Genomic DNA, 72,089 nt, shown 5'->3' on the forward strand with positions numbered 1-72,089 from the left:
TTTGGAAAATTCCATCTTTGTCTGTTTTTTGTTTGTTTGTTTGTTCGTTCTTTGGTATTTAAAGGCTGTGAATCAGTCCAGAAGCCTTAGCCCAGTACAAATAAGCACTGATCTCTGGAGTTATTTCCCTAGTGTGCTCTGCGATTATGGAGTCACTTGTCATATTTTCATAATTAAAGCTGCATTGAGGGTTTCACTTTATTGATTAAGGATACAGCATATTCTCTCCAAAAGTATAGCACTCTTTGGATACAGAATTCATTATCTGCAATTTTACTGCTAAATTTGTTTTATTAGGTTATTGATTACAATTAATTAATAGTCAGCCCTCTAAGAAATTCAGCATTTCTCTCAAGTTTTCTTTGGCCCTAATGATCGTAATAATGAAGTAATAGAGACTCACCAAACTTTATATCTAGGCAAAACTAATTGAAAACTCATGTAAAGTATATTTTAAGAAACTGAGTTGTGAATAAGCTAAGTTATTAATGACAGATGTAACAAATTGTTACGGTTACATTCAGAAATAGGACTATGCCAGTAGCTCAGGTCATTAATACGAGGTTCCATTGCGACATCAAAGGTAACTCAATCAGTCATTACCCTTCCTCACCAACTAATTTTCATACTCCGTCCTATTGTTTATGCATTTCCATACCTCAACAAATTTGAATGTCTTTTCAATTTAAGTTTAACCTTATCACTGCATTTACTAGGTTTGTTTTGGGGATAAGTACTCTATTCTTATCATATTTGTTATCCTTAAGTTACTGATGTGTATTTTCAACCATACCATCAAGCCTAACATTGTTTTTTTTTTGTTTTTTTTCGGGGGGTGAGGGGGAGGAATTATAGACATTTTAAAACTATTGGAGAAGCATTTTGAAGCCAGATCTTTCACCTTCAGATCCAGATTCAGCTCACCTACACATGTAGACTTCTACATGTTGATATGATGCTGCTTTGCTTCTTGGCTGCTGCAGCTATGTTGCTATTCACAAGCAACACTAATTGAGCCTCTGTTTTAGGAGAGGTTTCAGAGTAACAGCCGTGTTAGTCTGTATTCACAAAAAGAAAAGGAGTACTTGTGGCACCTTAGAGACTAACCAATTTGAGCATAAGCTTTCGTGAGCTACAGCTCACTTCATCGGATGCATACTGTGGAAAATACAGAAGATGTTTTTATACACACAGACCATGAAAAAATGGGTGTTTATCACTACAAAAGGTTTTCTCTCCCCCCACCCCACTCTCCTGCTGGTAATCGCTTTTCTAAAGTGATCACTCTCCTTACCATGTGTATGATAATCAAGGTGGGCCATTTCCAGCACAAATCCAGGTTTTCTCCCCCCCCCCCCACTCTCCTGTTGGTAATAGCTTATCTAAAGTGATCACTCTCCTTACCATGTGTATGATAATCAAAGTGCGCCATTTCCAGCACAAATCCAGGTTTTCTCCTCTCCCCCCCCACAGTATGCCAACATTTTTATGGCTGACTTAGAACAATGCTTCCTCAGCTCTCGTCCCCTAATGCCCCTACTCTACTTGCGCTATATTGATGACATCTTCATCATCTGGACCCATGGAAAAGAAGCCCTTGAGGAATTCCACCATGATTTCAACAATTTCCATCCCACCATCAACCTCAGCCTGGTCCAGTCCACACAAGAGATCCACTTCCTGGACACTACAGTGCTAATAAACGATGGTCACATCAACACCACCCTATACCGGAAACCTACTGACCGCTATTCCTACCTACATGCCTCCAGCTTTCACCCTGACCACACCACACGATCCATTGTCTACAGCCAAGCTCTGCGATACAACCACATTTGCTCCAACCCCTCAGACAGAGACAAACACCTATAAGATCTCTATCAAGCATTCTTACAACTACAATACCCACCTGCGGAAGTGAAGAAACAGATTGAGAGAGCCAGAAGAGTTCCCAGAACTCACCTACTACAGGACAGGCCTAACAAAGAAAATAACAGAACGCCACTAGCAGTCACCTTCAGCCCCCAACTAAAACCCCTCCAACGCATTATTAAGGATCTACAACCTATCCTGAAGGACAACCCAACACTCTCACAAATCTTGGGAGACAGGCCAGTCCTTGCCTACAGACAGCCCCCCAACCTGAAGCGAATACTCACCAGCAACCACATACCACACAACAGAACCACTAACCGAGGAACCTATCCTTGCAACAAAGCCCGTTGCCAACTGTGCCCCATATCTATTCAGGGGACACCATCACAGGGCCTAATAACATCAGCCACACTATCAGAGGCTCGTTCACCTGCACATCTACCAATGTGATATATGCCATCATGTGCCAGCAATGCCCCTCTGCCATGTACATTGGGCAAACTGGACAGTCTCTACGTAAAAGAATAAATGGACACAAATCAGATGTCAAGAATTATAACATTCATAAACCAGTCAGAGAACACTTCAATCTCTCTGGTCACTCGATTTCTGATCTCAAAGTGACTATCCTTCAACAAAAAAACTTCGAAAACAGACTCCAACGAGAGACTGCTGAATTGGAATTAATTTGCAAATTGGATACAATTAACTTAGGCTTGAATAGAGACTGGGAATGGTTGATTCATTATAAAAAGTAACCTATTTCCCCTTGTTTATTTCTTTCCCAGCCCCCACTGTTCCTCAGATGTTCTTGTTAAACCCTGGATTTGTGCTGGAAATGGCCCACCTTGATTATCATACACATTGTAAGGAGAGTGATCACTTTAGATAAGCTATTACCAGCAGGAGAGTGGGGTGGGGGGAGAGAAAACCTTTTGTAGTGATAAACACCCATTTTTTTCATGGTCTGTGTGTATAAAAACATCTTCTGTATTTTCCACAGTATGCATCTGATGAAGTGAGCTGTAGCTCACGAAAGCTTATGCTCAAATAAATTGGTTAGTCTCTAAGGTGCCACAAGTACTCCTTTTCTTTTTGTTTTAGGAGACTAACTCTGGCTCAAATTGAAGAAGTGACCTTTATTTCCAGCATATGGGTAGCTCAACAGCTGGTGCTATGGGAAGCAAATGCATGGATCAAACCCATGCTTTTACTGCTGTGTTCTATTTTCTATGCAACACTGGTCCTTGATTATATTATATTCATATTGTGATTAACATCTGATTGTTGTCTCTGTCTTCATTTTGTTTACACTGGGGTCTTTAGAATTATCAGTGCTTTATACAACAATTGTCAGATAGCCATTCTCTGCTATAGAAAGGGCCACTGGGATCTGTATCTCAGTTATGCACTGAGAGCCTGAGCCAGGTACTGATACCATTGACTTCAGTGGGAACTGGATCAGATCCTTAAACCCCAATTCAGCAGAACCCTTAAACACATGTTTAAGCCAAGCTCTATTCAACAAAGCACTTAAGCATGTGCTTATAAACCACTGACTTCCTGTATGTTTAATTAAAGGTGTGGGAGGGGTCAACACAAGGAAACTTGAGTTCAAAGAGAGATGAAAAAGACGCCTTGGGGAATGGGTTACTGATAGGAATCTCTGGGTGCATATGTGGGAAACAATTATAAAATAGCTGGGGAGGTATCTAAGTCATGTCCTTTGGGCTTGTTTCCAGGACCATTTCTGGTCAGATATACTTGACCAAAATATTAAATCCACTGCCAGACTCTCCCTAAAGATCCCTCCACTAAAAACTACTCCAAATTCTAGGTGCAGATTAACAGCAGCAGTTCAATTCTGGATGCCAATCCTGAATAGTTACACCTATCACAAATTTATTTGGAGAATGCAGATTTTGTAGACCTCCGCCATTTCAAAATGTAATGCTGACTCTTGATACATTAGGCACCTATTCATCCAGAAAAGAAATGATGTCTGTATTACCCTGGAACTCCCCTAACTCTCTTCTATAATCTTTAATTTTTTATAATTTACCATGCTCCCATCATGTGTGTTGTTTGTTTAGTTTTTTTATTTTAATAAAGTAGATTGTGCAGAGGGTCTGCTTTCGGTGCAGTGCTCCTTAATATTGAAGTGGTTGTTTCAATAACAGTTTATATGTTGACAGGCTTTAGAGTGGTAGCTGTGTTAGTCTGTATCAGCAAAAATAACAGGGAGTCCTTGTGCACCTTAGAGACTAACAAATTTATTTGGGCATAAGCTTTCGTGGGTTAGAACCCACTTGATGAAAGCTTATGCCCAAATAAGTTTGTTAGTCTCTAAGGTGCCACAAGGACTCCTCATTATTTTTGTTTATATGTTGAAAGAAATGTGTTCCACTCAGTTTTCAAGGAAGATAAAATCCCACAAACTGAGTCCAGTTTTGTGTACAATGTGGTGGTTACTATTAAAGAGAACCTTTCCCACAACTACCACATGTTATCTCATGTACCTTGGTTACTTCCCTATACCTACATAGTTCTGGTTGCATGCTGACTTTGCAATGGCTCCAATGTATGTCCTGCATGTCATGAAGAACACCTTAAGCTGGCTTTTGTGTGACCCTGAGAATTTCCCACAGTAGCATGTGCATGTTATACTTGTTCTCTGTGTTATCTGGAGTGATAATTATGAAGACCCTAGAGGCAAGTCAGAAGAATAACCACTGCTTTATCTGTGTTTAATTCAACTATATAATCAAGCAAAGAGTACTGCTGGGTTCATGGAAAACTCCAGCCACACAACTCTCTGCGGCACATTGCACTCAGTCAATAAAATTAAGTTTAGTTACCCACTTCGTATTAAAATAAACAGAATTTGATGGTATATCAATTATTTTCTTTTGCAAGTATTGAGAGGGCCACAATTGGACTGGATCAAAGATAAAATTAACTGGCTCCATGTTGAAAAAGGTGGTACACGATTACCGCCATAAAATAAAACACAGTTTAGGAATGTTATTTCAGATCAACAAACTCCAATTTGTTGATGCCGCACTCAGGACTCCATTAACTAGCACTTTCTGAGCTTTGATCAACCCTTGTATGGTAGTAACGTACAACATCTGCTTCACTTTCAACTCTACTTAGTTTATCAGTATTTTCAGAGCGGTTTGGTAGCTATCAGGGAAGTTGCAGCCTGGGATTGTCAAAGGCACCTCGGAAGTTAGGCCTCAACTCCTAATGACGTTCACCTCCCTTAGGCTATTCTGAAAATCACTCCATGTACATGAGTTGTACTGTGACTTGTCCTTCCATGCTTCTGCTTAGCTCCACTTTCCTTCCTCACAATTTTTTTTTCTTAGTGGGACTGGCCCCTTGGTGACTTGAGGAAAGATTTTTAAAGGTCTTTTGGCATTTAAAGACACAGATAGGCATCTAGGTGCACTTGAAAATCCCACTAGGCACCTAGCTCCAACTGCCACTTTTGAAAATGGGACTTTTGTGCTCTTGAAAATTTGTACCTGCAATGCCTCACTGATCTCCTCAGCTCACAAGGGCAGCATAACTGCTGCAACACCTCATAAAGGGGTGTAAATTGTGTTTGCCCCTATGGCCAACTAGCTGTTGGCCATTACAGGCAAATATGTTCAGCCTTCTCTCTTCTCACTCCCCTGTCCCTTTTTTGGCATGTAGTGTGTCTCAAGTGGTGTGGCCCCATTTATGCCTGGCGCTCCAGGGAGCACAGGAGCTGAAATTGTGGCTGGCCCTTGTATGAGTGACACAAGTGCCCCAGGGGTCGGTCCTCTGGCCAGTTTTGTTCAAGTTCTTTATTAATGATCTGGATGATGGGATGGATTGCACCCTCAGCAAGTTCGCAGATGACACTAAGATGGGGGGAGAGGTAGATACCCTGGAGGGTAGAGAGAGAGTCCAGAGTGACCTAGACAAATTGGAGGATTGGGCCAAAAGAAATCTGATCAGGTTCAACAAGGACAAGTGCAGAGTCCTGCACTTAGGATGGAAGAATCCCATGCACCGCTACAGGCTGGGGACTGACTGGCTAAGCAGCAGTTCTGCAGACCTGGGGATTACAGTGGATGAGAAGATTGGTATGAGTCAGCAGTGTGCCCTTGTTGCCAAGAAGGCTAACAGCATATTGGGCTGCATTAGTAGGAGCACTGCCAGCAGATCGAGGGAAGTGATTATTCTCCTCTATTCGGGACTGGTTATGTCACACCTGGAGTATTGCGTCCAGTTTTGGGTCCCCCACTACAGAAGGATGTGGACAAATTGGAGAGATTCCAGTGGAGGGCAACAGAAATGATCAGGGGGTTGGAGCACATGATTTACGAGGAGAGGCTGAGGGAACTTGGCTTGTTTAGTCTGCAGAAGAGAAAAGTGAGGGGGGATTTGTTAGCAGCCTTCAACTACCTGAAGGAGGGTTCCAAAGAGAATGGATCTAGACTGTTCTCAGTGGTAGCTGATGACGGAACAAGGAGTAATGGTCTCAAGTTGCAGTGGGGGAGGTCTAGGTTGGATATTAGGAAACACTATTTCACTAGGAGGGTGGTGAAACACTTGGAATGGTTTACCTAGGGAGGTGGTGGAATCTCCATCCTTAGAGGTTTTTAAGGCCCAGCTTGACAAAGCCCTGGCTGTGATGATTTAGTTGGTGCTGGTCTTGCTTTGAGCGGGGGGGTTGGACTAGATGACCTCCTGAGGTCTCTTCCAAACGCAGTCTTCTATGATTCTAAGATAAGAATGTCCTTTCACCCTCCCTCCTCTGCTTTGCATTCTCCCACGAGTCACCCACAATCTGTTGTTAGTATTTACAGTGGAAGTTGCTGGATTCAGCTTTAGAAGCACTTTCACTGCTAACAGTTAAAGCCATACCTCTCAATGTTTCAGGTGGCTGAAGTGGGACCCAGCGCCACTCAGGTTTGCCCTGTCTGCCCCTCTGTAGAGAGAGATGGAGGAGTGGATGGGCTGAATTGATTGGCATTCTGAGCCCCTGAGCTAGGTCACAACACCCATCAAAGGTGGCCCTGGGGCAGATGGACACAACCTGAGTGGCTCTGCAACCTTATGTGCCTGGTCACAATGCCACTTCAGATGGGGGGCCTGGGGCAAACTGTCCTTCAACTGAGACAAGGAGATTTGGGGGGCAAAGTGGGACAGTGCTGCAAAACTTGTGACTGGTGGGTGGTATGGTTAAATTCACATCATCTGGGTGCTCAGATCTTAGGATGAAAAATGATTTCTCGATATGGTGAAGGGAGGTGACTGTTATAATATATAGAAACAAAACAACTTCAAGGATCAAGTGGCCCAGAGAGGGAGCCTGGGTAGCTGGCTAGACTGATGTGTGACTTAGTGAACTGACTCCTTCATTTTTGTCAATTATGTGCAGAACAAAAGGATGTGGACTCCTTGTTTGTAAGAGGTGGATGCTTGGGTGGTGATGGAAAACTAATAAAGACCCAAGCTATTTTTAAAGAGGGAGAGACAAAGAAATCATTGACTTGTCCTTAGACAAACCCTTTGTGACCCACACTGCCTATCCACAGCTTGGCTGCTGTCAGCTGTTTCTGTCCCACCCTTTCGCAGCAGGAATTACTCTCGGGTACAGTATCAAAGAAGGAATGTCAATACTCATTTCCCACTGCATTCCTTGCTGCTAGCCAGAAACAAGTTCAGACAAGACCTTTTCCTTGAGGGTCACCTTAGAGTAGGAAAAGGGGTAACCGCATGTATACTTAAACCTCATCTTGCCTATCCTCAGATAAACACATAACCTCCGTGCCACAAGTCAAGTGTCTGTAAATCTGTACACAGGTCTTCTGAGTAACAGAGATATGACAAACAAGACACCATTTGTTTAAAACAATTAATGGAAAGCAATATTTAGCTTTGAGCCTGTTTTGGTTGAAAGGCTGGTGTACTATATATGTTTGCATTTCTAAGAGTTGAATAGGAACAAGACAGCAGAAAAAAAACAAATGAGCTTTAAAAAAATAAATGGAAGAGTCAAAGCGGTCTTAATGCAGCAGTAGCTTCCTGGTAAGGATAGATGGCTGTTCTTTTCCTCTCAATATTGATAGCACATGCTGTACATTGTTGTTAAAAGTACCTAGAATACCACCACAAACAGCTGTCTGCTCTTCTCTATGCAAATTCAAAACACAATGCAGCACACACCATTGGGTAAAGTGTTATAATTCCATTGAAGCCGATGAAAGGGAGGTTGCTGAATATTACCCACAGTCTGGCTTGTTAAACCATTTGAGAATAGAGTTTGGTAAATAGTGAGAAATTCTTCAGACATTTCAGTGATTTCTAAATCCTTTATCCCAACTATGTTCACAACCATTTTATTAGCTTTTTGTGAACATTCATGTAAATAAAGTTGTGGTTAGACGGATCTTCCTGGAAAGTGAATTTTAGGATCATAGATGAGATTTGTTTGATCACAACACTGTTTGTTTGTTAGACTAAATGAACTCATTTTGAGTAGGAGAGAACTAGTTTATGAAGGCTAGGTCATCGCTGAGAGAACAGAGACAATTCCGTGTGACTTAGGTGGCCAGTCATACAGCTCAAGTACCAAAGTGTGAATACTCCATAGAATATGCACAGAAAACTATTCTGATGAAATTTGTGCAAATTTTTCATTACAAACTGTTAATGTAAGTGTGTTTGGGAATACTAGGCCCTATTCATACGTTACTGGGCTCAAAGCAGGGGTAACTGAGTGAAATTTAATGACGTGAAATACAGGAGGTCAAACTAGATGATCGAGTAGTGCCTTCTGGCCTTAAACTCCTATGAATCCTGCACATGCCTAATTGTGCATGATTTGAGTAGTCCCACTGAAGTCATCTTTAACCTCCTCTTCGATAAGCTACCTACATTTGAGTTCCTTAAGTATCTCACTGTAATGAATATCTCACTACATGTTTTTCCAGCCTTTGAATCATTCCTGTGGTTCTTTTTCTTTTTTTTAATCTCTAATTTTCCAATCTGTTTTTAAAGTGTGGAAATCAGAACTGGACACAGCATTGCAGTACCGATCTCACGAGTGCCATAAACAGTATTGATACTAGAGCTGGAAGGGTTTGTTTGTTCCTCCCACTAAAATTTTTATATTTTGAAAAAAATTCCTGTCCTGAATTAGGATGAAAAGTCAAAACCTTGACAATTTTTTATGAACTGAAAATCCTTTAAAATAAATAAAATTGGTTGGAGTCCACTGAAATATTGTGTTTTAATAATTTCAAATCCTCTCATTTTGGTTCTGACCATCAAATTTTTAAAAAGTTATAATTTATCTTAAATTTTGAAAGTCATTTCAAACTGACATTTGAAAATGTTGAAACAAAATGTTTTCAAGTCAAAAATTAATTGAAACTGATCCTTTGCTACGAAAAGTTTTGGTTTCAATGAATCAGCATTTTCCAACAGGAAAAGCTTAGTCAATAAATTCCTGACTTTTTCTAATTAATACCACCTCTTTATTCCTATTTAATATTCCCCTGTTTATACAGTCAAGGATCATGTCGGCCTGGGCACTGGGAGGTCAAGGTCAGTGGGTTTTCCATCATAATGCCTACACTAAGTCTTTTTCACCATTAAAGGTGATGTCTCCCCCCAGGTCAGGTTAGAGGAGATACCTAAACCCACCGAGCAGGTTCCCTGCTGCAGCCTCCATCCACATTCCTGGGCAGAGGTGTCACCTCCCCCTCCCCCTCCTGGCTCAGGTGACAGGCTCTCAGGTTTCCCGTCCCCAGGGCACATTCCCAGGTCAACACTCCCCCCGAGTGAATTTGGAGTAGCTTGCACTCCTGCTGTAGTATTAGGTCTGTCAGTAAACAGAGCACTTATATTTCCTGGACTGTTAGCTGGTCACCTTTCATGATCTCGCATTATTTTAAGAAAGAAATGCAGTTTTAAAATGCGATCAGGTGTTTACCTGGCTAAACATAGCCTGCAAAAGTCAAACAAATCATTCATTAGTCTTAATTGTTGGTTAGTTTTGATATTTAATCTGTAGACTCAGGACAAGAAATCCTTATGAATGATACATAAGCATGACAGGCAGGGAGATGGAAGAAAGTAAATTGTTGTGTTTTGGGATATGCTTTATGCAAACGTGTACCATGGGTGAAAGGGTTTGATGACAAAGCTGCTGGCAATTTAGACTTTGACTCAGGCACAGAATAAAGAAAAGGCTCCTTAGGGGAAAATGGGAAGATGCCCCCGTAGATTCAATTTATCATCTTTGGTTTTCGACCTGATCTAGTTTGGTCTTCAATTGATCCATGGATTCATATCTGCACATATGTGTGCAAAATACCTTTTAGAGCATGCCAAGTTTTAATTACAACTTGGATTCTTTTGGCTGCATGTTTTACAAATTGAATATTTTTTACTCTGTATCCCTAAGCCATTGAAGTAGATGAGAATCATTCCATTAATTTCAATGGGCATCGGATCAGGCCTATGTGAAATGCATATATTAAGTCCTGTTGCCACTGAAATATTTGGGCCTGGTTCTCAATTATGCTAAGGCCCCTTTATGCTACTCTGGCATTGTAAAGTGACCTAAAAGTGAGTGTAAATGTAATTTACTTTATAAGGCCCTTTACATTGCCAGATCCAGGCACCTTGAATTCACTGGGGGCAAGACAGGGCCTATTGTTTAAAGAAAATTAAAGAACCCTCAGAAACATTGCAGTAGGGAACACAAGAAAATGATGGCCGTAGACATTACGTCCTTGCTTTTCTCCTCTCTCCTTTCTACTAACCTCCCTTTCCCCACCTCCCCCCAATTTGTTTCAAAACATTTCCTTTTCAATTCATGCGAACAGTTTTGGGTAAGCTCAAAAATGTTGATTTTGATAATTGTATCAAATTCCATCTGCTCATCTAAGGTTTATCCAACCTGATCTGTCTGAAAGTTAGGCTGGAAAACTCACAAAAATCAGGCTTTCTGAGAGATTTCCAGTACTTTCTGGTTCAGGTATGACTGGATATACCACAAGCACAGCTCATTATGTGGTATTTTGGTATCTCCAGTTCTTAATGAACTCCCAAAGCATGGAGGCATGTGAAAAATTAAACAAATGAAGTGTGTGTGGAACTTTCTGGAACCTTTAGAAATGTTTGTGTTTCCTCTGAACAGGTTTGACAATTCATAGTTCTCATAGTTTGAGGTGTACCGAAATGTTTTCTATCCTAAAAACATTGTTAGTGGTGTTGGGGACTTGCAGACCAAGTTAACAGCTTTATCATCTAGGCATGAAACATTCTTTTTAAAAAATGAATTTACATTTACATTCCTTACAAAATATTTTGATGCCAAGTAGTTATGGCTGATTAGCCAGCTATGTTTTTCAGTGGAAAAACTCAGCAAATCTACTAAAAATACATGGAATAGGCTTAGGCTACACCTTGTAAAATTTTATTTTAAGAAATTAAGACCCTGATCCAAATCTCACTGATGTTAATAGGAGTCTTTATTGATTCAGTGTGGTTTTGATAAGGCCCTAAGACATCTTCAGTAACAGGACTGTGAAAAAAGCATAAAATATTAGAAGATCATTATTTATGGTCTCTAAGAAAAATGGTCAACTATTGTAAAATAAGATTGTAAAAAAATCTGGTGGTCTGTCCACTATAGCGATCTACTAGACATTGCTATAATAGAATTTTCCATGTCCTGGCCTGCCTCCTCCCCACCAAACACATGGGTCTGCAGTCAAACACTGGGCTTATGCAGACAGCCAACAGTTTGGCTATGTCATTTACATATGACCTACAACGACACAGCAATAAAAGATGTGCCTGACTAATACCTGTATATGACTTGAATTTTATTTGAACATGAATGGTTTCAAATACATTCTGAAAGGCTGAATCACACAATTAGTGATCGTCCTGAAAAGTACAAATTTGCAGAGGGTATCATAGCAAAATTAAAGTGATCATTAGGTAACATCTATAAAAATGTTTGTTGAATAATATCAAGCAGGAACCATATGTTCTTTACTTCTTTTTGTTTATTAAATCCAAAAACATGCTACAAGTCAGTATTTATTACAGTTCTTACTGATGTAGTTACTGTATTGATACAGTAAGCTACATTATGGTCTCACTTTATCCCAGTTTTGCACTGGTGTAACTGAATTGACATCAGTGATATCAGTATGGATTTACACTGCTGTAACATAGCAGAATTATGCGCATAATCTCTATGGGCCTGGTTGTGAATTCCTTGTCTACATTATCCGCTGGATCGGCAGGCAGCGATTGATCCAGTGGGGGCTGATTTATTGCATCTAGTCCAGACGTGATAAATTGACCACTGAGCGCTCTCCCGTCGACTCCGGTACTCCACCAGGCGAGAGGCGTAGGCGGCGTCGACAGGAGAGTGTCAGCCGTCGACTTACCGCCATGAAAACACCATGGTAAATAGATCTAAGTCCATCGACTTCAGCTACGTTATTCATGTAGCTGAGGTTGCGTAACTTAGATCAATCCCCCCCCCAGTGTAAACCAGGCCTTACTCACACTGGTGATCAGTTATTCATATGAGTAGTCGCACTGAAGTAATTGCTCAGCAGTATGACTAAAGGATTCACAGATGTGGCCATAAATGTCAATTTTGTAAAGAAAATGAAACAGTTAACATAAGTATATTAAGTAACACTGTGGGGAAACCTGTAGATATGATTTGTCATTAATAAATAAGTACATATTTCATAAAAAATGAGACTTTTTATATTTGGTATTTGACATTTTGTACTGAATATTTGGTATCCAACAATTCAAATCAGTGGATTTATTACAGTAGTACCCAGAGGCCCCAACCAGAATCAGTGCCCCATTGTGCTAGTTATTGTATAAACACATAGTAAGACAGCTCCAAACACTAATATTATCCCTGATGGTAATGCCTAATTTTCTGAAGTAGACAATACATTAATATTCCCTTCTCAAAATATAAATGCAAAAGAAGGTACCCAAACTGAGAGGGTCATTTGCAGGGTTTAAATTTTCCTATTATTTAATATACATATATATTAATATATATGAGTAATATTGGGTATGAGCCATCTAAATACTCGGAAACCACAGTGATGCATGCAGTGTAAAGTCCTGTATAGATAGATGTTTATTTTTCAAAGGATACATTCTAGTAGAGTTGATTGAATTTATTTTAATATGAAAAATTTTGAAAATTCATTTGGTAAGGTTCCAAATGGGCATATTTTAAAATTTGCTTTGTAGTATTTGAAACCAGAAATTTTCAAGAAAACCGGTATCAGACTGGTTAACTTTTTGTTTACCAAAAGTCAGGTTTTTGGTAAGTAAAAATTGTTAACTTTGATAAAATGTAGATTAAAAATGTGAAAAGTTTTTTGCATAAAATGTAAAGCATTGAAAGATTTTTTTTATGAAGCTTCTTTTTTTAAATGGGAAAAAATACGTAAAAGTTTTCAGCCAGCTCTTATGCTGGGCCAGCTCTTCAGGTGGTGTAAATCAGCATATTTTCATTAGAGTAAATGGAGCGATGCCAGTTTACACCTGCTTTGAATCAAGCTGTGGTGCGTGTGCATGTGTGTGTTTTGAAAGGAAGCTGTTGATTTTGAGGAGGTTTGTCTATGTTGGCAATGACTTTTTATTCTCTTGGAGCCTCTTGGAAATGTCTGCAGAACATTCCAGGTTTGGTTTTGCTGCTTAAATAAAAAACACTGACTAATATTTAAACACTGAAAGGCCAAATTCTTCCCTCAGATATGCATGCAAAATTCTTATATAAGTCAGAAGAGTTGAGTACATATCTAAGTACAAAATGTGGCCCTTTTTCTTGTGTTCTAACTTTAAAAAATCCTAAGCACAAACTCTCCTTTTAAAACCAGAAAAGAACAATTTTGCAGGTTCAGATTGTTTCAGGGGCAGATTATGCAACCCTTTCCCCACAATGATGTGGAATCTATTGACTTAATGGAGACTACCTGTGGAGTATGGGATACATCAGTATGAGTAAAAATGGCAGAATCTGGCCCTATGATTTAGGAAACAAAACAAAGAGAGAGGAAGAAACTATACATTAGAATAGAATGGGAAATTTATTCACAAACATAAACTGGTATAATATTTTATCCACGATTTAGGGAGCAAAACTCAAATATATATCTTTTACCTCCTGGATAAAATGCTAGTGGACTTAACAGAAATAGGTCTTAAAAGCTGAGCTGGCATTTTGATTTGTAAAACAAATTAAACCAAACTTGACAATAAGGCATGTGCTTTAGATTTCCCTGGTTTGAGGCACTGTTTACTCTGGCAGATCTATCCTTAAGTGAGGCTTTTTCCCCTCCTCAAAGCTGTTACATGGTAGACTGATGTTGGCTGACCCTGAAGCAAAAATCTGAAAACAGCACATTTGTTTTTCTTCTAATGCTGAACACACATGCAATGAAGCATTTTTTTTGGTCTTGCTGGAAAATCTTTAATATCTGGACTATTTGTCCCTCATACCCTGCCTTAAATGTTCTTATGAATATAAAAATAACACAGTGAACTTGATCTTGGGGTGAGCTTAATCTTGGAGCTATATGTTTTGCAGCAAAAAGCAGTGTGCAGTTTGCCAAACTGGAAGAGAGAAATAGTGATTCTAATCCAGTATAATATCTGTGACAGGATTATATTGCATGCTTCAGATGTGGGTAAAGACTCAAAGTTCACTTGGCCAATTGTGCAAAATGTACCAGAGGTACAAATTTACCTGTTGAGCACTAGCTGATTAAATACTGATATAATGAAATCTGTTAACCCTTGTGATTTTTATCTTAGTGCTTATGGCAGGAGTGCCCAGAAGGCATTGTTGCATATACTCTTACAAATTCTTTTTCTTAGCGTGTGAGCAAAAGTTTAGTCTTTGAAGAAATACTTTGTTGGGGTTTTTTGTTCTTCAGTATTCTTGGACAGAAATTTGTCAGAGTTTACTCTCTGCATTATTCATTATATATAAAGTCAAGTCTGGGGCAGGGTAGCTTCCTGGGATCTTAGATATCTGGAAGAAGGGATTGCTTGTACACTGTTTGTGACTGCGGGTGATCCAGAACCATTTTGTGTATGTCAATAAAGCAAGCTACATTTAAAATATTGCCCAGACTCCATGACCTTGATTGTTCCTCCACCGGGAAGCCAACCTGCAATGCCCCAGAATTCTGCTACCTCTTGGCAGAGAGACAATACTCATGTCAGAAGAAGGGGCAACATTAGCTAGTTTACTGCAGTTGCTATTCTTACTCTTTGATAGGCCGGAGGTTTAAGCATAATCACTGCAGGGCTGGTCTACATACAGCTTTTCAATGAATTTAACTAAATTGGACTTATCTATACAGATTATTTTTGGGTCCATTTTAAGGGACTAAATAGGTTTAGTTAAATCAGTGCTAAAATGGTATATAGACCAATCCTCTGGATGAAGAGGGAAAAAGGAATTTTAAAAAATCCTGTGAGAGATCACGCCCTCTGGTGAAACTTCATAAATCTTTGCTGCTGCTTCTAATTGAAACAACAAAAAAATTCCTTTGGGCTACTCTGAATTATGCCAACAAACAACAGCTCCCAAGGAGCTGTTCTGGCATTCTGGGCTGGTAGAGCACATTGAGCTCTGGCCCTTCCCACTCCCAGCAGCTCTAGAGTGCCACCTACACAGAATGAACCCGGAGCAGTTGGCATAGGCTGACTGTGGCAGCTGAGGACTCATCTGTACTGGCAAAAAAGCTCAGGTACTGCTTCTAAAGGAGCTTTTGGACCCCTTTACACTACTGAAGCAGAACAAAAGAGACTGAGGCTGGAGGGGAGAAGCCAAGAATCTGGCCCAGAGAGGAGAATCTTGCCCTGCTGCAGCTGCCTGTGTTATATCTGGTTTCAGAGTAGCAGCCGTGTTAGTCTGTATTCGCAAAAAGAAAAGGAGTACTTGTGGCACCTTAGAGACTAACCAATTTATTTGAGTGTGGGTAAACAGACGTCAGTTTCCAAGACTGTCATATTGGCACCTATCTCATTAAAATTCACTTTAAACATTTGATTATCCATATACCATAACAATGCTCATCCCCCCAAAATTGACATAAGCTGGCATGGGCATACATACTAATTTTTTACTGTGACATTCCCCAGGGTACAATCTGGACTGTTGAACAGTGATGTCCCCTTAACTCTAGCCTGAACAGAGCCACAGCCCCTTACACTGCTTTGCTGTCAGAACACCCACTGCTGGCTGGCTTACACAGCCTTCAGCAGGTAAATTCACTCCCAGCTAAACACATGAGCAATCTGACCTGTCATGCATGAATTTCCTACAGGGCAATGCCAACAAATTCTTAGTCCCAGACTTTTCCCCCAGAAATGTGCATCTTGTACTGTGAAGCACACTCCTGAACAATACAAGCTCATAGAAAGTCTGTCTTTTCATCAAAGGAAAATGATATATGCACCAACCTTGTTATCCCAAATGAAGTTTTCCCATGTGATCTAATCCAAACACAGTGGTTAAGATAAAATAATAAGTTTATTAACTACAGAAAGATAGATTTTAAATGATTACAAGTGATGAGGCATAAAAGTCAGGATTGGTCACAATAGAAAATAAGAGTAATACGCAAGCTAATACCTAACTTAACAAGCTAAGTGAACTTAAAAGCAAAAGTTTTGTCTCACCATATGTTGTGATAAATTTCACAGGCTGGGTCTCCACCTTAGTTCAGTTCTTTGAGAATCATTGATGTCCTGAGGAGAAAAAGTGAAATGGAGGCCACTGTCTCTTATCCCACTCTCCCCGATTTGAGGATTACCCCCAGTTGGGGTGCAGGCAACAAATAGTCTCTTGTGGACATGAGCATTGGACTGTCTGTGATGAAATATAAAATTTCTTGTTTACACCTTCCTGTGACTGAAGAATGGCTGCTCAAGCCTGTGATAGCTCTTTAACACCTGGCTGGAGCCAGTGTGTCTTGGTCTCTGAAAAACTGGCTTGTGGGTGTTACCCAGAATTACAACATATTTCAGTAACAATCATAGAATATAATTTTAACCTCAGATATAGTGTTTCTACACATGTTTTACCAGGACAATAATGTTCACCAAATTACGGCATTTAAAATTATACATCACAAGGCATACTTGGTACAAAAGTTATCGTAGACTTGTAAAAGTGGTGACCATAATAGTATATACTGTCACAATTACAGACAAATGGTAATATGGATCTGTTTCTCTCTGTTTTACTAGTACAGGGACAAGTGACCGCTATGGCTATGATGGTTGGTGATGATGGATAATATTAAAGATGGGCAGTTGTATAAATCCAATATATAAATCTCATACACTGGATCAGGTCATCCCATCTCACAAAATAAATTCAGCTGTCTTCACCATGATATTACTTTTTCCCTATCTAGTGATGAGCACGAAATGGTATTTTACACGAGGACAATAACCATTCACAAAGTATAATTTCCCCCTTTATATTCAGTTTTAAGATTTTTTCCAATGTTCATTATTATTAAATAAGAAAGACGGGGGTAAAGGAGGTAGCTTGATGGATACCGCAGCCATGTGAAACTACTAAAGAATGTTCAAGAGTGGGTTGGTGTGAAGAGTAGCAGTAGGTTGCTCCCAACAGTGCTCCAGCCTCTAGGTACAGTAAAATTAGTCATACAATATCCTCAGAATCCGCTGCCTTCAACATTAATTCCTTAGGCCTACTGAAAAGTAATAAATTCACTGTAACGAGTACAGGATGCTGTGGCTGGCAGAGGCAAGGAAGTGGAGGAATTAACAAATACACTGCAACCAGGCAGAGCACAACTACATGCATGCCAGAGACTACCTGTCCAAAGTGACAATCTCCAAAAGTATAGAGTACAACTAAACCACTTCCGTTAAACCACTGATTTTGTCAGTCGTTTGAGTGGTTGCCTAAGACACGTGTCACTGTATTTACATTATAATATACCTCTGACAGGGTGGGGGGACCCTGTCCAGTGCAGGGGTGAGTTCACCCCGTCTTTTGAGTTGCCCTCTGTCTCTGGGCAGTAAGAGCTAAGGGTTAAAATCAATAGAGTTGACCTGATCTGCAGGGCAGTAGGGCCTTGTGGCTCAATTCAGTGACGTAGCCCTTCTCCATAGGGCAGCGAGGCCAACAGCTGGAGTCCATAGAATCACCCTGGTTCACAGGGCAGCGAGGCCAAGTGGCCAGTGTCACTAGAGCTACTCCAGCCTCAAAGGGCAGTGAGGCCTTGCAGCCAGAGTCAGTAGAGATATCCTGGCTTTGTTAGGGCAGTGAGACCTAGTGGCCAGAGTCGATAGAGTATCCCCCTGTGGGAGGGCTATATGGCCTACTGGCCAGTTGGGGTGTGAGGGCCACCACCCAAGGGTGGGGGTGGCAGCGGCTAGGGTAGGAGGACTCAGGCCCATCCTGCTCCACCAGGTCCCAGCCCAGGCCCCTGTCAGTGATTAATGTGTCCACCATGGTTCAGCGGGGATCAGTCCGCAACATGCTGGCCATCATCGGGACAATAGCTAGTCCCCCGCCGAGTTACTTCCTACTGTGATACTTGTGGTGGTGGTCTGTGCATCTTCGGGGTCTCCCGGTTCCTTGGCCGGTGCAACTCCCTGTTGCTCAGATCTCCCTGGGGCCTCCACAGCTCCCCACCCCTCCAGCTCCCATTGGTCATGGTTCCAAACCAATGGGAGCTGTGGAGCCAGCCCTCGGGTGGGAGCAGTGCGTGGAGCCTCCCTGGCTGCCCACGTGTCAAGCGGCTGCACAGACCTAGGGCAAGCAGGGAGCCAGCCTTAGCCCCCGCTGTGCCACCAACTGGACTTTTCATAGAGCTAGTCCAGCCAGGGAGCCTAGCTCATAGAAGTGCATGGAGGCATGGGGCATCCAAACTACAACTCTTATGAGACACTACAGCAGGTTAAAAAAACACAGATTAATGTCAAACTGATCTTAAAAAAACATTTTGATTCAGTTCAACAAACTGAAATGTTTCAGTCTGTGTTGATCCAACCTAAAATGAAATATTTTGTTTTGATTTTTGATAGAAAATCTAAAAATTGCTGTAAAAACTGAATGTTTCAGTAGAAAATTTCAATTTTCTGTTGAAAAACCATTTTGACAGAAAATCTCTCACCCTTTCCAGAATATCTAGGGTCACAAAATTAATGCAGGATAAAGTTTTTACAAAACACAACAGAAGCATCAGGGATCCACTGGTAAATAGCTGCACAAGGGAGACTGACTGGATCAGATTCTCTGTTCCTTCAGTTGTGTGCTGCACATGGGATTGGAAGAGAATGTGGACAAAGATGGCCTTAGGCCATTTTTGTGTCTCCCTAATTCTGCCCCTGGCCCATGCCACAATTTAGAGGAGCCTGTAGGCTGCCCTAAATTGCACCAGTTTATGATGATTTTTATGCCCATAGGAAATAGCCGGATTACAGTGCATTGAGGTGATGCCCCCTCCTCAATCTGGCCTGCCCCAGGATGTGACAGGGTCCAGTTTAGAGCCATTATGCTGGCTCTCTATAGGGTGGGGAATCTCATCCAAGACAAGATTTTGTGGGGGCCATTTATACCCCCTGAATGGTATAAAGGAGCCACAATGTGGGGCAGAATGTGGCCCAGAGTTCAAATAACTCTACTTATATTCCTCAGGCTAGAGGGGGCTGAATTTACCCACCAGTCTGAGAATACATCCATAGATCCCTTATAAAAGAAAATAGTACCATACACTGGAACTGATACATTATATATAAGAATAATTTTTAAATGCAGTCCTTTGATCAAAATGTCAAACGTACCTCTGTTCTTGGATTATTAAAAGAAGTACTGTTCCAATATAGATAAAAGAAAAAGGAGATTTCTGTAAAACTCTTTAGCTTTCCATTTTCTGGATATGACCCTGAGCCACAGAGTTTTGATCCACATCTAAACTTTCCCATAGTGTGAGTCAACAGGTTTGATTTAGTCTATTATAGAAATAGAAAATAGCAGCAAAGTTCAAATCCTAATCTCCCTAAATTTCAGGATAAGGAGGGGTTCAAATCTGGGATGTGAGCTCTGGGTCCATCTCTAATATTTTTCTTTAGACAGTTACATGAGTGGGGCTTGATTTACCACTGCCTTGAATCTTGTGCAATGTGAGTGCAAAAGGAATGTACAATGTTACCAAATCAAGTCAATAGTCTGCACACTCACTTCCTGTAGACATATATGACTATTGAAGGTGCGAGGAAGTGGGGAATCAGGCCCTAAATGTTAGGCCTTGTCTACACACCAATTTGTACCAATTTAGTTAAACCGATGCAAGTCTCTGGCCTGGTCTACATTTAAAACGTAGGTCAACTTGGGGGCATGAAAAATTCACACCACTGAGAGATGCAGTTAACAAATACATAAACCAACATAAGCTCCTGTACAGATACTGGTAAGTCGACAGAGTAAAAACCCCTTCTGTCGCTGTCACAAGTATCTGTACTACTGCACTAAAGGGATGTCTTTGCGGCACTTGTAGGGTGGGTATAGCCTTAAAGAGCTGCAGTGGTGCGGCTGCAGCACTTAAGTGACAACGCTACTGCTCTGATGGGAGAGCTTCTCCTGTCGGGGAAGTTAATCCCTCTCTGTGAGAGGCAGTAGCTCTGCTGACAGGAGGAGCTGTCCTGTTGACATAGCCCTGTCTACGCAGAGGGTGAGGTTGGATTTTTCACACCCCTGAGTGCCGCCGTTCTCCCGATGTAAGTTTATAGTGTAGACCTGGCCATGGTGTAGTCATACCCTCGGTGCAGAAATGCTTATGGCAGTTTGAGAGTGGCTTATTTGGGTTTAATATTAACCTATTCATAATCAATTTAAGCTAAACTGAACTAAGGCCTGGGCTACACTTGCAAATTAGATCGGTGCAACTATGTCACTCATGGTTGTGAAAAATCCACACCACTGAACAACATAGTTATACCGACCTAACCCCTGGGGAGGGCTTCTCCCATTGACATAGCTACTGCCTCTCACAGAGGTGAATTAACCACACTGACAGGAGCAGCTCTCCTATCAGTGTAGGAGCATCTTCACTTGAGTGCTACAGTGGCACAACTGCACCAATGCAGCATTTTAAGTGTAGACCTGCCCTATGTCCCTGTGTAAACAGCACTAGGTCAGTGGGAGGTCGAATACCCACACCACGTAGGTAGTGTGTACGCTGACGCGCTACAGTGGTGCAGCTGTACTGCTGTAGCATTTTAAGTGTAGACAAGCCACAAGTCTGGTTTAAACCAAAATAAGAGTGTCCACACAGACTTTTGCACCTATTTAGCTAAATCAGTTTAAAATCATACTTTAAAGGCAACTCTGCCATAAACAAACTCTTAAGGAGGAATGCAGTAGAGCTCCAGTGTCCCCTCAAATGTGAAATTTGGATAATCTTTGTGGGTTGCATCCAAAAGACCCAGACAGACAGAAAATTAATTGAATCCTGATTGGTGAAATAACATAAGAATGTTTCTCTTCTGTTAGCTACAGCTTGTGTTTGGTTCCCTTGGAATGATCAGTTTGACAGTGCTCAAGCAAGGGCTTTTCTTGTGGCAGATTTTCTTAGTTCCATCAGCTGCATCAGCTAGGAGTGAAGTTAGAAGTGAAGCACATCATACTGGCAGTGAGTCCAGCAGTCAGAAATTTGGCTGAGTTTTCCGCTACACTTGAACCTCTGCTAAGCATGTGATGAAAGAGTGTTTTCAACTGTGCCAGCTGTGGAGAGGTTAATAAAATAAAACAAAAGAAACCTAGAGTATTAAAGCTTCTGGCTTTGCTGATTTTATGCATAAAAGCAACATGTCAGAAAGGCAGAACTTCTGATGTTTCATTTTTCATTTAACTTGATGATTGTTCCATTCAGTTAATTGTTGAAGAGCATGCAAGTGCTGTTACAAACGTCCTCAGTCTATACATCTGCTTTTCAACATTTTTTTTACCTTGCTTGGCATCAGAACTTCATATCATGGTACCAGGCTCATGGTACCATTGCTCCCATCCTGCAATATGCTTATGCGTATAACTAACTTGACTGAGTTCAGTGGGGTTACTTGCATGTGTACAGTTACTTACGTGCATAAGCCTTTCCAAAAATCAGGGCCTGTAAGTTATATTTCAAAAGCACCTAAAGGTATGTTTACACTGCAAAGAAAAATTCACAGCCGTGTCTCAGAGCCAGGGTCAGTTGATGTGGACTCATGTGGCTTCGGCCGCAGAGCTAAAAATAGCAGTGTAGACATTCCCCCTTGGGCTGGAACCTGGGCTTTGAAACCCTGCGAGGAGGGAGGGTCTTGGAGCCTGGGCTACAGCCTGGGTGGGAACGTCTACACTGCTATTTTTAGCGCTGTGGGTCGAAGTCAATTAACCCAGGCTCTCAATCTCAACACTGCAGGTTTTTCTTTGCAGTGTAGGTGTACCCTAGGTGTCATAGGAGTACAAAAGCTAGTAGGATTTGTGCTCCTTGCTCGCTTAAGCACACTTGAAAATCCCACCCTGTATGCCTACCTAGTCATCCAGAGGCTCTCCTTCCCACTCATCATCTCCTCCTCTCTGTTCTTGTCCTGGCAACCATTCCAGAAGGTTTATGGTAAAGAAACAGGTGCTTGAATAATGAAGGTGATACCACATCTACCTGTATTGTAAAATTGCAGCAGTGCCTTGGTTGAAGCTGGCAATCTATTTCCATTATGGGCCACTCTTTTCAGCAGTTTAAAACTTGGCCATACCAATTCATTGAATGTTCTGGAACTGAAACTTGACATACAATCCAGAACACTTTTTTTTTAACCCTTCAGAATTCATTTAAAATGTGCGTAATTGCGATTTATTTGACATTTCGACCTGCTACTGGCCTTGCACAGTGAGAATTCCTACTGACTTCAGTGAAATGCCCACTGATGACACTGGGAATGTGGTGCATGCAAAGCATGCAACATCATGCCCTAAGAGCATGTGGGTTAGCCAATGGGGAGGGTATGCCACGGCTGGGTCCTTGGATACCAAATGACCACTCTGGGTAGCAAAACTACTTTGCTTGAAATTCTTCCAAGGTTCAGAATGCCATGTTATGAAATTGAATAATAGTTCGGTACGTGGACAGATTATCAAAAAGCAGCAGGATGCCATGGTATGGAGGCAGAAATAATTTGGAGGCAATTAGTTCAATCTTGGAACAGTTATGGTGGAGTAATTGTACCATGCTTATGCACTGTAGTTGAAAACAGCTTTGCAGTTTTGAGTACTTGCTTGGGTCCTGATTTAGGAAAGCATTTAATAATGTGTTTAAGTCCCATTGACGTCATTGAATTGACTTAAGTGCTGTTTTGAATAGGGATTTTTTTTTTTGGAATTGTGTCTTAGTATTCTTTTTTTTTTTTTTCATTAATTTTTTTTTAATTTCCAGGACAGAAGATTCCTACCTAGCTATAGCATACCAAAAATGGGGTATTGTGACATTGTTAGGTTATTAAAACTATATAATATTTTGGTTATATGCACTGGAGTTTTTAAAATATTGTACATTCTTCATCTTCTCAAATGTTGTGGATAAAATGGATTATTTCATGCAAAAAATCCTGAAGAATGGAAAGCTTGAATAGATCTTAGTTTTTTTCAGAGTATGTGAAACAATTTAAGTGGTCAACTTCTGCTGTATTGCTCCTGGGCAACTATAGTGAGTTCGGAAGGGTTGCTTGTGAGAGTGGATTTTTGTCCCTGTTATTTAACTGGAGAATGCCATTGGCTAGAACAGATTTATTCCTTGCAAAATACACACACAAGTAAATCTGTTCTAGCCAATGGCATTATCTATGTATGTATACACACACACTGTACTTCAGAGTTAATATTTTGTAAAATAGTTTTTAAAAGTCCATATGAACTGCAATACGTAAAATAATCCAAAACAGAAGCATGTATACAGTAATGACAAATTATAACCTACCAAAACATCAAGTTTCAACTATAGTCAGTCTGTCAGCCAGGATTATCCATTTCATTTGCTCTGAAGGTAGTTAATGAAAAGCTTTATCAACAACACTACATACCTCATAGCTAATACAGAAAAACCAGAATTCATGGGAAAATCTTTGTTTTAATTGTCAGATTCATTTTTTTCTCTCAAAACATCTGTCATTATTTGCTAACTATAACTCTTTCTTTATACAGACTTCTTTGTTCTAAAATGTAGTCTTAGGAAATTTCAGTTAAATGGAATTACCTTCCTCATTTTGCATCATCTCAATGAGTAGAAATTAAAGCCAAATTAAAATTAGAAATAAGGAACACATTTTTAATAACGAGGGTGATTAACTGTTGGAAACAAATTGCCAAAGGAAATGGTGGATTCCTATCTCTTGATGTCTTCAATTTATGACTGGATGCCTTTTTGGAAAATTTGTTTTAGTCAAACACAAGTTACAGGTGTAACTCAGTACAGGTGTAACTGAGTAAAATTTAATGGAGGTCTGACTATGTGCTTTAGTGTTCCCTTCTGGTCCTAAACACTATGAATCTGTGCAAAGATCTAGCAGAAAAAATGTAAAGATCCTCCATTAGTATGAAAAGAGAAAAGAAACAAGGAGCAGATATAGGCCCTGATCCTGCATTAGAATTTGCTAGCATGGACCCCTGTGCCTGCATGGAGCACCATTGATTTCCAGTGACTTCACTATCTCTGAATGGGCACAGGAGTCCACACTGGCAGATCTCATTGCAGGAACAGGTTCCTACTTACCTGTATTAAGGAGAACTGGCACAAAAAACACCCCAGTGCAGGATCCACAAGGGGATTTAGGCATCTAAAAGCCCAGTTTTAGGCAACACCGCAGTCCACAAAATCTCCACTCAGCTGCTGCCTAACCCTGTAGGCACGCAAACTCATCTTCAATTTTCACTATAAAAGTTTCCTAAGTGCCTAAGTTTCTGTTGCTGAGCGGGTGCACTGCTGCCTCAAGGAGACATCAGGATGCCTGTCTCATGCTTAAGCCCCAGCTTGATCCTCAGACCGGGGGAAGATAGAGGTTGCCCTGCCTAACTTCCCTGCTGGGCCCAATTTGGTAGTCTCACTACAAACACAACAGCTGGGAGGCAGGAGGAGGAGGAAGGATACCCCTGCCTCTAGCCCAGTGGTTAGGGTTCTGAGCTAGGATGTGGATTCAATTCCCCCCTTTGCCAGATGATAAAAATGGATTTTAACATAGGTCCCCACCTCTCAAGTGAGTTCCCTGACTCTGGGATATTCTGATGTGGGTCCCTCTAGTTTAAGCCATTTCACTTTAATTAAATATGAATTGGGCTAGAGATAGTAAGAATCACTTTATAGCCCTGTGGCTACAGCACTCACCTGAGAGGTGGGGAGCCCATATTTAGATCTCTTATCAGGCAGAAGGGGGAATTGAACTGCAGGTTCTGAGGGGAGTATTGTAACCACCAGAGTAAAGGTTACGAGGCGGCTGCTCATACCTTACCTACCCCCAGCTCTTTTGTGCACCTGCCTAACTCAGTCTCACAAGAAATGACTTAGGTGTGTAAGCTGCCTGACTCCAGGAGACGCCCTCCTAGAGGGGGATCACAAGTAGAGACAGGTGCAACGTAGCATGTGGGGTTGCAACCCACTCAAATTTGGCACATCTGCCCCTCTATAGCAGGGGCAGAGGAGGAGACAGGACAAACCTGAGTGGTGCTGTGACCCATGCACCAAGTCACCATGCCACTTGATTTGGGGGCTGTCTCAAACTGGGGGTCATGGGGAAACTTCCCGTCAACTGGGACAGGGGGTTAGGGAACCAAAGAGTGACAGTCCTGTCAAAACTGGAATTATTAGTGAATCTAAAGGGAAAATAAAGAACATAAGTAGAAATCTGAAATTACTTCTGTTTACACCACCAAGTTAATCAGACATCACTTTGACTTAGGGTCAAATTTTTGCCTCAGTTATACCTGATGCAGCCCTTCTTGTAGTTTGAGAGAATAAAATGTTAGTCTGTAGTGTAAGGAAAAGCATGGGTGAAGAGCAGAATTTGGCCCTGCATCTGCAAACAAATCCCATGTGAGCAACAATGAGAAATGCTTATAAGGGTTGAGGGGAGCTGGAGGGCTTAATTAGTGCATCTGGAGAGTGGACCAGGCCCAATTAAAGTTGAATACCAACTGGGGGGAAAGAGAGAAAGTCCACAGTAGAAGAGGGCTGAAGGGAGAAAGAGAACTCTGCAATTCCTCTCTGAGCTGTAGAGTGGCTGGCCTGGCCAGGGAAGGAAGAGGAAGCCCAAGGGGAGAGTTTGTGCTGGGATCTTCCTCTGAGTAGAGAATTCAGGCAAGGGACCAGGAGAGAGAGAAGCCACAGGAGTGAAGTGAGCTCTGGCAATGAGCGCTGACAAAAGGGCAGGATCTGGATGTTCAGGGAGAGAGGCATTCAGCTGGGGAAAAGAGCAAGGGAAAGTTAAGTGGGATGAAAAGTGAAGTCTGAGGAGGGCAGAAGTTGGTTAAAGTTTATATATTTTCAGTGGGAATTTGTTGGGGGATTCTAGGGGAGAGATCTGAGAGTCTGAGCCTGAAAGAACAGTGAACCTAAGGCAGCTACGGAGCCTATGGAGATAGAGAGGGACAAGTACAGTTATACAGGGGCCCAGGAAGAGGCTGTGGGAAAGGCCTGCTGAAGCAGAAAGAAGCCCAGGGGGGTTGCATGGGGAATAGATAGATCTCGTCTGCTTACTACAGCATTGCAGGGCCAGATCCCAGAGGAAAGGGAAGGCCTGGGTTCTCCTACCAGCCATTGGGGAATGTGGTATGAAGCCACCTGGTATAAGGGGATAAGGACCCTTGAAAGCCCTGAGACAAGAGTGTATAAGGTGCTTAAGGCCCAGAGTCAGGGGCAGTAGATCTGCTGTAAGGACATTGGACTTCTGTTTGTTGGACTGTCCCCATGGAAGGGTGGGGGGGGACGACTAAAAGTGACCTGGCTAGAGCCCAGAGTCAGAAAAAGAGATAGACCTCTTCAGAGCCGGAGTGGCTGTCATCAATGGGTAGCCACCTGAGAGCCTGCTATGCCATACTCAGCCACTAGGAGGGGTGTCAGCCAGAGGCGAATTAAAGTTTCCTGGAGCCCTGGGCCACAGCAAGTGGGGAGCCCCTCTCCACCCCTTCCACCTGTGGTCCCAATCCCATTCACATGTGACCCCGCCCACGACAGTATTTGAGCCACTGCTCCTTTAGTGCTAAAATTCACCATATGGCTCAAAAGAAATAGGTAGGTATTGGGGCAGGGGAAGAACTGTTTGTCAGCATTGTTCTCAATAAAGTAAAAGGCCTTACAACTCTTCTTGGAAACCCAGCTGTAGAGCAGTTTTGCAAAATACACTTATAATAAGCTATAGTGCCTATAATGGAGAACGCTGGTAACACCACATGCAGTGCAGAACCCGCAGCTATCTTTGAACCCTCCTAATCCTGGGCTTTTCCAGAGGCTGAAGAGCTCTCTGATATAATGTACACAGGAGGCCTGTAGGATTGTCTGTGTTGTCACAGACTTCCTGGGCTGCCCTAGGGGCTATAGCATGCCCAGAATCACTGCAGGGCTATGGTTCTTCCCCTCACATGCCCTTTCCTCCCCCAGCCCTGGCTCACTCCCTACAGCATGACTTGCAAAGGCATCTCCAGAAGGCAGCCATATGGCTTTCCCCTATAATGCCTGCCCCAGCTGCCTGGGTGGGGTGGGGCAGAAGAGGGAAATCCCCTCTGCTTTCTGGATCCAGGTAGGATTGGCAGGTGTCTGGTTTTCTACTGGACAGTCCAGTTGAAAAGAGGATCTGGCTGTGTCCGGTCAGCTCCGCTAAAAGTGCTGTTACCCCAGTAACCAGAATCAGCTGCTGGAGCCTGGAGGAGCTGCTCAGCTGCTGACAGAGAGAACTGTCTGGCTCCTGGATCCAGCTCCAGCCTCTCTGGCAGACAGGTAACCTGGCCAGTGCTACCACTGGATCCTTTCCGCCCCACTGTGCTTTGATTTTCCTGGCCCCTCGCTCTAGGGACCAAACCCGCACCCTGCTGTGCACTGATTGTCCCAAACGCGGGCCCTCACTCTGGGGACCAACCCCCCCCCACCCTGCTGTGCCCCAATTAGAGGAAGGTGTAAAGAGAAAAATCCCAGTGAATTTATGGGGTTCCTAAATGGGGGTGACAGGTTGTCTCATGCCCCAAACCATGAAGGTTCACAGCCTTTTAGATATCCCATCCACCACATCCAAAGACATACAGATTCTTGCCCCTCCACCAAGATGAATAGGGTAAAATTGTTACTCATCTCCAACATGGCCAAGCCCCCACATGATGCAAGAGGGGGGAGCATGCTTTGAAGATGCATTTGCGAATGTCACTACAGCAGTAAACCTAAGAAACTAAACCTCCCCACCCAAACCCACAGTACATTTCTCTCACTCATTAGAGCAGGAACACTTAACACAAGTTTGACTTTTCAGACGACGCCCAACTACATTTCATTAATCCACTTGACTTTTTTAACCCAATTCGAAACCAGCTATCCTTCTAGAGAACATCACTAGAAATATATAGAATTGTATTTGTAGTACCGTGGGAAATGTCCTCACTCTTTTTATAAATGTCTTACGCCCCACTTGCCATTATATAGTACATCATAATGTCACTGCTGATCATGGGGCCGTGAAGCATATGCTTCTTCAGGTGCTGAATGACTGTGCTGCTTGCTGAATGAACCATGCATTTTGGTGCTCCAGTTGTGCCAGATGAATCCAGAGGTGGAGCAGGGGCGGGGCCTCGGGGGAGAGGTGGGGTATGGGTAGTTTTCAGCAACTAGAACAGGGGTCAACAAGATTCCCCTGGCTTGCAGTCTGGGACTGTGGTGGGACCACTGTGTACCCCTCACTCTCTCCCCTCCTAGCCCCCCCCTTGCTCCTGCCTACCAGGAGCCAATAAAAAAAAAAGAAGCTACAAGCCAAACAAGCTACAAGCCAAAAACTAGCCAACAAGCAACTCACAAACCAATTAAGCCCCAAACAAGCCCAATTTCTGCATTTTTTTCAGGGGTTTGGTATGTCTGCCTTTGGCACCCGTCCCATCAGGGTAATCCGCTGGCGGGCCATGAGACATTTTGTTTACATTGACAGCCTGTAGGCCCGGCCCGGCCCCCCCGCAGCTCCCAGTAGCTGCAGTTTGCCGTTCCAGGCCAATGGGAGCTGCAGGAAGCAGCGGCCAGCACGTCCCTGCGGTCCGCTCCACTTCCATTGGCTGGGAACGGTGAACTGCAGCCACTGGAAGCTGCGGGAGGCCATGGAAATGTAAACAAACCATCTGGCGGCCTGCCAGTGGATTACCCTGATGGGCCGCGTGCCGAAGGTTGCCAACCCTTGAACTAGAAAATTGGCAACCCTAGATCCAGAGATTTTAGAGCCCCTTTGCACTACTCTGGACCTTCTCAGCTGATGTAAAGAGGCTGCACTGAGAGTGAGGATACTGTCTGTTAATCAGGACATATATGTGCAGTGTTGATGGGTGTTTGCACTTACACCATATTTCATTGCAAGGTGGACTATATTTTACAAACCTTGAGAAGCAGACTTTGATTAATCCTGGCATGGTATGTCTGTATGGGGAACACTGACATTCTGCTTAATGGGCCACTGCACTGGAAGGGGAGGAAACCTGCCTTTACTTGCAAGAAAAATGCTTTTCAAACATTGCTCCTATTTGTAGATCGTATCTCACAGAAACCGCGGGGACTGATTTTGACCACATGAAGGCCTCCCTTTCAGCAGTAGGATATGTATGTATGTATTTTGCTGAAAGGGAGACCTTCATGTGGCCAAAATCTGTGCATATATAACTCCCATTAACACTTACAGCACATCACTGAAGGGATTTTATATTATCCCTAAAGATGCTTTAATTCCCTGTAGATGGTTTAGTTTAGGCTTAAGAGATGGACTTTAAACTGGGGAGCAGAATATCAAATATATCTAATTAAGCATGAACCCATTTAACTTTTATATATTTTTCTTAACTGCAGGTCACATACAGGATATGGTGACTACTTGTGATGAGTGAGCCTTAAAGGATTCAGAAATTTGGTTCTAAGAACCATCCACTTGATCCATGTGATTGTAACAAAACTTCATGGCGCTTGAAGCCTAAATACGACACCGCATCTTGATGCATGTCACAAAATTGTAGATGCTTACAGAGGACAGACCCATGAAAATCAGGACTGTCTTGCAAACTTCAGGAAGATGGGACCCTTGCTCAGGTTACTAGTGGGGTGCAGCACCAGTCCATAAAGCTGATGCCAGGTGTACACAAATACCCCTCTCTCCCCCCATTATCCATTCTGCCTCAAATGGATTTCTTCATCTTTACTATTTAAAGTGAAAAGTAGATGATAGCTAGAGACAATTTGTTAAGAACTCTTTCCCCAGTGGTTAAGTGACAGCACCTTATACTGGCATATGAAACAACTACATCTAAGGATTATTTCTTGACTTGTGTGATGGGTGCAGGACACAGTGCTCCGAGAGCTTTCCTCCCCTATATCAGTCAGATTATAGAGCAGTATTCACAGCACTATGACTTGTGAATAGCATATCTAAGTAAATAGATTAGACTGTGAAATCCATAGCCACTAGATATCATTGAGGCAAAGAGTTTAGCAGGATTCAGAAAAGGATTAAACATTTATATAGATAATAAGAACATCCAGTTCTTTCTTTATTTTTAAAATATATGAGAAGAGCTTTGGAAGAGATATAAACACCTCAAACTTTGGGACATAACCAGCATTTAACTAGTAGGAGTTGGAAGGGAGCTTTCTGGGGAGGGGGGTAGGTTATCCCATAAATGCCCTCTATATTTGGTATTTGTCTGTGTCAGGATACAGTACTAGATGAATCATTGGTCTGAGCCACTCTGGCAATTCCTGTGTTCCCATTGGGTAGTCAAAAACCTTGTAACAGTTTGAAAAAAACAAAAAGGTAATGTATTTTCTGCCAATTCTTTTCTCTTTTCCAAAATAGGAACCAACTACCAAAATATGTTTAATAATGGACATATTTTTCTTGGCATATATAGAAACACAGAAGATGAGTGTTTCATTATAAAAACATTCAATGCTACAGAGATACTGTGTGTATGTTTTTTCTTGAATAGCAGTGTGAACAGTTGCATAAAAGTGAATGGATTAAAGAATGTCAGAATGGAGCTCATTATAGCTGGACTGAGACTACAATAATTTACACCTTTTTTTTCATGAATTTGCCAATCTTGTATGAAAATACTTAAGCAACTCTCTTTATGCTAATCTTTTGGAATTTCCTAGACAGCAAATAGATTTGAACAGAGATGGGCCTGACTAGCAACCATTTGGAACTTATCCAAAGTTTGGGAGTATTTGCACCTAAGCTTTTGGTTCAACCCATTACGGAGATAGAGTCCAGCTCTGAACTTCATCTGTAGATCCAAACATATTCTCAGTTCAGGGAGTGTTCAGATTCAGGGGCTTGGGTTTGGGCCGATTTCTAGATATTAATGGGGTGGGAATGCAAATGGATATGAATGGAGTGAATACTACATTCTGCCCCAGGTTTGCTTGTTGTAATGGGTAAGTAATTCACAATGTAATGAAGCATGTTTGTTTGACTTACGTCTTGAGAATCCAGCCTTCTCAAGTGAAATGCAGCTTTGCTGACTCTTCCAGTTTTGAAATCACTTTCTTGGTTACTCAAGCAGGAAAAGATAAACACTGGGAACATTATTAATAAAACATACTTAATTCAGAATGGATTGGACAGTAGAGTTTACAATCATGCACTCCACGCTGTTCCCTGCTCCGAGCCAGCAAGCTAGTGACTGCCCAGATCAGTTAAGCTTCCTCTGCTTCATCTTGGGCCCTATAACTACTGTGGCAGGTCATTAACTGGCTGGTGAAGCCCCAGCACATTGTACATTTATTTTCAAATCCTAGCAGCCATTGTCGAGTCCAGGAGCCAGAAGGAGGTATCTCTGATGTTAGTTGACAGAATGATAATTTATGCACTCTGTAACTTAAAGGGATTCCAAGACAAGTGTAAGCTAACGAAAACTGAATTGCTTCTTTGGAGAATCGTCCGTATTTAATCTGTTGAGTGAAGATGAAAAAATAAAATTGGTCGGTCAATTGTTTCTCTCTTGCTCTCTTTTTTTTTTTATGAAAAAAGCTGAATAAAATTAAATCTGATGCTAAAGTAAAAAAGCAAAATAGAAATAATGTGACTTGTGACTCGTACAAAATGTTTCTCCTCACCATGTTTTGGGTTTTTTGAAAAACTTTACTGTCGATCACTGCAAAAAAAAATTACTAACTTACTTAGAGGTTTAGCTTTAAATCTGGATTTTTTTTAAAGCTCAAATGAAAGGATCTCTTTAATCAGATAATTGACTTGCTGGTAATTTCAGCCCTTTTGTGACACACCAGTTGGCAGGTACAGTAGTACATAACCATGAGCCTTTTGCCTCCATTCTCACTCCCTTTGGGACGCTCACAGAAGTGTCTCTGTCTTATCAGTCTCTGGGGACTGTCCCCAACATTTTGAAGTTCCGAAAAGGAGGGCCAGCTGTCGGAGGTAATGACTGCCCGTGAACGTGCAGATGGCACTAAAGCTACTCAGTCAATCCATCAAGCACCTGAAAAAAAAAAAAAAAAAAAAGGGTTTCCACTGAGCAGCTGTCTCCATTCCGTGTGACAAACTTGTCCTGGGTCCCCATACCCGGGCTCTGAAATTTTTAAACAGTTTTAGGTGGGGCTTCAATCATGAAGGATGTTAACTTCCCCAAGGTAACTAATGATAGCTAGGAAAGCATTGCATAAACCGTCACATCACAAAAGCCATGGAAGATTATCCCTTGCCATTATTGTCTGCCTTTTCCTTTTATTCCTTCTCTACTCATCGCGTCCATTGGCAGCCATGAATGAAATGTAACATGCTAATGACTGACATCCATTAAAGCTCCTTGACAAACCTTGGGCCTTATTTTGAAAGGCCCCTGGAAGAAAAAGGATTGTGTGCTCTTTGAATCTGAGGCTGCTGAGCTGCTGCCAAATGTGGGCTGTTCCATTCAAAGAGCTGACTGAATAAATGAGAATAACATCCTTGGGGACCTTCCGGATCAGTTTACTCTGAAAATGCTCAGCCTTACAAAGGGTCAGAGTCACAAGGTAAATGAAAATGGCTGGGAGGGGACTTTGATGGCTGAAACACTGTAACAGTAGAGGACTTGAAAGTAAACTGTATTTTTAAAAAGAGAGAGAGAGAAGGTGAGGGGGGGCTCCACACCGGAGAGTCATTTGTAGGGAAAGAGGCAGTTGAAAACCCTAGGAAATAGAAAGAAACCTCTCCATTCTGTTTGTTCATATTTGTTCTTTAAAATATTGCCTTTTAGAACACAAATGGTGTCAGTAGCAAAAGAGAACCTCTCCTGTAGCCTGCTTCCCTGCTGTCCTGTTACTGCAAGTTCATTCACGGTGATCGAACAAGCAGTAAGGGCTTTGTGCAAGAGTCTGACTGTTTCCTGGGTTAGGGGAACTGAGCAGCTTCATGTCCCATTGGAGGTAGGGATGCTTGTAGGATCAAATCCTAAGTCACTGAAAATCCACATATCCAAACTTTAAAAAGGATTTTCCATGTATTTGATCCTTCAGTTAGAAAATTTCCATATGGTTGGTTGAACAGGCCTTATGCAAGAACCAGTTTTAGGGAGGAAGATTTTGTTTTGAGAGGAAGGATATGCTGGCCTGGGAGAACATCTGGGTTCAGTTGCTGGTTCTGTTGAAGATTTGCTATGTGAACGTGGGCAAGTCACTTAATCTCTCTGATCGTTATCTGTCTTGTCTCTTTAGACCTTGATCCTGAAAACACTTCAGTATGTGCTTAACTTTACTAGTATGAATATTAATGGGACTACCTGCAGTAGTAAAGTTAATGTGCTCGAGTGTTTTCAGGATTAGGGCCTTAGAGTGTAAAATGCCCAAGGCAGGAATAGTCTCTTACTATGTGTTTATACCAGAGCTGGCATTTGGACCCTGCTCTTAGTTGGTATTACTGTAATATAAAAAATAGTAATAATAAAAATAACTAAATTGTAGCTCTCCCTCAGTCTTGTCTCTGAAGTTTGAAAATTGAATTTTAGCTCCTCCAACTCGGGAAGCTGTAGTTGTACATAAGCATAACAGCACCTGCCAAATACATAATTTTATCGATAGAAGTGGAATAGCACTGTACAAACAAAGTAAATATACTAATGGGGACGGTATGTTTTCATCCGTATATGCAATTAAATCATCTTCTCTCACACACTAAAGATGATGCCCTTAGGCCGCTTAGTGAAACAAAGAAATTACTCCACAGCTCTGCTGATGGAAAAGGCATTTTTGGTTGAGTTTTAAATGCTCATTCTTCCAGAGAGGGAATCTGTAGGAAGATTGGGAAAGAGAAGTTCCTACTGGAGACCAAGAGAAATTCAGGCCTGCTGGTTTTAGACACCTAGGATCAGATCCAAAGTCTTTCTATTGACTTCAGTGGGCTTTGCATCAGAATCTCTATATGTGCCTCAAATCTTTTAAGTCAGTATCAGAATCTTTATATAACTTCTCTTATTTAGTATAAATGAAATGAATGACCAGATATTAAATCAGTGTTAGAGAAGGTATATAATGTTGTAGGTGATATTTTCCATTTGTGGAATCTTTTTGGGATTAAGTTGCTAAGCATTGTTCTGATAACAATAGGATAGCAGTCAACATCTCCTTTATATGCTTTTCCTGGGTTTGGATGCAGGTAATTAGCCAGAATCTCCTTGATTATGACATCATCTCTTACTTGCATGCTGAATTGTTATAGCAGAAATGCAGATACACCCCACTGAACGGCTGGATTACAAAAGCCTGGAATGTCCTTTTAATGGGAAAGTTAAAAAATTCCAGAAGATATTCTTATGCCAGCTCCTTGATCACCTGGCTGTGTTTCATTAATTACTGGGGAAAAGAATGGGCCTGATCATGCTGCTGGGATGCACATATTGAAGGGACTCTCTACTCATAGATTTCACCATAGGTGAAGGCATGTAGTTCTCCATAGGTCTAGGCATCTGCATATGGAAACAGGAGAGCATTGGTTGGGCTGAAGGGTCTAGAAGCTGTTACTTGTCTGTATGCCCTCCTTTACACTGGGGAACACGTAGTCCTGCCAGGAAGGAGAATGGGTTGGGGAGCTGTTGGGATACCTAGAGATGGCACAGAGCTGTGTGGGGGATCCCAGGTAAGCCACAGTGAAGTTTGTGGGACAATTCCTTTCATTCTTTTGCAGGACAGGCAAGCTCCACTCCTCTGGTGGAAGAATGCAGAGGAAACTCTGTCAGAGGAATCTCGCAAACACTGCTGCCCCATAAGGTAGGTATTATCTTGTTGGGGCAAGTTCTGGCCCAATGACATTTTGGATTTACACAACACCTTTAATCTAAGGGCCTCAAAACTCTGTACAAAGGAGATGTGGGTAAGATGTATTAACCCAATTTTACAGATGGGGAAATGGAGGAATAGTGCATTTAAGTGAATTCCCCCAAAGCCACACAGCATATCAATGGAAGGGATGGTAAAACATTCAATTAAAAAACAAACAAACACAGTCTGATTCAGAGTTCCTTGCTCTCAAAACTATCTGCATGATATATTTAAGTATATATGTGTGTATATATTATAAAAACATACACTCATGTTTCATAGTGCCTAGATAAAGCAGGAAGTATAGCCAATAATCTATATGTAAATATGTTTGTTTCTTAAAAATGTCTATTTAAAAGGAATTCCACTAAACCAAAGACACGAGAAATGACCTAGTTTGGGATTTATCTCAATTATGTGTGCCAAGAATCATATAATAGATTTTGTTTTCCAGGAGCAGACTTGAAGTGGCACATGGAGTTCATTAAAATCTAGCTAATGGTTTCAATCAAGTTTATAATAGAATGGAATAGCCAGCCAGCAATTCAAATCCTTTAGAAATTAGTGTTGTAACTGCTGACACATAAGTGTGTCTGTTTCCCTTCCAGTGATGGGCAAATTATTTGCCACCTACATATTTTATGTTTAGAAATATGCTAGGCTAACAGTATTTATTCATTCTTATGCCAAACTCCAAGTTTTGTGGGTAATAGTGAGCAGGTCAGATAGCTTTGCAGTAGGATGACCAATATATGTTTTTCTACTCAGCAGTCATATGTAAAACCATAGTAGTATCAGGACAAAACAGGTTATATTTCTTTCGTCAAGTGGCACCATATGTTTTAAACACCGAGCAAGTTACACTGGAAGAAATAGAGTGGCATGGCTTAGCTTCTTGATGCAGTCAGTATGAACGTATGTTTTAAAGTATTTCTTATTCTCCTGCTTCTCAGTATAGTTTTGTAAATATAATTCTTTAAGTATATAGTTTCCTATATTTTTAATTGTCCTTTATGTTGCTCTGTTGTGGGGGGTTGTTTTATTTTGCTTTGTCCTCTTCAAACTGTCCTGCTACTTTGAAAAGGCAGAATGTCATCTGCAAATGTTTTTGTGTGCTGGTAAAAATACCTTAAGGAGATCAAGAGTCTCCTTGAAATTACTTGTTTAGGAGTCAGAAAATTGATTGAGTTTTTTATTCTTTGCTGTGTATACAACTTTAGCCTTCAGAGGGCAGCCCAAGGCAGTAGACCGCCTTTGCATGCCTGAGCAGATCAACATGTGTTTCGGTGCAACCTGAGTAACCCTAGTTGAGAATATGCAGCAAAAGCCAAAGCTAGCACTCCTCATCTGTCATTGCACTGAGGATAGCTGAGGCAGCCATATTTAATCAGCATCCAAGCCTCCTCCCGGGTGATGTTTGTACCCTCTTGTAATATTTTATTCTAAGCCATTTCCCAGACAGCATTATTGATGCATGTCATTATTCTCCACATAGCACCCTGTGCTTATGCAATATGATACCTGATTGCAGTTCTTTTTATGGACATAACCTCATAACAAAAAAGTAAGGTGACTATATTGTATAACATTTAGACTGTATTTTGTGTGAAATACATGGAAAAGAGCATATCTATCTATATCTATCTATATAGTCTCTGTTATGTACCTTATTTTACATATGTTTATTTTACATAAATGTGTGTTTACATGAATGAGGTCTGAAAATCTTGTCACAATAATTTGTAATGGTGTTTCCTGTTAAATTCTGTTGTACTTAGCTTTGACACTATTAAAGGTGTGGGGATATGGGTTACCTGTCCTAGGGTATGAGTCTACCCTATACAAAGGACATAATCCTTAGAGTGTAAGTGTTTAATTTCATTCTAAAATTCTATAAATGTAGATTAGATGTCTTGAGAGACATCGGGCACAGTACATGCTTTCCATAAACAATTGGCATCCAAGCTACTCCCCTCATCTTGCTTTAACTTCCCTCTTTTCCCCCTCGCTTTCTAATATCAACTTTCATATAATTCTGTATTGCCCCAGGCTCTTTTGTTTCATAGATCAAATCACTTCTAGTAAGAAAAAGTGAGTTGATATATGAAGGAAACATTTCCTTGATGGGCATAAAAAAAAAAAGCCTAAAGAATTTTCTTGATGATCCGTTTCATTTCCTAGTTATACTGCTTACAAGATAACCTTCCAAAGAATTCCTTGAGAAAGTGCCCCTCTAGCCTAATTGTGGGATTTCAGTTTCAATTAAAATGGTACATCCCCCTCCTCCCCACACCACATACACACCACTCCCTCTGAAACTGAGAATAAGCCTGGAACTTTTGTCTGTGGAAGTAACTCAGTCAGTTAGGCTTCTGAGCTGGCAGACTTCATCGTGTAGTGCAGAAAAACTGCTGGAACAAAAACACATTTTTATATGTATATTTTTCCTCTGAATAATGGAGGCCCTGTAATATAAGGAGGGGAATGGAATGTTTTTTGTAATTGGGAGCGTGTAGTTCAGGGAAGACAATCAAATGTCCTTGAAAACACTTCAGGGGATCTGTCACATGTATTCACAGACTTAATGATTCCAGCAACTGGAAATGGAGAAGCACTGTGGAAACAGGGCAGGTTTCAAAACATGAAAATGGAAAGATGCTGCACTAAAACCAAGACTGGGTCAGTAAAGCAAGATGAAAAATACACAGAGCTTTTGAATGGAAATATATAATCAAAACTATACAGTATGGACAACTCTTAGGTACATAGAAACTGGCATATTGGATCAGACCAGTGGTGCATCTAAACTAGAATCCTGGCTCCAACAGTAACCTGTACCATATGTTTCAGAGGAAGATACAAGGGAGGCTGACACAGACGCTTACGGAATAACCTGTCAATAGGGGAAATTTAATGTCAGTTGTTGGCTTGTATCCCAAAGCATCAGGGCTTATTTAACATCTAAACATTTTCAAAATATACATACACACACATGAATATGCATTTTACACACACACACACAAACACATCTATATGTGTATACATTACACATACAAACAGAAATATACAGATACAATTACCTAGGCTTAAAAACTACACAGGGGGTAGGGAGCGTGAGGGATTTTTTAAAAGTTAGTGCAGAAAAGCAGATACATGTTTTAAACTTTTTCCTACTCCCATCATGTTCCAATATTCTCCTTTCTAACTCATTTCCACTCTTTGTGCTGAAGGCCACTGCCCATATGGAAGTTGTGTCAGACTTCTCCGTAAATGGAACAACTATCTGTTGACTAGGAGTACAACATTAAGCTTGCTCACAATTCATCACTCATGTAAAGGGTCAGCCTTCTTCTTTGGAGTTCAGATCTTTGCATTTTTGACACCCATTGTGCTTGCCCACTAAGTGATCTTGCTGGAAATCAGTCTAGAAGATCACACAAGAAATGAGCCTTTCGTACACTTGCTTTGCTGGCTACTGCTGGAAGCACAAGAAAAATATACACTCATCTAAAATACATTCTGCCTATTGCATTGACAGCAAAGCCAAGATGAAGCATTTACTTTGAAGATAACAAAATGGTCTTTTTAAAATAAGAGAGAAAACAACTTCCATGTTTCTCTTGGAATGTGATCCTCATGCACTCTGCTGCAGGCGTGAGCCAGATGCTTTCCTGTAGTTCAGACACTTATAGGTTAAAAAGTTAGCAAATCATTTCTTATCACTGCTCTGCTTATGTCTTTGTCATGGGGATGGGGGACATGAGGCAAAAAAGGAAGAATAACTCCTTATTCTACATTCTCTGTTAAAAGTTCTTCCCCCCTTCAGTGTTTCGTAATATTTTTTAATTCTAAGATTTTCAAAAGAGACTAGCTATGGGATGCCTTAATTTTTGCTTGCCCAGTTTGAGACACCTTAAAGGGGACTAACTTTCTGAAATGGGTGAGCACCTGCCATCTAAAATTAAGCCCTTTTAAGGCATTTCAAGTTGGGCACCCAAAAGCTGAGGCAACCCAAATCACTAGTCACTTTTGAAAATATTGGCTCAAACTCAGCTAAATTAGATTGTAACTGCTTGCTCATCAATGTGCATATGGGCTGCACTAATAGTCCCATTGACTTCACTAATGCAAAACTCCAGTGACAACTTCACTGGGACTGCTTGTGTGAGTAACTGACCATCAGCATAAGTGCTGCACAATCTAGCGTTTATTTTGGCTTCCCTTTCTACCTTTCAAACTATGCCAAGGCATTTCCTCATTCATTGAATATATTCATATTAGAGATGTAAAAGACCTATTAGGCCTGCATGGCAGGATTTTTCTCTTGAATGTTCTACATTGTTTTGTCCAATCCAGTTTTAAATAATTCTTTTGATGTGGGTTGTTCACTTTTCTCTTGACAGATATATCCAGTCTAAGTATTAGAAAATGGTTCTTGATGCAGTATCCAGCCTAAATCTTCCTTTCCTTGGTTTCTTATCTTTTTCTTTTCTTTTGTTATGGAATATTTTTATTGTGCTCACAAGTGACCAGTAAAATTGCATATATCATGTAAAGGAGATCAGGACAAACCTTAAAAGTTGTTCATAGGGAACACATTCACAGAGAACACAATAAAACAATAGAACAAGTTTTAACTAAGGAACATTTCATTTTCTTATTTTCATCCCATTACTCCTAGTTTAATCCTTTTACCCACCCTAAAAATAAATCTTTCATATTTGTTACATGCTTCAGATAGTTGCAAAAGATTAAATGGGGGAATTTCAATAGTGTCTTATTGATTTAGGAGCATAAATCCCTTTGGCTTTCATTGGACTTGCACTCCTAAGCAAATTGAGTGCTTTTGAAAATCCAACCTCTAGAGCTAGTTGGAAAAAACTTTGATGGAACAATTTTGTCCATTGAATAGCAGTTTAATCAGAATTAAAACACTTTGTGAAATCATGTCAATTTTGCCCAAATATTTCATTTTGGAGAAAAGAAGCAGGGAGGGGAGGAGGGAATTCCAACAATGTTGAAGTGCTATTGCAACATTGTTGGAATGAAATACTTTGATTTTTTTCTCTTGAAATGACTTTTTGCTTCATTTTTTAAATTTTGTATTGTATTTTTAATGTAATATATATTTTTAAGCGAAACCTTTTGATTTTATCTAAAAGAAATGTTTCAGAAAAAAAAATTTCAGAACAATTGAATTTACTTCAATGGAGAATGTTGAAATCAGGGCCAGATTATGACATTCCGAGGCCCTAAACTATGTCAAGCGTAAGAGGCCCCATACCGTAAAAAAATGAATTTATTATTCACAGAAAGGACATTGAATATATAAATACTAAAGCTTATATTTGCATATATACAAAGACAAAGTTGTAAAAATAGAATAATAATCTTCATTTTCAGCAGCCCTCTGTAATGATAACATCATGACAGAAATAAATTTTAAACAAATTCTTTGAACTAATTGTGTATATAAGTAAAGTAGAAGAAAACAATACAATATAAAAATACAAAATAAAAAAATTCAGTAAATAATATAATTTACTCGAAGAGTTTTCAGGAAATTTTTCTTCTCTGTTGGGGCATCTAAATTGTGGAATCTCTTGCCTGAATACGCAATGAGACTGTTAGAGGATATCTGATGTCAAGAAAGGATACAAGAGGCAATAGAGGACATAGGATGTGGATTACCCACAAGCTTAAAGTTCAACTATTAGTTATATTGATATGAATTACACTCAGGTAATAAGCTAACCATCAGAAATTGTATGCGGTCTGTATTTTTCCAATAAATTAATGTGTTTTGTTTTTATAGAAGGTTATGCTGAATTACCTGATATTAGTACTAATATTAGTAGCAGAAAGGTTTTATTGAAACCAGTAAAAATAATTTTATATTATAAATATTGATATTTATATATCTATACAACAGCAAATAATATATATATATATGCCAAAAACCTGTGTTATTTTATCAGGATATTTCTGTGAAAGTTTTAGTGCTATTTTGTCTATGTTCTCACAGGAAAACAAGAGAAGATATATAATTTTTTTTACACCATCAATAGGGAAAATTATCCTTCTTTTCATACGAATAAATGAAAAAAAACATTTGATTCATTTTGTTAGGAAAATACAAAATTTATCCAGATTATATATAAAATATATTTACAAATGTTTTTTCCGATTTAATTTTCACTATGAAACAATGAATTGTTGGGATTTTTCATTTGCCAAACTAAAAAAATACAATGTATTATGCATATGATATGTGATTTATAAGTCTATATCAGAATTTTTACATAGCATAATACCTGTTATAAAATATTCTCTTGTGCACTCCAAACCCACCAAGCAGAAAATCCCTGTCTTTTTTCTAGGCAGACATCTCTCTTTGAGTTTGCTTCTCTATCCTCTGTCTCCCACAGGACCACAAATTAATCTTGAGTAAACACCTTGGACACACAGAGAGACAACAAACTATATTGGAAGAGAAGATTGAAGGTCTGGAGCAACAGATAACGACCCTGCGTTGTATACGAGAAACTGAGGATTTTCTGGACAAAACTCAGGATAGGCTTCTAGGGGCACAAAGCTCTAAAGATATAGAGCAGGTTGCACAGAGGAGCCAAGAGGCCAGTGAAGAAGCTTGGCAACATGTGACCTCCAGAAGAGGTAAGCGGAATGTCCGGGTTCCAGTAACACAGACACAGGTAACTAACCGCTTTCATGTTCTCTCCACAGGTACCATTGCGGAGAGTGGACCAGATGATATGTCTGGGGGGAGAAAGCAGAAGGAGACTCCGCTGGTTGGAAGGCATGAGATGCGATGTCCTGAGGTTGGGGGTTCCACGACCACCACTCCCAAGAGGAGAAAGCGGGTGGTGGTGGTCAGGGACTCTCTCCTCCGGGGGACTGAGTCATCTATCTGCCGCCCTGACCGGGAAAACCGAGAAGTCTGCTGCTTGCCAGGGGCTAAGATTCGCGATGTGACGGAGAGACTGCCGAGACTCATCAAGCCCTCGGATCGCTACCCCTTCCTGCTTCTCCACGTGGGCACCAATGATACTGCCAAGAATGACCTTGAGCGGATCACTGCAGACTACGTGGCTCTGGGAAGAAGGATAAAGGAGTTGGAGGCGCAAGTGGTGTTCTCGTCCATCCTCCCCGTGGAAGGAAAAGGCCTGGGTAGGGACCGTCGAATTGTGGAAGTCAACGAATGGCTACGCAGGTGGTGTCGGAGAGAAGGCTTTGGATTCTTTGACCATGGGATGGTGTTCCATGAAGGAGGAGTGCTGGGCAGAGACGGGCTCCATCTTACGAAGAGAGGGAAGAGCATCTTTGCCAGCAGGCTGGCTAACCTAGTGAGGAGGGCTTTAAACTAGGTTCACTGGGGGAAGGAGACCAAAGCCCTGAGGTAAGTGGGAAAGCGGGATACCGGGAGGAAGCACAGGCAGGAATGTCTGTGAGGGGAGGGTTCCTGCCTCATACTGGGAATGAGGGGCGACCAACAGGTTATCTCAAGTGCTTATATACGAATGCACAAAGCCTTGGAAACAAGCAGGGAGAACTGGAGGTCCTGGTGATGTCAAGGAACTATGACGTGATTGGAATAACAGAGACTTGGTGGGATAACTCACATGACTGGAGTACAGTCATGGATGGTTATAAACTGTTCAGGAAGGACAGGCAGGGCAGAAAAGGTGGGGGAGTAGCATTGTATGTAAGGGAGCAGTATGACTGCTCAGAGCTCCGGTACGAAACTGTGGAAAAACCTGAGTGTCTCTGGATTAAGTTTAGAAGTGTGTGCAACAAGAGTGATGTAGTGGTGGGAGTCTGCTATAGACCACCGGACCAGGGGGATGAGGTGGATGAGGCTTTCTTCCGGCAACTCACGGAAGCTACTAGATCGCATGCCCTGATTCTCATGGGTGACTTTAATTTTCCTGATATCTGCTGGGAGAGCAATACAGCGGTGCATAGACAATCCAGGAAGTTTTTTGGAAAGCGTAGGGGACAATTTCCTGGCGCAAGTGCTAGGGGAGCCAACTAGGGGGGGGCGCTTTTCTTGACCTGCTGCTCACAAACCGGGTAGAATTAGTGGGGGAAGCAAAAGTGGATGGGAATCTGGGAGGCAGTGACCATGAGTTGGTTGAGTTCAGGATCCTGACGCAGGGAAGAAAGGTAAGCAGCAGGATACGGACCCTGGACTTCAGGAAAGCAGACTTCGACTCCCTCAGGGAACAGATGGCCAGGATCCCCTGGGGGACTAACATGAAGGGGAAGGGAGTCCAGGAGAGCTGGCTGTATTTCAAGGAATCCCTGTTGAGGTTACAGGGACAAACCATCCCGATGAGTCGAAAGAATAGTAAACATGGCAGGCGACCAGCTTGGCTTAATGGTGAAATCCTAGCGGATCTTAAACATAAAAAAGAAGCTTACAAGAAGTGGAAGGTTGGACATATGACCAGGGAAGAGTATAAAAATATTGCTCGGGCATGTAGGAAAGATATCAGGAGGGCCAAATCGCACCTGGAGCTGCAGCTAGCAAGAGATGTCAAGAGTAACAAAAAGGGTTTCTTCAGGTATGTTGGCAACAAGAAGAAAGCCAAGGAAAGTGTGGGCCCCTTACTGAATGAGGGAGGCAACCTAGTGACAGAGGATGTGGAAAAAGCTAATGTACTCAATGCTTTTTTTGCCTCTGTTTTCACTAACAAGGTCAGCTCCCAGATATGCTGCGCTGGGCATCACAAAATGGGGAAGAGATGGCCAGCCCTCTGTGGAGATAGAGGTGGTTAGGGACTATTTAGAAAAGCTGGACGTGCACAAGTCCATGGGGCCGGACGAGTTGCATCCGAGAGTGCTGAAGGAATTGGCGGCTGTGATTGCAGAGCCCTTGGCCATTATCTTTGAAAACTCGTGGCGAACGGGGGAAGTCCCGGATGACTGGAAAAAGGCTAATGTAGTGCCAATCTTTAAAAAAGGGAAGAAGGAGGATCCTGGGAACTACAGGCCAGTCAGCCTCACCTCAGTCCCTGGAAAAATCATGGAGCAGGTCCTCAAAGAATCAATCCTGAAGCACTTACATGAGAGGAAAGTGATCAGGAACAGTCAGCATGGATTCACCAAGGGAAGGTCATGCCTGACTAATCTAATCGCCTTTTATGATGAGATTACTGGTTCTGTGGATGAAGGGAAAGCAGTGGATGTATTGTTTCTTGACTTTAGCAAAGCTTTTGACACGGTCTCCCACAGTATTCTTGTCAGCAAGATAAGGAAGTATGGGCTGGATGAATGCACTATAAGGTGGGTAGAAAGCTGGCTAGATTGTCGGGCTCAACGGGTAGTGATCAATGGCTCCATGTTTAGTTGGCAGCCGGTGTCAAGTGGAGTGCCCCAGGGGTCGGTCCTGGGGCCCGTTTTGTTCAATATCTTCATAAATGATCTGGAGGATGGTGTGGATTGCACTCTCAGCAAATTTGCGGATGATACTAAACTGGGAGGAGTGGTAGATACGCTGGACGGCAGAGATAGGATACAGAAGGACCTAGACAAATTGGAGGATTGGGCCAAAAGAAATCTGATGAGGTTCAATAAGGATAAGTGCAGGGTCCTACACTTAGGACAGAAGAATCCAATGCACCGCTACAGACTAGGGACCGAATGGCTAGGCAGCAGTTCTGCGGAAAAAGACCTAGGGGTGACAGTGGACGAGAAGCTGGATATGAGTCAGCAGTGTGCCCTTGTTGCCAAGAAGGCCAATGGCATTTTGGGATGTATAAGTAGGGGCATAGCGAGCAGATCGAGGGACGTGATCGTTCCCCTCTATTCGACACTGGTGAGGCCTCATCTGGAGTACTGTGTCCAGTTTTGGGCCCCACACTACAAGAAGGATGTGGATAAATTGGAGAGAGTCCAGCGAAGGGCAACAAAAATGATTAGGGGTCTAGAACACGTGACTTATGAGGAGAGGCTGAGGGAGCTGGGATTGTTTAGTCTGCAGAAGAGAAGAATGAGGGGGGATTTGATAGCTGCTTTCAACTACCTGAAAGGGGGTTCCAAAGAGGATGGCTCTAGACTGTTCTCAATGGTAGCAGATGACAGAACGAGGAGTAATGGTCTCAAGTTGCAATGGGGGAGGTTTAGATTGGATATTAGGAAAAACTTTTTCACTAAGAGGGTGGTGAAACACTGGAATGCGTTACCTAGGGAGGTGGTAGAATCTCCTTCCTTAGAGGTTTTTAAGGTCAGGCTTGACAAAGCCCTGGCTGGGATGATTTAACTGGGAATTGGTCCTGCTTCGAGCAGGGGGTTGGACTAGATGACCTTCTGGGGTCCCTTCCAACCCTGATATTCTATGATTCTATGATATGAGCAAAAGAGAGAGAAGGAATTTACCAGAAAAAAGACCTCTATTTATCCTTTCGTCAGCAGTCTCTGATATTTACTGTGAAGGTTCCCGAAACTGATGGAGGGAAGCCGACACATATTTATCCTCCTCAGGATCCACTTGACCCAAATCCATAAGACGATCACCTGCAAACTCAATCATGTGAAACATGGATAGCGCATGAAGCAGAAAGCGGTGTGCACACTAAAATACACAATTGTACATATGTACAGATCAAAAGAAGAACGAACACACTAACATACGAGTATGAGCTTGGCAGGATTGCTTCACGACACTGCCGTCTCCGACTTCACATTTTTCCCAGTTTTATTGGCAGTGAGATTATTTATTTAAATAAGTTATTAATTTTACCAGTAGCAGCTGGCCAACAAAACGCTGCCTTAGGAGACTCATAGCATACTTACTTGTTGAAATACTAATTTTACAAGTTCAATTATTGATTTTTTTTCTCAGCCCTGGCCTCCTGCCTGTCAATAATGAACAATTAGTGAATGGTAAGAGTAAGGTAAGGGTATTTGTGTAACCAGATATGTATATTTTTGTCATATTTGAATGAAAATGTCTATATGTAGAGATAATCTTCTTTTTCCCATATCTCTTTTATTTATCAACTGATATTGATAAAATTTGAAATGGAGTCAGTTTTTTCTTTTTTTTTTTTAGAGGCCTCTCAGATTGCAAGGCCCTAAACTGTCACTTAGTTAGCTTATACCTTAATCTGCCACTGCTGAAATTCTGTGTTTTGCTCTGAATCAGAACAAAACAAATCTTTGAGATCTCAAAATCCTCTGAAAAATGTAATTTCCTTTCTGTGCCCAGATCTACGTACCACATACATGTACCTCACTGACATTTGGGCAACTTATAACTATTTAGTTCTTCACCTTTCCCCATAAACAAATCCTTCCAGCCTCTTAATTATATTTTTCTTCTCTGAATCCCTTCTTAATTTGTTGACATTTTTCTGATATTAAGATGGTCAGAAGTAAACAGAATATTTTAGGACCAGTCTAATCATTACTATTTACGTCATGTCTCCGCATGCATACCATGTGCATATTCACTGTTTTTTTTTCCTTTTGCCACCATATTGCATTGCAAACTGTTATCTAATTTGTTATCCACCAGCACCACTCTACACATTTTTGCTTTCCAACTATCCATCGGCCTGTGCCATTCAGTGTATCTGTCACTGATTACTGTGGATTAGACCATTAGAGCTTTATATTATTTCTCTGATATCAGTGTGCCTGCTTGCAGATTAAAATACTACTCAATCTAAATAAGGGTGGTATAATCTTGCCCTCTTTGATAAACAAAGAAATGCACAAAGATCAGTGTTAGACATGGTTTATTTAATAGTTTTGTTAATGATCGGGAATAAAATTTAAATAGCATGTTATTTACATTTGTTGATACTAAAGTGGAGGTTATACAAATTCCAATAAAGACAGAGAAATATAAGGAAATTGGAAAAGTTAGAAATATAGTCAGGAAGTAAGAAAACAATGTATGCAATAGAAAAATGCAGTCTGATAATAATACAGATATTCAATGGCATACACATAAATGTAAAACAGTAATATCTACAGTGGTGCTAGTGGACAGCAAATTAGATATCTTACAGTCATAATAAGGCGGTAAAAAAAAGTCACTTTAGACTGCATATATAAAAGGTATTATGTCACGCACCAGGGTGGTGATAGTCCTTATACAGAGCAATAATGAGACTGCACCTAGAAAACTACGGTGTAAATCAATATTGCTCCAATGGTTTCAGGACAGTATCTCAGGCATAAGACTCTTATCATCTGGTTTTTCCAGGACAAAGCCCACACCAGCATTACAACAATTGATGCTAGATGCCAGTTTCTTTGTGTCTGAAACTGTCCTTTTTCTTGCCCTGTGATGGTTTCTAGCTGAGAACGATGATCTCTCAGGGTCAAACTAATGGGAACCAGTGGAGGACCTCCTTCCTTCACTGTCCCAACACAGTGGAACTCTTCCAAAGATGAGGATGAGCCAAGACTTGTCTTGTTTGCAGCACTATACAGAACTCTCTTCACATAGGGTCTGCTATTGATGTTAGTGGACACTGCCATTAAATATCAGTGGGCTTTGGATCAGAACCCTACTCTGCGAGAGAATCTCTCATCCAGCACTTGCAGTGACTTATCCCTCAGCCTGTGATGACTCATCCTTCAGGTGTGCTGCAGCAGCCAATCCATGAGCCAGGACTGGGTCAGATGACCCTCCCAGATGAGCCACAGAAAAAGCAGTGAACCAGATTGTGTAACATCACCACCACTTGGCTGGGAACTCTCCCCCTGCCTCGTGGTATTAAAAACTGTCAGAGCTTCAAGCCCTCTCTGGCTCCTGCCTCAGGCTTGCAGCCAGCTCTCGCCAGCTGGCCCTATAACAGCATCCACCTGCACCTGCCTGAACTGGCTCTACCCCTTCTTGGGTGAGTAGCCCACAGACCCCCTGACATAGTCCTTCAGAAGAGAATGGCAAAAGCTTTTGATCCTATTTTGAGCAGAACACACAGAGAGACTCAGTTAAATAACACTTAGTTTAGAAGTGCCAATAAGTAGATAAATGATAATCATAGATCTATTAGTATACTGTTATATTATAGTTAACTATTATATATATATATATATATATATATATATATATATATATATATATATACACACACACGAAGGGAGAGTCACTAACTTATTGTATTCTGTATATTTTTAGATTAAACAGGAAAGTGCAGTTAAGAAAAGATGCAGCATATGATAAAGCCGATAAACACACATTAATGTCAAGTTTTCCTATTGTTTAGATTATGTTTGCCCCTCATTACAGTCATTTGTTCTGCATGGCCAGGGCTGAGTTCCATATTTTGCTTTTGGCAGCTGAGAGCTATTATTGGGCTGCAACATCTGTTTCAACAACAGTGGGTCCCTGGTCAGCAAAACTAATTAAAAAAAGAAGCCCAGAGCAAAATACCATGACCTAACTAATGTATCTATGTGAAAACAGGGTAACAACTGGAATAATGAAAACTTTCATATGCTTAGAATTATGTTAAAAAATGCAAGTGGTGCCAAGGCTTGGAATTGTTCATGTCACATTGCTATGAACAGTAAAAGTGAAGGTTATGATACTGCCAACACTTGTGCAAGTAGGCAACTTCATGCACGTGAGTATTGCCATTGAACTCAGTGAGATTACTTAGTTGTGCAAAATTTCTCATGTGCATAGGTGTTTGCAGGATTAGGTCCCAAGTTTCCTGGGCGCTGTGTCTGAGTTTTGCTAATTGGTGATAGTAACTATCCAGAATTATCAACTGCATATTTAGTAATGATGTTCTGCAAATTTGCACTCATCAAGATAAAAGTAAATGATGCTGGTGAGATCTTGGCAGGATTACGACTGGGATCCGGGCAGTTGGGCATAATGGTTGGAGCCATGGGGTTGGCCAGGCCTGGGGGCTAGAGCAGAACAGAGTAGAGGCAAGAATCAGGACCAGGGGATGCCTAGGAGTGTAGTGAAGAGCAGAGCCAAGAATCAGAGTCAGGGATCAGTAGCTGAATGCCAGAGACAATGAGTGAGCCAGAGGTGTGGTTGGGAAGCAGAGCCTGGAGTCAGAGACAGGGGTGCCAAGGATGGAGAAGGGCAGGAACCGAAGCAGTCACAAGAGAAGGCTGGGCAGGAGCAGGAAGCAGAACCAATCACAGCTGCAAGTATAGACTGCGTTGAGCAGCCAGTGTGCTCTAGCTGCTGCTGGGTCAAGTTGTTCCTAGCTCCATTCCTCCACCAGTCAGGAAGTGTAATCAATCAGGCAGCCCCTGGCAGGATCAGCTGTGGCCAGTGTGTTGCTAAGAGACTGACCCTGCTGCAGCTGGCTACTTGACTGTTCTCGCCATACCAAATACTTCTCTATAAGGTTCCTACCTGGCTGGTATTTGACCAGCCAGGACGTGTTTTTTATGGTTTTGCCAGTTGCCAGAAAAATAATTTAATCTGCCATGTTTTTTTTTTACCATGGGTCTAACGATTTGCATTATTATCACAATAGACATGGATATGTAATATTAAAAGTTTGTGTGTCCAGCTAAAGATGCTGCAGTGTTCCCACTGCTGCAGTTTAAGTGACAACAGATCAAAACTGTTGAAAATACAGCAGCTGTCTGCCCGCCAACACACAAGTGCACTGTGCCTGTGTGAGAGAGAGGGTTTGTGTCACGTGAGAGTGAGGAGATGTATGATGTTATCAATCTTTTCTGTGTGTTTTATCTCTCTAGATACTCTGTTGGGGGAGGGTGTTGCAGAGTTGCCTTGTGGTTGGGGCTTGATGCTGCGATGGGCTTGCCTTGTGGAGGGCGGGGAATGCTGGGGTTTTTTTGCATTTCAAAAAGTAACCCTACTTCTCCCTGACTTAGCAAGAAAGAGAGGAGTGATATTTATATTGGGCTGACGAAAGAAGATGACTTGTTTGAGAAGAAGACATTAGACAAAACACTCAGGACAGCAGGAACAGGAAGCTGTAGAAGTAAGAACTATGTGGTTGCCAGAGTGATAGCTAAGATCATTCCAAAACATTACAAAGTTGGGCACCTAACTTTTAACTTAAAGTCCTTAGAAAACCTCAGTCTTGATACAGAGTCAAAATTTTCTGTCAGGGGTAACCGTGTTAGTCTGTATCCACAAAAACAACAAGGAGTCTGGTGGTACCTTAAAGACTAACAGATTTATTTGGGCATAAGCTTTTGTGGGCTAGAACCCACTTCATCGGATGCATGGAGTGAAAATTACAGATGCAGGCATTATTATACTGACACATGAAGAGAAGGGAGTTACCTCACAAGTGGAGAACCAGTGTTGACAGGGCCAATTCAGTCAGGGTGGATGTAGTCCACTCCCAATAATAGATGAGGAGGAGTCAATTCCAGGAGAGGCAAAGCCACTTTTGTAATAAGCCAGCCACTCCCAGTCCCTATTCAGGCCCAATTAATGGTGTTAAATTTGCAAATGAATTTTAGTTCTGCTGTTTCTCTTTGAAGTCTGTTTCTGAAGCTTTTTTGTTCAAGTATAGCTACTTTTAAATCTGTTATAGAATGTCCAGGAAGATTAAAGTGTTCTCCTACTGGCTTTTGTATGTTACCATTCCTGATGTCCAATTTTTGTCCATTTATTCTTTTACGTAGGGACTGTCCAGTTTGGCCATGGCAGAGGGGCATTGCTGGCACATGATGGCATATATAACATTAGTAGACGTGCAGGTGAATGAGCCTCTGATGGTGTGGCTGATGTGGTTGGGTCCTATGATGGTGTCTGTCAAGGTTCCTTCCCCACTCTGAATTCTAGGGTACAGATGTGGGGACCTGCATGAAAAACCCCCTAAGCTGATTTTTACCAGCTTAGGTTAAAAACTCCCCAAGGTACAAACTATTTTACCTTTTGCCCTTGGACTTTATTGCTGCCACCACCAAGCGTCTAACAAATATATAACAGGGAAAGAGCCCTTTTGGAAACGTCTTTCCCCCAAAAATCCTCCCAAACTCTACACCCCCTTTCCTGGGGAAGGCTTGATAAAAATCCTCACCAATTTGCATAGGTGAACACAGACCCAAACCCTTGGATCTTAAGAACAATGAAAAAGCAATCAGGTTCTTAAAAGAAGAATTTTAATTGAAGAAAAAGTAAAAGAATCACCTCTGTAAAATCAGGATGGTAAATACCTTACAGGGTAATCAGATTCAAAACACAGAGAATCCCTCTAGGCAAAACCTTAAGTTACAAAAAGACACAAAAACAGGAATATACATTCCATTCAGCACAACTTATTTTATCAGCCATTTAAACAAAACAGAATCTAGCGCATATCTAACTAGATTGCTTATTAGCCCTTTACAGGAGTTCTGACCTGCATTCCTGCTCTGGTCCCAGCAAAAGCAACACACAGACAGAGAGAACCTTTGTTTCTCCCCCCCTCCAGATTTGAAAGTATCTTGTTTCCTCATTGGTCATTTTGGTCAGGTGCCAGCGAGGTTATCCTAGCTTCTTAACCCTTTACAGGTGAAAGGGTTTTTTCCTCTGGCCAGGAGGGATTTAAAGATGGTTAGCCTTCCCTTTATATTTATGACAGTGTCACTAGAGTAGATATGGGGACAGAGTAGGCAACAAGGTTTGCTATAGGGATTGGTTCTTGGGTTAGTGTTTCTGTGGTGTGGTGTGTAGTTGCTGATGAGTATTTGCTTCAGGTTGGGGGGCTGTCTGTAAATAAGGACTGGCCTGCCTCCCAAGGTCTGTGAGAGTGAGGGATCATTTTCCAGGATAGGTTGTAGATCGCTGATAATGTGCTGGAGAGGTTTTAGCTGGGGGCTGTATGTGATGGCCAGTGGTGTTCTGTTGTTTTCCTTGTTGGGCCTGTCCTGTAGTAGGTGATTTCTGGGTACCCATCTCACTCTGTCAGTCTGTTTCCTCACTTCCCCAGATGGGTATTGTAGTTTTAAGAATGCTTGATAAAGATCTTGTAGGTGTTTGTCTCTGTGTGAGGGATTGGAGCAAATTTGGTTGTATCTTAGGGCTTGGCTGTAGACAATGGATCATGTGATGTGTCCTGGATGGAAGCTGGAGGCATGTAGGTAAGTATAGTGGTCAGTAGGTTTCTGGTATAGGATGGTGTTTATATGACCATCACTTATTTGCACTGTAGTGTCCAGGAAGTAGATCTGTTGTGTGGACTGGTCCAGGCTGAGGTTGATGGTGGGGTGGAAGTTGTTGAAATCCTGGTCAATTCTTCAAGGGCCTCCTTTCCATGTGTCCATATGATGAAGATGTCGTCAATGTAGTGTAAGTAAATGACGGGAGCTAGGGGACGAGAGCGTTGTTCTAAGTCAGCCATAAAAATGTTGGCATACTGTGGGGCCATGCGGGTACCAGCAGCAGTGCCACTGACTTGAAGGTATAAGTTGTCCCCAAATCTGAAATGGTTGTGGGTGAGGACAAAGTTACAAAGCTCAGCCACCAGGTGTGCCGTGACCTCATCAGGGATACTGTTCTCTATAAATTTTTCAACGGGTAGCATAAGATAAAATTGCAAGAGTATCCACTACCTATGTTCTCTCCTATAAACCCAATGGGATTTTAAAATCTAGGCTTCTGAAATTTTCCAATTTGATGAACACATGTGACATTTTGCTAATTACTGGTTGTGTACTGAACAGAAGTCAGTATAACTCGTGTGTTGTGAAACCTCAAAACACTTAGTTTGTGTTTTTCTTACAAATTTGAACTCTGCCAGGTTTGATGTGTAGATGAGGAAAGTCAAGTTGGACTTGATGGGTAAAATTCTATGGCCTGTGTTATGCAAGAGGTCAGACTAGATAACCCGAATAGTCCCTTCTAGCATTAAAATCTATGAGTGAAATCCAACCCCACTGAAGTCAAGGTAAAACTTCCATCTTTTTAACTCAAAACAGAGCAATACTCAAGTCTGTCAACATAGGCAGAGTGCAACTGGGGAGAACAGTTATACAAACCTATTTGCTGAAATAGCCAATTTTTCTTAGTTCTAATTAACCAGGCCAGCCGACAACAATTCTGGGGCCCAGGGCAGAACAGTCAAAGGGTCCCCTAGACAGGGATGGCTCAGATTTTTGGGCAGTGCTGCACCTGTCCTGGTTGGTGCCCAGCAAGCTGCTGCCGGCTGCACTGCTGGTGTCCAGTGGGCTGCCGGCTGCGCTATTGGGCGCGCTCTTCTGGCATGGCCAGAGCTTCCACATGCCCACCCGGCTGCCTTTGCCACCACCAGTACCACCCTGTATGTGCCTAGGAGCCCTGCAGCCCGCCTGGGTGATTTAAAAGGGCCCGGGGCCATGGGCTGCAGGTATCAAAGGTGGGGGAGGCTATGCCTCCACAAACAGCCTTGCGTGGCCCCACCCATGCTCCACACCAGGCACCTTCCTGCTTTCCAGGCTGTGCTGAGGGGGGCTTTTCTTCCCGTGGCCAGGGCCCCAGGCTGGGGGGCTGAGGGCCCCAGGGCTGGTGGGCCCATGCCGCTGGCTCACCCACCTGGCATTTCGAGGATAGCGGGGGCTGCACCGCCCTCTCATCCTCCCGGGGGTCAGGGGCTGGGGGTGGGCCGGGGGCCCACTCACCCACCCGGCGTTCCAGGGCTGTGGGGGGGACCGCGCCACCCATTCACCCGCCTGGCATTCTGGGGCTGGGGGAGGGAGCCACGCCACCCGCTCACCCACCTGACACTCCGGGACTGGTGGCACTCAGGCGACCTGGGGTGCGTGGAGGGGGGGTCTGGCTGCAGTGCTGGGGTGGGGGGAACTCTGGCGGGAGAGACAGGGCCTCGGGCAGAAGGGGTGATCCAGGCCAGGGGCTAGCCTCCCCGAGCTGGGGGTTCACCAGCTGCCCATGCCTAGGGCTGCGGGCCCTTTTAAATCTCCTGGGCCCCTGTGCAATTGTCCTCCCCCATCAGCAGGCCTGTATTTAACACAATATTTTCAGTCAGTGTGACAATTACAAATGGGTTTTTGTGCCTGGTTTTAACACACAAACACTAATTTTTATTTTAGCCTTTTTCTGACTTGAACTTCTGCTTATCTATGATTTTGCTTAATGTGAAAAAAGAAAATCTCATACTCAGACAGCAGAGAGAATCAAATGAAGAACTAAAGTTCCTGTTCTAGGTAGCTAGTTGTTTGTTTTGCAGTTCCATTCATTTTTTAAGAATGATGGGAAATCAAAGTTTCCCAACTTTTTATTAACTGACAGCCAGTTTATCTGCCAGAGCCTCCTCAGTACTCATCTTAGATGGCTTAAAAGAATTATTCTTACAGGGTATTGAGGTGAATTATTTTTCAGAGCTATTGTCTGATTGTTTTTATAATGCTCTCTATTTTCTCTATTGCAAACAGGTAGGGCAAAAAATACAATTATATTTAATCAGACATTTTATAGATTGGTAAACTTGTTATAAATTCTAATGAATCATAGAATCCTAGAAATGTAGGATTGGAAGGGACCTTGGTAGATCTAGTCCAGTCTCCTGCACTGAGGTAAGAGTATTACCTAGACCACCCCTGAGAGTTGTTTGTCTAACCTGGTCTTAAAAACCTCCAGTGACAGAGATTCCACAACCTCCCTAAGTAATTCATTCCCATGCTTAACTATTCTTACAGTTAGGAAGTTTTTCCTAATGTCTAACCTAATCTCCCTTGCTGCAATTTAAGCCCTTTACTTCTTGTCCTGTTCTCAGCGGATAAGGAGAACAATTTATCACCCCCCTCTTGTATGTATTTGAAGACTGTTATCATGTCCCACCTCGGTCTTCTCTTCTCCAGACTAAACAAACACAATGTTTTCAATCTTTCCACATAGGCCATGTTTGCTAGATCTTTAATCATTTTTGTTGCTCTCCTCTGGACTTTTTTTTTTTTAACAGTATTACATTGTTGACTCATATTTAGTTTGTGATACACTATGACCGCCAGATCCCTTTCTGCAGTATTCTTTCCTAAGCAACTATTTGCTGTTTTGTATTTGTGCAACTGATTGTTCCTTCCTAAGTATAGTACTTTGCATTTGTCCTTACTGATTTTCATCCTATTTATTTCAGACCATTTCTCCAGTTTATCAATATCATTTGAATTCTAATCTTGTCCTCTCCAAAGTGCTTGGGACCCCTCCCAACCTGGTATCATCTACAGACCTTATAAGTGTACTCTCTATGCCATTATACAAATAATTTTGAAGATATTGAATAGAACCAGAACCAGGACAGATCCCGGTGGGATCCCACTTGATATGCCCTTCTAGCTTGACTGTTAACCTTTGATAACTACTCTGAGTATGGTTTTCCAACCAGTTGTGCCCCCACCTTTTAGATTTGTCTAGACTATATTTCTCTTGTTTTCTTTCATGTAAGATAGTATCCAAAGCTTTACTAAAGTCAAGAAACATCACTTTAACTGCTTCCCCTCCTATCCAGAAGGCTTGTTATCCCTGTCAAAGAAGGATATTAGGTTGGGTTGACATGATTTGTTCTTGACAAATCCATGTTGACTGTTACTTATCACCTTATAATCTTCCATGTGCCTACAAATAGATTGACTATTTCCTCCATTATTTTTCCAGGATATCAAAGTTAAGTTGACTGGTCTATAATTCCCCTGGGTTGTCCTTATTCCCCCTTTTTAAAGATAGATACTATATTTGTCCTTTTTCCAGTCCTCTGAGATCTCTCCTATCCTGAAGTTCTCAAAGATAATTGCCAATGGCTCAGATCTCTTCAGCCAGCTCCTTAAGTATTCTAGGATGCATTTCATCAGACCCTGCTGACTTGAAGACATCTAACTTGTCTAAGTAATTCTTAACTTGTTCTTTACCTATTTTAGCTGCATATCCTACCGCATCTACACTAATGTTCACTACTTCCATTATCCAATCACTGCCAACTTTTTTTTTGATGAAAACGGATTTTTTAAAAGGCATTTAACACTTTGCCCACTGCTGCATTTTCTGCTGTTGTCTTTCCCTCCTCATTTAGTAATGGACCTGCCCTGTCTTTGGTCTTTCTCTTGCTTCTAGTATATTTGTAAAATGTTGTGGGTTTTTTTGTTATCCTTTATGTCCTTAGCAAGTTTAATCTCATTTTGTGCCTCGGCCTTTCCAATGTTGTCCCTACGTGCTTGTTTTTCTTACTATGTACATCGTTCATAATTTGACCTAGTTTTCACTTTTTGTATTACTCTTTTTGTTGAGTTTCAGATTGTTGAAGATCTCCTGGTTAAGCCAGCACGGTCTCTTACCAGACTTCCTATCTTTCCTATTCATTGGGATAATTTGATTTTATGACATTAATAATGTGTCTTTAAAAACCTGCCAACTCCGCTGAACTCTTTTTCCCCCCTTAGACATGCTTCCAACAGGATCTTATCTACCAATTCTCTGACTTTGCTAAAGTCTGTGTTGTTGAAGTCCGTTGTCTTTATTTCACTGTTTTGCTTCTTACTGTTTCTTAGAATCATAAACTCTGTCATTTCATGATCAATTTCACCCAAGTTGCCTTCCATCTTCAAAATTTTAACCAGTTCCCCCTATTTGTCAAAATCAACTCTAGAACAGCCTTTTCCCTGGTCTCTTTCTCCACATTCTGTAATAAAAAGTTGTCTCCAATGCATTCCAATAAGTTGTTGGATACTTTGTGTTCTGCTGTATTTCTCAACAGATGTTTGGGAAGTTGAAGTCCCCCATCATCACCAAGTCCTGTGCTTTGGACGATTGTTGGCTTTTTTTAAAAAAAAAGCCTCATCCATGTCTTCTTCCTGGTTAGATGGTATAAAGTATACCCCTCCCATGACATCACCTTTGTTTTTTACCCCTTTTATCCTAACCCAGAGACTTTCAACAGGTCTGTCTCCACTTCTATCTTTGTCTCCGTCCAAGTGTATACATATTTGATATACAAGGCAACACCTCCTCCCCTTTCTCCCTGTCTGTCCTTCATGAACAAGCTTCTGTACCAATATTCCAGTCTTGTGAATTATACCATCAAGTTTCTGTGATGTCACAATTGTAAATATTCACTAGTATCTCTAGTTCTTCCTGTTTATTCCCCATACTTCTTGCATAAGTATGCAGAGATCTAAGATGTTCATTAGATTTCTCCTCTATATTCCCTGTTGTCTCTCCTTTGTTCCTGCTGTGATTGCCCATCTTCCCCCTAGATTCCAACTGTTCACCCAAGTGTCCATGTTGTGGACTTTCCTGTGAGCTTTTGTCTCCTGCCCCTGTCAAACCTAATTTAAAGCCTTCCTCACTAGGTTAGTCAGTCTGTATCCAAAGATACTCTTCCCCTTCCTCGATAGGTGGACCCCCATCCATGCTCAGCAGTCCTCCTTCTCAGAACAGCATCCCATGGTCGAGGAAGCTGAATCTTTCCTGGCGACACCATCCACTCAGCCAGGCATTCATCTCCAGGATATGTCTGTCTTTGCCTGTGCTCCTATTCTTGACTACTGGAAGGATCGATGAGAACACCACCTCTGCACCCAATTCCTTCACCCTTATTCCCAGTGCCCTGTAGTCACTTGTGATCTGCTGGTGTCATACTTTGCATTAATGCCCCGTGGATGAGCAGCATGAGGTAGTAGTCAGAGGGCCAGATGATCCATGGCAAGGTCAGGCTTGACAAAGCCCTGGCTGGGATGATTTAGTTGGGGATTGGTCCTGCTTTGAGCAGGGGATTGGACTAGATGACTTCCTGAGGTCCCTTACAACCCTGATATTCTATGATTCTATGAATCTTTCCATGATGTCTCCTATATGTGACCCTGGCAGGCAGCACACCTCCTTGGATGCTACATCAGGCTGGCAGATGGATGCCTCTGTTCCCCTTAGAAGGAAGTCACCGACCACCACCATCCTTCATATCCTCTTGGGAGTGGTGGCCACAGTCCTCCTAGCCTTGGAGGTACGGGGCTTCTCCTCCACCACCTTTGGGGGACATTCCTCATCTCTCGTTGCCAGGGCAACATATTATTTTTATCTCTGTGGAATCTCTGAGATTCTTTTCCATTCATTTGTGTGGGAAGACTGCAAGATTAAGATTTATGGTCATCCTTGCTATTTCTTGAGTGGTCATTAGGGGTATGATCCAGATCTGTTAAATTCAATGGAAAAATTCCCACTGACTTTAATGCGCTTTGGACCAGGTCTTAGGTGTCTGAATTAATGACTATTCGTTATTACTTTAAGTTATAAAATCCTTAGCAAGTACTGTATTCTCAATTGTCTGAGTCTATTGTTCGTGCTCAACAAATTATAAAAGTAAAAATAATAATTCTACTCCTGGTATTCTAAATGTCGCTGTTGAGATTTGGATTGTCCACAGCTAATTCTCTTTGGTTAGGCTACAATCTAGGCTAATGTATTAATCTACCTTGATGTGTATTATCTTGTCTTACTGATCAGATCACTTTGTGATCCATTTCTTCGTATATGAGTGGGCTTTTCCATTTTTGTCATTAAGTTGTGCAGTCTCCTCCTAACAACCGTTTTTTGTTCCACTTCAGGTACAACACCATTGTTTGCCAACTGAGCCACTACTTTAATTATCCTTTTACCATTCTGCAATTAACAAAATACATTTCTGTTTTGTTTGCTTGAAACACATCTTGTTCGTGGCATTTACAGTTTCTGAAAATTAACTAAAGGCATGGAGTTCATTTAGCATTTAGTTCATGATGTTCAATGATTATATCTCAGGTAACGATAATGTTGGGCTGCTTTTTCTATTTGTATTAGGTGACAGAGTGAAGCTTTCTTAAACAACTATTGTGGAGATTAAATTGTTAGTAAAGCTAGTAGCTAAAATATATTTCTGGGTGGGATTAAAATGATTTTTTTTCTTTTAAAAATATTTTTTCTGTTATTTCAAAAGCTAAAAAAATACCAAAAACTTCCCATGAAAAATTTAGTTTAAAAAGTCATTTTTCTTCCAAATAAGTTTGTCCAATTTTGCAGTAGTTCTATTTAGGACTAAATTTTCAACAGGGCTTCAGCCTGGTTTCCCTTTAGCAGGCACAGTTTGCACCTTTAAGTCCACTTGAGACATATGTAGTTCCCTTCTTTAACTCTCAGCAGAACACAGGCCTGGGCTCACCTCTTTGCTCCTCTCTCTCTCTGATTACACTAAGAAAAGGAGTACTTGTGGCACCTTAGAGACTAACCAATTTATTTGAGCATAAGCTTTCGTGAGCTACAGCTCACTTCATCGGATGCATACTGTGGAAACTGCAGAAGACATTATATACACAGAGACCATAAAACAAATACCTCCTCCCACCCCACTCTCCTGCTGGTAATAGCTTATCTAAAGTGATCACTCTCCTTACAATGTGTATGATAATCAAGTTGGGCCATTTTACCAGCAGGAGAGTGGGGTGGGAGGAGGTATTGTTTCATGGTCTCTGTGTATATAATGTCTTCTGCAGTTTCCACAGTATGCATCCGATGAAGTGAGCTGTAGCTCACGAAAGCTTATGCTCAAATAAATTGGTTAGTCTCTAAGGTGCCACAAGTACTCCTTTTCTTTTTGCGAATACAGACTAACAGGGCTGTTACTCTGAAACCTCTGATTACACTGGCAGCCAGCATACCTTCCAGCCACCTATCTTCTGCAGCAGCTGGCTGCAGCAGTTGTTGGGGGGCGGGGAGGAAGAGTAAGTATGCTTCCTGATGGTAAGGCAAGGTGGCTGCTTTCTGACATAACAAAGACTCTGTCTGTCAAAGGATTAGGTTGGCTAAAGTCCAGGCCAGCTGGGCAGGAACTTTTTTTTTCTGACTCATTTTGCCAGGGTACAAGTGTTCCACTTTGTTCCTTAGGTGTTTGTCCTAACTAAATGTTGTCTGATAAAAATGAAAAATTTACAATTCATTTGAAATTGAAAATGGTGCCGATAATCATATGATACCATGGGCCCAGTGCTGGCTGCACTTTCATCTCTTGCAACCCTATTGCACAAGCGGTATGTCAGAGCTGAATTTGGCCCCAGGGCTTCAAAAAAGTTAATACCAAGGCCTCTGTCAGCAGTTTGAAAAGGAGTACTTGTGGCACCTTAGAGACTAACCAATTTATTTGAGCATAAGCTTTCGTGAGCTACAGCTCACTTCATCGGATGCATACTGTGGAAACTATGCATCCGATGAAGTGAGCTGTAGCTCACAAAAGCTTATGCTCAAATATATTGGTTAGTCTCTAAGGTGCCACAAGTACTCCTTTTCTTTTTGCAAATACAGACTAACACGGCTGTTACTCTGAAACCTGTCAGCAGTTTGTGAACCTTGGGAAAGATTTACAGTGGTTCAACCCTTGCAAATTTAACACGAGTCTTGCAATATGTGTTGATTTTGTTAAAATTTCAATTGCCGGAGACAAGCGATTACATGAGACTCTCAGACATCATTGGGAAGGAAAAGTAAATTTCTAGACTACATGGTTGTGGAGAAGAGGTTTAAAAATGTGATGCAGGGTCCAGCTGGGCTCAAAATAGAAGAGAAATAAAAAGAAACCAAAATGTATTCGTTGTAAAAAACTGCATGATTTTTAAGCCAATCTTATGATTTTTTGGAGAGGACTTGACTCATGATTATTGAACTGTTGGGGTTGGCAATAGCAAAAGAGAAACACAAATCAACAGATCTCAATTTAAACTTAAAGTTTAAGTCTTAGGTTTCAGTTTAAATTTAAGATCTTTTTGCACCTCCTCCAGATCTGGGGTTTGGGCTCATGCCCATATTTAATAAAAAGGGTACTGTCAAGTTAAGTGAGTAAAGAGGTGCTGTCAAATGAGGTAAATAGCTAACTATGATCACCATATGCTCCCCTGTTCTGTTTCATGCTGTATTATTTTCACTTATGCCTTTAAGTGTTTTTGGGCAGGAATCTGATGATTGTTCAGTACAGAGAGAGTACAATCAACAAAATAATATTTACTATAGTGATACAGAGCTACTGGAACCTAGCCAAAAGGCACAGTGGTGCTTATGAGCAAAAGATAAAAGCAGAACCAGTGGGACCATCTAAACTGAATTTTGAGGTTCCCTTAACAAGAAAGAGAGGACTGACGTCTTGCCAGTAATACTATACTTTCATATTACATCTGATTTGCATTTGAATTATAACATCTACAGAGCTTAATATGGCCTTGATTCTCCACTGCACTACTCCAGTTTTACAGTTCTGTAACTACATTGATCTCAGAGTAGCAGCCGTGTTAGTCTGTATTCGCAAAAAGAAAAGGAGTACTTGTGGCACCTTAGAGACTAACCAATTTATTTGAGCATGAGCTTTTGTGAGCTACAGCTCACTTCATCGGATGCATTCAGTGGAAAATACAGTGGGGAGATTTATAGACCTAGAGAACATGAAACAATGGGTGTTACCATACACACTGTAACCAGAGTGATCACTTAAGATAAGCTATTACCAGCAGGAGAGCGGGGGGGAGAAAACCTTTTGTAGTAAAACCTCTCCAACGCATCATCAAGGATCTACAACCTATCCTGAAGGACAACCCATCATGCTCACAGATCTTGGGAGACAGGCCAGTCCTTGCCTACACACAGCCCCCCAACCTGAAGCAAATACTCGCCAGCAACCACACACCACGCAACAGAACCACTAACCCAGGAACCTATCCGTGCAACAAAGCCCGTTGCCAACTGTGTCCACATATCTATTCAGGAGACACCATCATAGGGCCTAATCACATCAGCCACACTATCAGAGGCTCGTTCACCTGCACATCTACCAATGTGATACACACCATCATGTGCCAGCAATGCCCCTCTGTCATGTACATTGGTCAAACTGGACAGTCTCTACGTAAAAGAATTAACGGACAAAAATCAGACGTCAAGAATTATAACATTCAAAAACCAGTTGGAGAACACTTCAATCTCTTTGGTCACTCAATTAGAGACCTAAAAGTGGCAATTCTTCAACAAAAAAACTTCAAAAACAGACTCCAATGAGAGACTGCTGAATTGGAATTAATTTGCAAACTGGATACAATTAACTTAAGCTTGAATAGAGACTGGGAGTGGATGGGTCATTACACAAAGTAAAACTATTTCCCCATGTTTATTTCCCACCCCCCACTGTTCCTCAGACGTTCTTGTCAACTGCTGGAAATGGCCCACCTTGATTACCACCATAAAAGGTTTTCTTCCCCTCTCCCCCCCCCCACTCTCCTGCTGGTAATAGCTCATCTTAAGTGATCACTCTCCTTACAGTGTGTATGATAACACCCATTGTTTCATGTTCTCTGTGTATATAAATCTCCCCACTGTATTTTCCACTGAATGCATCCGATGAAGTGAGCTGTAGCTCATGAAAGCTTATGCTCAAATAAATTTGTTAGTCTCTAAGGTGCCACAAGTACTCCTTTTCTTTTTACATTGATCTATTTACACAGGTAGAAAATTGGAGTAACACAGGGACGATGAATCAGGACTGCAACCTTGTCAAGAAAAGATTATGGACCAGATCTTCGACTGTTTTAAATCCCCGTAGCTTCATTGACTTCAAAGGAGCTGCATCAATTTATGCTAGCTCAGAATCTGGCACGATTTGTAATAATTCAAAAGTAACCATGAAGTGTTGAAATCATAAACATTCCTATTGATTAGCATGGTGTTAACATAGTTTACTCTTGTGTTTTGATTTATATCTCATATTCCCAAATATGAATCATGCTCTAATTACAAACATATTAGACTTTTTTTTGCCTTGAAACATTTTATTTTTTAAAGATAATTGAATTTCAACTGTTTGAAACTTACCCGCAGTTTGGGATTATGCTGCTCTCTGATCCGAGTAACTGATGTTTTTCAAATTCCTTGGTGCACTGATTGCAATGCTAATCAGTCAGGTGAAATAGGAACAAGTAACTGGTACTTTCTGTAATTTCTAGCACTACAAACAGTGACTCCAACATTTATGCTTGAGTTGAACTAACCTTGGAATGTCTGCTCACATTCACCTGAAAGTCAATGGACATCTGGAGCCAAACAGCCTTTACAGACTAGCTTCTAAAAATGGGAAACATAAACAAAACAACAAGAGCAACACAGCCTCTTAAGCATGTCTCCTAAGTTTTACTACAGGAGACTGGGGAATTGATAATGGAATACTGAAGCCATTCACCTCGAGTATCCCAATCTGAATCTGATCCAGATTAATATTGACTGAAAGTCTTTCATATCTGACAGCTATTCATTGGTCTCTGTAAAATCGTTAGTGGTCTCAGGCCAATTTCTGGTGGATATCTATCTTCACAGCTGGTACTAAGTAGCAGCCTTGTTCACAGGCACAGCAGAGGGGCCAAGGAGAGAATCAGCATGGAGGCTGAACTGCAACTCTCTCCTTTAAAGGTGGTCCCTACAGGTCAAGGACAAGGTACTTTAGCAGGGAAGTGTGGGACAGCCTGCAGTGCTGATGCTTGTGGGGTCAGTAGAGGGATTTATTTCATAATGACAATGGGCCAGAGGGATGAAAGGGAAAGAGTGACCCCAGGGCAGTAGTAAAAGGGAGTTACTAAGTGCTGGGAGAGGGCACATTAGTTGCAGTGTTGCCATGCCAAGGCCTTTGCTTGTCAATGGCATATCATAGTAATAACTATGCTTTGCACTTGAATAGCAGTTGTCATTCAAGGATCTCCCTTCAAGATGGGGAGATTTTCCCAAGCACAAATAACAGTTAGGCATATAATTTCCATTGTAAATCAATGGGAACTAGGTCCCTAATTACCATCAGTGTCTTTGAAAATCTGATTGGCCCCCTGAAATATATATTACAGAATAACTTGTGCTCATGGTTTCTCAGTTGAAAAAACTGTTCATTCTCCTATTACATGTTGGGTTTTTTCCAACTACACAAAGAAATGAAAAAAAACACTGGTAACCTCCAAATTAATGTCAGTCTTTGAGGTGACTATAATTGTAGATTTTGCTCCTGGGTTGTGCTAAAGTCATGCTTTGCAGCATAGGATGACATTGTGACAGTGAAGAACAAATGTATACTCCACCTAGCATTGGGGGTAAAGAGACAGCTAGTTTTAGCAAAAAACAGATCTCCCAAAAGCAGCCCATACATTCAGTTAGGTTCTCTACCCATAGCTGGAGATGAGGTTAACATGCAGCGCAGCATCTAAATACAGGCAGGTAGTCAGGTAACTTGACCCACTTGATACCTACTTGAAAAAGTACAGGTTGGATGTGCGGTACCTCAACTAATTACTCAGAAATGATTGCCTGGATTTGGGCCAAGTATTATCTCACCCATCTTCCGCACTGCTCCAATGGAATGAGGAGAGGCAGAAAATACAGTAACCTGAGAAGGAGCTAAGAGCAAGAGAACAGTGAGAATGATCTTTAGCTGTTCTGCCTCTGCATTGCTCTTTTCCCCGATTCTGCCTGAAGTAAAGCATGCATCATCTTCTCCCTTTACATAGATCAGTATCCAGAACCTTTCAGCGCTATCACCCACACATGCACTGAAAAACACGGGGTAGTCCACCCACTGTGAATAGATTTACACCACAGGGACTTACTAAGCACGGGCTGTACTATCCTGGCACTGTCAGTGTCTAATCAGACCACTGGTAGCAGTGGAGGTATGCTTGGTTAATGCTGTGCAAAACAGATAGGTTCTAGTCCAAAGGCCCATTGGAGTCAATGGAAAGACTTCCATTGCCTTCAACGAGTTTTGGATGAGACCCACAGAGAGCAGCAAATTTTGCTATAGCTGGGAAAAGCCAGCCATTCAGTTCTGATGTAGTAAACAACCTCCTAACGTGGGGCCAGCCACAGGCTTTTGGAGAAGCCAGTAGGGTAAGTTAAAAGATGGGAAGACAAAAAAGAATTAAAGAAGCACACTACTTTTTACTAGTACTTTGTAACGTCTGAGTAAAATCGAGTGATTTCATGTAGAGATGGGAGAACTCATTTGCCAAATTTAAAACTCACTTGAGAAATGTGGGTTGTAGCTTTAGCACAGGATTAGAACCTTTTGAGGTAGTTGGGGAGGAAGACATCTGGCACTGTTTGCTCTTTGATCTAGAAGACAAAGGCACAACAAGATGGAGTGGCTGGAATCTGAAGGCAGCAAAGTTCCAACTGGAAATAAGATGAGTATTTTTAACAATGGGTAATTAACAGTAGACCAGTTTAGCCAAGGGATGCAATAAATTCTCTGGGTGAAATCCGGGCCCCCTTGAAGTCAACGGAAGTTTTGCCATTGACTTCAAGAGGGCAAGAATTCCATCCTCCATCACTTGAAATAAAAATTGGATATCTTTCTGAGAGAGATGCTCTAGTTCAACCACAAGTTATTGGAGTCAGTGAAGGATTACTGAGTGAAATCTAAGATCTGGATTAAGCAATGGGTCACACACTAGAAAATCATAATGGTCCTTTCTGGTGTTAAAGTATATCAATCTATTAATTGATTTCAGTTTGGTGTTATATGCTTATGGACACAAACTATATGTATGTGAATATTAAGATGTAAATAAATAAAACACCAGACACCAATATATAATATTGTGGAACACAATACATTTCTTTATCTTCACAAGGTAGAGCTGACAAGAATCTCCCAAGTAATGTATTTAGTCATCCCTACAAGTGGAGAATAACTGATTCTTTCCACTCCTTATCTTTTGCAACTCAGCATATTTATTTTTAAATGTATAAAGGCATGTAGTGCTAGTGAAATAGTGCTTGATTGGCTGCACTGGAGCATACAGCTTGGGCATTTGTCAGTGTGTTTACCTATTGCCTCACTTTTTATATCATGTGGGGTTCAGGTGGGGGATGCTGGGTGTTTACCCCAGTTCCCTTTCCATGATTTCAGCAGAGTTCTTGCTCCACATGTACGGATTAGAGTGCAGGTCAGTCTTCATCTTTGAACTCTATTTTGACACTGCCAACAAGTGTTGCAATTAGTGCTGTGGCTGAGGAGAGGACTTCAGTACTATCACACCAGCATCTTTCATGCGAACTAAACTTACTACTTTTTAAAAAACAATCATAGGGCCTGATCCTTAAATGCCATTGAATTCAATAGAAAAACTCCCATTGACTTTAATGGGTTTTGAACTTAAGCCCATAGCCGTTGAGAAAAATAACCCCGAAAATAGGAGACTTTATACATTTGACTTCAAACTGAAACTGAATGAGGGCAAATTACTCTGGGTTAAAAGAATCTGCTTGCTTATGCTGCCAGTTAGTTTCTTTCTGTCATCTTTGGTGGTCATCTGAATTCTTAGACAAAGGACCTCTATGTGCTGTATGTGGCTGCTCCTCCAAAGTGAACCAACAGCCAAAATTACCTGTGACCTTTCCCATGAGCATGAGCAGAAACCTCTCCCAGAGCGAGATAAAGAAATTAGAACTTCATTCTTCCGTGGTTTACTCCTAGGAATGCTTCTTGGCAAGATGCTAAGAATAAACCAGTTATTGAAAAGGGGACCTGGGAAGTTGACAAGCATGGGCTAAGTCCAGCGAGGAAATTTGATGAGGAAATAAGACGCTTTGTAGATCAATGTGTAGTGATTAGTCTTTTGAATGCTGGGATTATTATATAAGGAGAAAGGGAGGGGGTGCTTATTGTATCTGACAGCTACCACTTATACAGGTATTCTTCCAAGTAATGAGGAACATAAAGGAGTATTTGTTTATAAATCTTAAGTGAACCCCCTGTATTTTCCACAGGCCAATTAAATGTGATAAAAAGCTAAAAACAACTTTTTTTTTCTCCCCATGAAACTAGAATCACAGCGGTGAAAGCAAGGATAAAAATCCCAGCAAAAATCCTTTTCTATGACCTGTGTGCAGTCTGAAATGTCAGAGCCTCTGCTCACCTTGAAGAGAAAAATATTTATTTTATATTGCAAAGACCTCAGGCAGTGGCAGTGCAAACACATGCTGGAAGAAGAATCACTGATGGTCTAGATAGCACTGCACAATAACACAACATATTTGCCCTCCAGCTATATAGGAGCAGAGCCATTAGGTAAAAACAAACATGCAAACAGTACAGTGAATTTTCAAACCACTTAGATTTCACATTGTTTATTAATCTAAAAGTTGCTGTAAAATCAAACATCTGGTTACACAATAATTGTCAAATTTTCCCTCTGCTTCATGAATGGCTAATTCTCCTTTTGAAAAAAATGTACTAAACATGAGGGATCCTCATCAGAACTCTTCACCCACTCACAAACACAGGTATTTACATACATGTATTTCTTCTTTTCACAGACACACATGTTACAGCAGAATGGCTTACTAGTAAATCATTTACATGTAGATTCTAGTAAGTGTGTGTGTGTGTGTGTGTGTGTGTGTGAGAGAGAGAGAGAGAGAGTGGGAGTGCACACAACCTTGTAGGGATAAGAATTCAAATTACTTGAAAGCTGTGCCATGTTTCGTACATGACGTGTAGTATGTTACATTATTTATGCCTAGAAATACCAAATCCATAGAGAAAGACAAAGCATAATGCTGAGGGTAAAACAAACTCAGACTCATCTCCAAATTTTTCAGAGAAGCTCGTGGGTTTGATTTAAACAAAGCTATTTTCAACTTAATTTGACAATTTGACTTTCTTATAAATGAATGGTTGGTTGCTTGTTTGTTTAGTTTTCCGCACCCTGGCTCTTGTTAGTTGAGACCACCCGGAGTCAAATCTAAGTTAGAGAATTTCCAGTCTTGTCTGTAGAATCATTTCCATTGTATGTGGGAAAGAAGAGGGATGTTTAATGTAAGTCTATCCCCCTCTATAATTGAAAATTCACTCTAGCAAATATTACTTTAAGAAGAAACAAAGCACAGTTTCTGTAGTCCAAGTAAAAAATACCTATGGAATCAGATAATTAAAGAGAAAACAAAAACTATATTCACGAGGGTGTGCATACACACATGCGTATAGTGTGGGGTGTCATATCAGCTAGATTGAGGTCCAGTCTCCTTTTTTTGTGGGCATAGATCATATCCACACAATATATGGCCTCATGTTTGCGCCTGGAAAATAAATTGTGGAGATAATTTAAGTTTTGAATCTCTCTACCTGATTTACACTTTGGGTGGAGGTGCAATACTCATTTATGATTAAATTTTGCAGATGGAACGTCTTCTGAAAATGCACCCCTACACATTAATGTTGAATGTGCATGCAGTTTCCTCCATGAGCCTTGTTTTGGGAAATGTCTGCACTCTGGTCTCATCTGCCATTAATGCTCCAGCCATTACGCTGTAGACCAGCAACTGGCTGAGGATTTCTATGGTAGCCTCTAGGATTTGGAGCGTCTCTTCCCTCTTTCCCCCACCCCCACTCAAAATTTTCATCTTATTCTGTCCCTCAAACAATCTACACATGCTCTGTGGTTCAAAAGCTGAGAATCCATGCAAATTCTGCTGTAACTCTGCTTACTTGTAATTCCAATATAAGTGTTATCAGTATCAGGCCCTGTATATACTATATGTAAATACATCAAGATTGTGTTTCCTTCTGAATTTCTAATATACCGTAGGGCAGTGGTTCTCAACTAGGGGTCTGGGGCCCCCTGGGGGTCCGTGAGCAGGTTTCAGGGGGTCCGCCAAGCAGGGCCAGTGTTAGACTTGCTGTGGCCCAGGGTAGAAAGCCGAAGTCCCACTTCATGGGGTGAAGCGTGGGGCCCTGAGCCCCATCACCTGGGGCTGAAGCAGAAGCCTGAGCAACTTAGTTTCATGGTGCCCCCTGTGGCATGGGGCCCTGGGCAACTGCCCTGCTTGCTACCCCTTAACGCCAGCCATGGCTTTTAGATGCAGAAAACCAGCTACTGTGGTACAGGTGAGCCATGCAGTTTGTATCGCATGTTTGGGGGGTCTCAGAAAGAAAAAGCTTGAGAACCCCTGCCATAGGGCATATATCTCAAACTACGTTAGAGGCTTTTAAAGTAAATGCCATGAACTATTTATACAATGGGAATTCTGGATAATTAAAGATCCTGAGTCAAGTGTATGTTATAGAATCCTAACATTATTTTAGTCAGGACAATGTCTGATCTATTGTTGTTATCTGTAGGTCAATCCAAGATATTTTTGGAGTGATTGTTTTGATTTTAGCTTGCAAAACCACTGCTTCACAGGGTTCTTAAGACTACACCCTAAAATTATACCTGTTTATTTTCTGCTGCTAATAGTGCACAGTAAAGTATAGAGCATTTCCTTTGAACTGACTTCAGGAACCATTCTTCTTTTATAACTGGTATTTCTTGTCTGTAAAGGTCTCGTAGTCACCTGGTGAAGTATTTTGTTTTCTCGACAGATCTGACTTTTCATAAACGTCTTCAGTATGAATCTTTTATGATTGTTTTTCATTTGTCTGGGTTACACTGAATAGTGAATGCAAAGACATAGCCTCTTCAGATACTGACTCACGGGAAAACAACAAGCAGTTCACACAAAGGAAATTCAATCCCCTACCAGCTAATTAAAAAAGCATTACCTTCCACAAATGCTGACCTCCAGCCATGCAAAGGATAAAGATGGGAGTCTGTCAGTCATGTTTACCTAACAAACTCTGGCACAATATTATGATGATTGGACAGATCTAAAAAGGGATGATATTGTTCAGAACTCGAAGGCTCTCTTAATACCATGTTTAAAGAAGCAAAAGATCTCATCAGTAATTTGAAACTTCAGCCTGCATGCTAGGGATACACCAGGGGTAAACTTGACCAGTACTACAGATCTTAGATACACAAAGCACAGTAGGAATATTATAGGCATCCTAGGGGATTTTTGATACAGTTAGTATGAGTGTATTTAAAAGACCACAATACTTTCAGATAGCTTAATCTTTGTATGCTGATGTTCCACATTTCTTTCATCTTCCCAACAGCAGAATGAACACTGAATGGTCTCTATGTGTTTTTGTGATCCAGGGTCATTATATTGTAGGACTAAATACACTATTGCTGAGTTTGGAGTCATTTCCATTTCTGTGATACCATTAGTTTAATCAAATTCACAATGAGATTATCTACTGGAAAGAGCATTCATCCATATTCTTCTACCTGGCATACAGTTCTTGTTCACTCTTTCTCTATCACCGTAACATTCTAAGGTTCTGCAGTTCATGAACCAAACTGTTGATTCATAATGTCAATTCAAGCATAGGACACTTTGTTGTTGTGAGAAAAAGGCTTTTAACCTTTAAGCTAAGAGGTAATGCCCCTTTCATTCAATTTTTTTCTTGACTCTACTGAACCAGTTTCCGAATGTCAGGAGTGGGGTTGAGGGAAGCTCTAGATAATTTAAAACAAACACATGATGCTGTACAGCCTCATCTAGATAGGAGAATGTTTATGATCAACTCTGTATTTGAGCCATGTTTTAAGGGAAAATATAGGCTCAGAGATTTTTATATTTATGTCACTTTTCAGGCAGTGTGAAGGGGCCTTAAAGTGCAAGGTACTCACATATCACCCAGGGAAGTATCAAGGGGCTTTAATGTAGATGAAAATCAGGCCCAGGAAGTCAAGCATTTTGAGATGACTCTCCATGCTGCTGCCATGTTTCCTCCTGTGACCTTGATTTTTGTATTGTTCAGGTTGTAGGGGGAAAGTGAAAAGTGCCATTTTCCCAGAGAAGGAAGACAGGAAAGATTGAGTTCTAAATCTATCTTAAAAATGGTTCATTCACATGTTGGGAGAATGCCTCAGAACTGTGAGAGGTTTGTATTTGATCTTATTGTGGCTTTAAGGTCACTAAGGCCTAGATCGTCAAAGGCATCTAGGTGCTTAATTCCCAGTGAGGATCTGGGCCTAAGATGTGCTCGATGCCTTGATCCTGAGAACTGGTACTCTTTGAGTTTTTGGAAGCACTGAAAATTTGTCAGGACACCAGAATGGATGGATATTAATAGATTACTCAAAATGAATTATTTGACTAATGACCTTAATGCAGCTTTTTGTGCATAGAATGCATCACAATGTCTAGTCACCTGGGGACAGCAGACTATACAAACTCAGAGGTGCTCAATCAGAGCCGTCTTTGTATAAGTGATAGGCTGCTGCTCTCAGGGCAGTCTCTGTTTTGAAACTTGCTCCACTCCTACCAATGCCTCGATTTGCTAGCCTTCTGGACAAGCGGCAAAGCCTATTCTTTGTCTCTCTTTTCTCAGGCTATTGAGGAGGAAACAGGTTTTGGGAGGGTTATATTAATAGGGAGTCCTTTTGCATTACTTTGTGTGTTTTAACCTATTAGATGGGCACTGGACATATTGTTGATGAAGCTGAAGAAATTATAATGAGAGATAAAAAGTATCATAGAATCATAGAATATCAGGGTTGGAAGGGACCTCAGGAGGTCATCTAGTCCAACCCCCTGCTCAAAGCAGGACCAATCCCCAACTAATAATAGAGTAATAGAGACAATGGGAATTAATCATATCCTGTGGGGGAGGGGAAGAGAATTTGGCCCCCCTGTTATGACTTCAGAGCTAATTCTTTTCATATTCTTAATTTCTAAAAAACATAATTGTATAACTTTGCGTGTGTTTGTTTATTTTACTTTTTATTAAGAGCATTGTAACTGAGTTAAAAGACATTACTGAGCAGTTCCAGCTTTTG

Source organism: Natator depressus, chromosome 3 (assembly GCF_965152275.1).
Source record: "Natator depressus isolate rNatDep1 chromosome 3, rNatDep2.hap1, whole genome shotgun sequence".
Lineage (NCBI taxonomy): Eukaryota > Metazoa > Chordata > Testudines > Cheloniidae > Natator > Natator depressus.